The following is a 72,089-nucleotide window of genomic DNA, read 5'->3' on the forward strand; positions in this document are numbered from 1 at the left end:
TGTCATGCAATGTTTGTTTCTATGTGCTTCACCTTGAACTTCTATGACTACAAGGAAGGTCATTTTGGAGGCCCACAATGTAGGTCAGGCATCTTGGTTTACGTTTGTGGAAGCAGCGCTGTACAGACACCAGCTTCCTTCCCCTGAGGTTACTGTAAGAAGTGGCCTATTTCAGGCAGATGGGGAGAGGCCAACGTTGGGTCCCAGAATGCTCTTCATCGTCTCCCACACAGAGCATATAGCACTCAAACTGAAAGAGCATCCTTACTGCTTCCTTTCAGAACCTACCACATGGGTGAGTCAGAGACAGTTCCCAGCCTGCACTTCCTGCTTGTCGTCAAAGATGGTACTCAACTACACTGACCACTGGACAAAGAAAATCACCGGCAAGAAACTAAGAGAGTTGAATGTCTGCCTGAATACATGAACATGAGTGAATATTGTATAACAAGGGACCAAGAACAGAGATTACAAACAGATGGATAATGACTAATTTGTCCAGAGGATGTTTGTTCTTCCAGCCTAGAAACTGTATGCGTAAACTAATCATAAACCCAAACTAAGGAAGAATGACTCCATCGAGAAAATTTTCCAAAGAAGATGGCTCAGTTGCTGGAGTGTTTGCTCTCCATCTTCTCATGCACAAATCTGTTGTTTTAAAGAATCCCAAATGTTTGATTTTTACCAATGAAGACTTAGGAGCCAGATGTTGCAATGAAAGCCTGCTAGCTTAGAGAGACAGAGAAAGCACCCAGCTGACTGTAGCCTTTGATTTGTTTTGTTTTATTTTGTTTGTTTTTTGAGACAGGGTTTCTTTGTGTAGCCTCGGCTGTCCTGGGCTGGCTTTGTAGACCAGGCTGGCCTCAAACTCACAGCAATCCACCTGTCTCTGCCTCCTGAGTGCTGGAATTAAAGGCATGCACCACCAGCCTGACACAGGCTTTAATTTTTTAAATCCCAGTTGATTTGGGGCTCTACCTCTCTTCCAGCCCAGCAACCCAAGGTAGGAGAGAAAGAAGATTAGTAGGGACAGGGATTTAGACCTTTTTAAACTCAGTTCTTGGGGTGATTCCACTCTTCCTCATCAGGAGTTCAGCAGTGCAGCAAAAGCAACAGCAAACACAGCCACAGGAGCCAGCAGCATCAGTAGCAACAGCAGGGACCAGCAGCATCCTCTTCAAAGTCTTCTCTGGTTTCTCTTTAGGAGCATCTCAAAGTGAAGCAAAGCTAGACGATGCAATGTGAAGCAAAGTGATGCAAACCTAATGTCTCTCTGTTTCGGGGGCTCCTATTTATATTCTCTCAGAGTCCTCACAAGGATGTTTGCTAACTGGGAAAGACCACACTTCCACACAAGGCAGTTCCCACCCTCTCACCAGTCTGTTTCTAGATGACAAACATTACATGCCCGTTCACAAGGCAGTTTCACATCCTACACTTGGAATCTAAATAAAAACATGTTTACCTAACATAATCAAAACTTCAACTACAGCTGACTTTTCTATTAAGCTTATGTCTCAAAAGGAAAAAGATCCTCCTTCTCTGCACTTCTTAAAATACCCTTCCTCAATGTCCCTCCTTTCTGTTTAATCCCTGTCAGCTGGCTGCTTGCTCCACCTCTTGACCTAGGGTTAACTTTATTTAATCCTGTTAACAGAAGCTCTTGGATGAAAGGTGTGTGCTGGGGCTGAGCCACACCACCAGCACTTGTTTACAGTAAACAGCTAGCTCTAGGATCAAAGACTGAGCCAAAGCACAGGTTTTTACAATTCACAATCTTATAGTTCACAATGGGATCAAATATCTTGCAACACAAACCCCTTGTCACAATCTGTAGCACCATGCAAAAGCCAGTGTGGTGTGGGACATCTGTATTCTCAGCTCTTAAAAGGTAGAGACAGAAGATCACAAGTTCAAGGGTAGCTGGGCAGCAGTAGCACATGCCTTTAATCCCAGCTCTCTGGAGGCAGAGGCATGCTGATCTCTGTAAGTTTAAGGCTAGCCTGGTCTACAGAGCTAATTGTAGGATAGCCAAAACTACACAAACAAATCCAGTCTCAAGAAAAAAAATAAATAAATAAACAATACAAACAAACAGAAAGCCCAGAAGCTGAGGGCTATCATTCTTCTTACGTAGCAAATTTGACACAGGTCTATACTGCATTAGAAGGATGCTCAGAGGTGACAATGGCAATTGGGTATACATAGCACTTTATTAACTGCCAACCAGTGCTATGACAGATTAAACGGCATACATATATTACCAAATGGTCACTGGGCAAAACTCCTTTTCAGTAGTGCCATGCTTCCTCCACAATATAACTGGAGGGCTGCAATAGAGCTCATTGGTAGAGCACCTGCCCAGAATGTATAAGGCTCTACATTTGATCCCCAGCAAAAATACACACACACACACACACACACAGAGAGCAATGGATTAGTTACAATCTATTCATGTTCATCTGGACTCACAATTTTAAGGCTGAATGAACATTTAGAAATTGATTTAAATAGTAGAGATGCTGGAGAATTCTGTCAGAGATTACCTGCACACACCTGCACACACCTGCACATACCTGCACACCCACCTGCACACACCTGCACACACCGGCAGAGGACAAGAGCTTAGTTCTCACAACCCATTTCAGGGGAGTCACAGTCACTTGTAACTTGTGGCCTCCCTGACCAACAACCCATAGAGAGATACCTCATATCTGCCACTGAGATTTTCTTTAATAACCCCTGACTGTGAGGCACAGCATTAATTCAGCCATAAAGGCTGTACTCTTCCATATTTCATAGTTGAGTTAAAAGGTAGGAGGATTTTCTGTTCCCTTCATCTTGATAAGCACTCCCTCCTCACTCCCATCAGCTTACTCTCACCCAGCTTAAACTCTCCACCCTCGTATTTCCCGCTCTGTTTTCATATCACATATATTGTGTTAGTCCCCCTCACTTGAACCACCCCCACCCCAAACCACTCTGTTCTAGTTTCCTATCTTCTGTATGTATTCCAAATGAAACACATAAATCTAAAGAGTAGAAGCTAAGATTATCACACAAGAGAGAACATGCAGTGTTTGTCTTTCTGAGCCTGATCGGTATAATTTTTTTTTTCTGGTTCCTTCATTTACCTGTAAATTTAATCATTCTGTTTGTCTTTACAGATAAATAAAGCTGTATTGTGTGCATGCCACATTTTCATTATCCTTTCATCAAATGAGAGACATAGAGACTGGGTCAATTCCCTGTCTACTATGGGTAAAGCAGCAATCAATACTGCTGAGAAAAATCTCTGTAGGACAAGCCAGAGTCCTGAAGGTATGTGGCCTGGAGCCCTTAGCTGTAGAAGTTCTATTTCTAGTTTTTCTTTCTTTTTCTTTCTTTCTTTCTTTCTTTCTTTCTTTCTTTCTTTCTTTCTTTCATTCATTTTAATGAACCCCCATCCTGATTTCTGTAATGGCTACATCAGTTTACACTCTCACCAGAAATTAATAAGGATTCCTTTTCTCCACATTCTCTCCATTTTTTAACCACTTAATTTTTCTTTATAGTATCCACCCTGACTGGAATGAAATGCAATCTCAAAGGAGGTTAAATTGTATTTCCCTAATGCTAAGGATATTGAGCACATTTTTAAATGGTACAGTTCATTTGTATGTCTTTTATTAAGAATTCTCTGTTCAGACCTGGGACCCGTTTTTTTGTTTTTGTTTTTGTTTTTGTTTTTTTAATTTTGGTTTGTTTGTGTGATTTTAGCTCTTTCTGCATTCTACACCTTAATCTTCCATCAGAGATATAGCTGCCAATGGTTTTCTGCAATATGGTGCCTCTATACTTATTAACAGCTTCCATTGCTCTTATTGTCTACCATTGCTGAGATCCTATTACTGAAGACACTATACTGGCACTGAGATGGCAGCTTTCTCCCTACTAGCCAGCTTTTGTAGCTCTGGAAGGTGTAATGCAGCCTGTCATAAAAGGCATCAGTTGCTTTACCTAGATGAGAACCCTACAGCTACAATACTAACTTGCCAGGCAAGACGTGCCCACTGGTGCAACAGTGGCACAACCGTTGTGAGGGAAAACAAGCACACTCAGATTTTGAGGCCCACTCCATAAGAAAGAATCCATGCCTGATAGCCTGATACTGTCAATTTGCTTTAAAAACCTTTGGTGGAAGGCGCTTTCAGCCCTAGGGTAGCTAAATTGACACAGTACCAAGGTGTCTTTTAAATACTTATGTTTATACCCAAAGACAAATACTGCTTTCAGACTTAGAGAAACTTGGGTTCAAAAATGATGTGAACAAATGCAGAGATGAATGGCTGCTCAGAGTGCTGAAAATAAGTGACACTGAGTTTTCAGATTTCTAACTACCATCCTGTCTAAGGCTTATGGAATAACACGGGAGAGCAAGCAGAATGAATGTATCAGTCCAAATATATTGGAAAAGAACTGTGAAATACTACCTCCTGAGGATGACATATCAATGCAATCATGAGATCACACAGCAACTGCTGCTTACAACGGGCCTGTACAAGACCCATTGTCAACAGGGCTTCTCAACCGTGAGCTGTAGATAGAAAAAAAAAGCATGTGTGGTCCTGCTCCTCCCTACTGAAGTATAAATAACTACTATATTCTGGAGGAGGGGCAAACATGTCTTCAGTTACATAGCCACAGATGTGATTCACTGGGATTCAAAGACAGCCCTGATTAAATTTAAAGGAATGCAAAGCAAAATGACATGATGTAGGGAGGATGAGATGAGACGGGCCATAGTTGTGAGAAGAAGATAGAACATAAGAGAGATGGCAATCAGAAATGTATGTGTGTGTGTGTGTGAGTGTGTGTGTGTGTGTGTGTGTGTGTGTGTGTGTGTGTAAAACAAATTATCGGAGCAAGTGAGAAAGTTCTAGCTTTCAGCACACACAAGCATCAGGGGCTGTTCCCCCTACCCAGGGCTCATTTCTACATAGCCATGAAGTAGCAAGTGGAATGCCAGCAACCTGAAGAAGATGGATGATGCCTCTAACCGGTGTGGGGCTCCTGCAAGAAGCTGAGGAGAGCATATCAGATTAGCTTGGGTAGATAAGTGTCTACTCGTATGCTCTTCGGATGCATGAGCCATCATCATCTGTGTCACCAGGTGTTTGGAGTTCTGAAGAGCACTTACTGACTAGAAAATCTATGACCCAACTCTTTTTACTTTGTTTTGATGTAGCTAACTGTGCAATTAGCAAACTACTCCCTTTTCCCACATCACATGAGGCAATAGGGTGAGGAGAAGCCAACTTTCCTCAGGAGGACAGGAGAGAGGGCATTCTCCAGACATCAATTTTTCATCTGTTCACTGCCTCCAATCCGGGACATCCTCTAGAGCTAAGCCAAATGGGAAGTCAATGACGAATTTCTGAGCTGTGCAACCTCTAAAATTAGTAAGTTTTAAACATCAACTAAAACAAGCAGAACAAGAGAGTTTACATAAGGTCTTCCCCATACACTGAATAGACAGGCCCAGGCCTGAATCTAAGCAACTCCCTCATCTGTAGCATGAGAGTACTAAATATTTCCTCCTTTATAAGATTATTGTGATTGCTAAACAACTTAATGCATGGAGAGTTTGGAGATTATTCTAGTGTGATGACCAAACAAGTGTGTGCTTACATTACAAAGCATCCTGCTGCTACTAAAAGCAATGGTGTTCCTACTACACAGTGGGAATGGTTGCAGCATCGTTAGGCTCAATAAAATCCACTCCCCTTAACAACTGCAGCTCGTTAGTAATTCACCCAAATCCTCAAATACAAATAATAGTGTTTAGCAGATGTTAATAAGCTAAGCAGCAAAGACCCAAAAGAAAAGGTTGATTTTCTTTTATACTTAATTCTATTTGAAGCTTATTTTCAAACATATGATCCCAAAGACGGAGGTCTCTGTGCTGACATAGCCAACAGCAAGAGACCGACGCATTGGTTTCTCAAGAGATCTCACTTTGGGTTTCAGGTGACCACAGAAGGCAATCAGGCATTTGACAAGTGGTCTGCGTGACATCTGAGGTTTCTGTCTTCTTAGGTGGTAAGAAACCAGGAGTGTGGAGTCAGCAGGACCTAGTATCTAGAGGAACTCCTGCGGAGGGGCTTAGTACCTTTAAAATGCTAAGCATTAAAAAAAATTTTAAAAAGTTTAAAAATAAATAAAATGCTAAGCATTGTATGTGAGCGTGGGACAGTCACACTCAGGTTTCCAGGGCAGCCCTCCATGCAGGGCTGGCTTCTCCATAGTCCTGAAGTGGCAAGTGCCATCTCACGGGCCTCACTCACAGCCATGAGAATGTGGTTGTAAGGCATGGTTATGGGACTTCTGGTGTTGTGACCACTACAAACAAGATCTGGTCCTCACCCTCAGGCCAATCAAAGGGCTGTGGTGTGTCAACTACAAACAGCCCAGAAGAAAACCACAGAAGTAAGCCAGCATTCTATGGACTCTGGGACAACTCACAAACACACCTTTGTCTGGTGCATTGATTCACTTAGCTTTGAAAACAAGAATTAGAGCGCCCACACCTTGCAATACTGCTAACGGTCTTTTGTGGCTGGGACTTATTCTGAATGCTCTATATTTCAAACTTTGACTCTGTCTACCAAACCTTGCAGGGAGGCACTACTCTCATCCCATTTTATAGTTAAGAAAACATAGACAGAGAGAAGTAATTTGTCCAAGGTAAGCTGTTGGTGTGGAAACCCATGTACTGCACACAGCATTTTCGCATGCAGGATAGTTGCAGGGGTGAGGTGGGGATGGGTCACTTATGACGTACCTCATAAGTGACTCAAATAGCTATAAGCATTATCTAATTTTTTTTTTTAAAGAATTCCATGCATGGGTACTGTTCTTACAGCACTTCCCCTCTGGAAACCTTTTAATCCATTTAGTGGTGCTCATGTGTACATTGTTTAGAGGTGACTGTTCGGGACTGACTAACCTCTCTCAGAGGGGCTCATCTGTGGAGAAAGACCATTCCCGTCTTTGGTAGTAATTGATTGCTTATAAATCCTCATCTAAGGATGGACCTCGAGAAGTTTCTCTACCCATATTGTCACAACAACAGGTATTGCTCTTCAGACCTTGTTTAGGCAGCCACATTGTTGGGATTTCATAAATGCAGCTTGCTTGCCTTGCCTAGAAGATGCCACCTCGAAGCAGGCATCCTGGTCCTCCGGCTCTTACAATCTTACTTACCCCTCTTTCAATGATTTTCCCCTGAACATTAGGTATAGAGCATACGGTAGATGTATGGTCTGAAACCGGCCATCCCACAGTCGCTTGTTCTCTGCATTATGCCCAGTGGTGGACCTCTATAATAGCCTCTAGTTGCTGCAAAAAGAAGGCTCTTTGATTTTGGGGTGAAGGGTCACCTGTCGGCATAAGGATGAGTATTTAGAATACAGTTAGAAATTGGGTTGGTTTAGGAAATGGCAACAATAGGATGTCTTCAAGGGCCCATGACGTCTCCAGCCATAGCCATAAGCAGTTGAATGAGTTTATAGTATCAGGCAGAATTGCCTCCTGTCGAGTTTGCCTTAAGCCCGACTAGACAGGCATTAGTTGCTCCCAAGATAAAAATGCTACTATGGGAGCATTCGAAACAGCATGCTGAGCCGGCCATAGTGTGGTCTGTAAGCTCTATAGCTGGATAGAGCTATTGACTGCTTGTGTTATGTTGTGGTTTTTTGTTTTTTGTTTTTTGTTTTTGTTTTTGTTTTTGTTTTTTTTCTTTTGGTAGCTTATATAGCACCTTGGTATCCTCTACGAGTTAGTCCTGAAGAAAGAGGCTCCAGGCCGGTTCCATCTCAGTTCCTCCAAGTCCAGTGTCCAAAGTGTGTAGTATCTGCAGCAATAGGATTGCAGTTTCATGTTCTGGGAGACCCAAGCCTACATTGTTTTGGGAATCTCTTGAACCCCCCCTGATCAACAAGTCAAACGTGGTTTCCCATGCCTGGCCTTGGGGGTTTTGTTAGATAGTCTCTGCCTCTTGTTTGGAGGACCATTATCACCACATATGAAGCCCTATTTAAAAGACTGTATACACGTATAAGTGTGAGTGTGCGTGTGTATACATACATATACATATATGTATGTATAAGCATATTACGTATTTTAAGGAGGCTTATAAAACATCTCTCTGTGAGTTTTCAAGCATCCTTAAGGGCATCTCCCCTTCCTCCGTCTCCTTCTATATTGGCATCCTCCTATCTGCCATTGCTTATCCCATTTCCTCCTTCATAGAACCCATGTCCTACTACCTCCTCTTCTTCCCCTCCTCTTCCTCCCTCTTCTTCCTCCCCTCCTCTTCCTCTCCTCTTTTTCCTCATGGTCTCTTTCTACTTCACTATCTCCTGCACTCACTCAGGTTATACACTCAAATCTAAAGGGTCGGCGGTAGTGTCTCTGACAGAGAGAACATGCGACATTTCTCTTCCTGGGTCTAGGTCACCTTACTCGGTGTATTTCCCAGTTCCGCCAATTTCCCTGTGAATTTCATGATTTCTTTTTTTTTCTTTACGGCTGTATAGATTCTATTGTGCATATGTATCAGACTTTCATATCCATTTATCAGCTGAAGGGCATTTAGGTTGTTTCCATTTCTTAGCTATTGAGTATAGAGCAGAATGGAACAATGCTGAGCAGGTGTCTCTGTACTAGGATGTCCGGCCCTTGTGGTGTTGGCCAAGGGTTGGCCTAGTTGGGTTCTATGCCACAATTTAAAGCCTTGGGAGAGAGCAAAAAATACTAAAAGTGACATCACTGGCGTGAGACTACCGGCAAACTCTCTTGGTAAATAAATACACTTGCCTCATTAGATATTGCCTTAAGCAGCTTAAGTCATCACCTTAGTCTATCCTCTCAAAACTCTGGGGGCAGGGGGGAGATGGCTCTGCAGTTAAGCTCTTGTGGCTCTTGTACAAACACCAAGTTCAGTTCCCAGCAATCACAGGGGACCGCTCACAGCTACCCATAATTCCAGTTCCAGGACATCTGACACCTTCTTCTGGACTCCATGGGCACTCCACTGACTTGCAAAAACCCACACACATACACATAACTTTAAAAACTCAATGAGGTTGGCACTGACAACATGCCCATCTTACAACTGAGGAAACACAAGTCCAAATAACTTGTTCAGCTCATTAATAATCCACATGAAGCAGTAAAATCCAGAACAAACATTTGACCCCAGCATCTGGCTCCAGCATCCCTGCTGGACATCATGCAGTGGTCGCTCATATTGCTATGACGGCTTAAGATGTTTTCATGCAAAACACCTTAACACATGAATCATAGTCCTTTTCCATCTTAGTATTAAAATAAAGTATTTTCACTACTGAGAGAAACTCAAAATCGGTACCCACTTTATGAGTAATGGCACTACAACTCGTAAGCTGTACACTTATTCAGTGGACCATGAATCACTCCTGAAATGTATTGCTTCTTTTCCAAATTACACCATAGATTACAATGAACTTCAATGCTGGGTATAGAGTAAATCTGCTTTTGTTATTTGTTGTTATTAAGACATGGAAGAGAAGAGGTATTAATTTTCCTCTTATATAATTTTCTAAATAGAAAAAAAAATAACTATGTGCAGGCTGGGGGGATGCAGTTCAGTTGCTGCCTACCGTGCAGGAAGTCCCATAAAACTGAGTGTGGTGGGAAATGCAGGAGGATCAGCAGTCCAAGCTCCAGGGTAGCTTGGTCTGTGTGAGACATTGGAGAGTGTACGGCAAACAAGCAAAGGGTGAGAGGGAAGAAGGAAAAGAAAGGAAACAAGTCGCTATGCGTTCTTGACTTTCTATGTGGAAATCTCCCTGCATGCCATGATGGAAGCCCTTTATTTTAAAACCTGAACATTCAACTTAGTCTGTATCTTCAGGCAACATAGGATGCTACTGGCTCTCAGAGAGCCTGGCAAAGCTAATCATGCTCATTCTGCCAACGGCTTCTCACATTGCCCGCCCGAGCAAACAAGTGCACCCATAAAGCAGCCCTTTAGTTCTCTTCTGTCTTTGCTAAGGAATCCAAAACACGTGGGTGCAGTGTGCCACCTCGTGAGTAGACAGGGATGTGCAGTTTCCTGGTGGCAGCCACCTTTAGCCACAAGCTTAGAAGGCAAGCTTGCTCAGCCTCTGGGGGCTCTGTGAGCAATGGGTTTGGCGACTGATGATGTGGTACTTCTACGTCCTCTCCCACGGCCGATGCTAGTCCAGCCACACAGAGGAATGATTGGAATGGATCTTTATGAGAACGCTATGGCAGTGCTGGAAAACCAAAATGCCAAAGTCTTAAACACGGAGCCTACGGACCTGTTCCTGTCAGCAAGTGCTTGAGTGACCTTGAACAGTCAACTAATTCCTCCAGGCTACATTCATCAATGAGGGAAGCAAACCAGGGGCTGTAGTGGTCTATTTGGCTCTAATGTGAGACTACCAGCAAGGGGAATTTCTATTCTCTCTGACCTTTAACTGACCCTCAGAATTCAGATCTCTTTGACATCACCAGAGTTATCTGGGGGAAATGATCAAGCATCTGTCACTCCTACAAGCCAAGACACAGAACTAGCCATTCGTGGGTCGTTAGGCAATGAGCCCTACTGTTGTCTCCAGCACACCTCATTTGTGAATAAGTGAAGGAAACCTGCCCAACCATCCTGCTTGTTACATGTTAGAGAAGGGAGCCAAGCTCCTGTTCCCTGCCCAACCCAAAGTCAAATCCCAGATAGGAGAAAGGCCTTACATTCCATTTCCTCTCAGAAATGCATAGACTTCTGGACACCTGGAATGCAGCCGCAATACAGATGTTCTTAAAGCCGGGGTCACAGTAGCATTGAAAGAGAGATGTGGTGTGCCGTATGCCAACAAGGAAGACACAGCTTTCCCAGAGACAGGCATGTTCATACTCCGTATCTACATGTAGCATAGGAGTCTGATAAAAGATTCCTGGTGACCCCAGAGGGTCCATAGAGGTCATAGGGAGAAGAAGGCAAAGGGACCCGTGACCCTGATAGCAGGGTTCTAGGCCCAGCCGCTGCCGACACTGTGGCCCTTCTATGTACATCTTCCTCCACTTTGTCCCTCTAGTGGGCAGGACAGTAGCCAGTAAATGTTTGCTTTGTAACACAATGTAGCCAGAAGCATGGACTAGGAACATGTTGCCCCCGCACTTGAATACTGTTTGCCTCAGCTCCCTTACCTCCCAGTATAAGTGTAACCAAACCTCAATTCCATTAACAACAACACTAACACCAGTGCTCTGAGGAGGAAATAGGAAAAACCACAACACACGTACAGAACTTCAAAAGCTTTAGGGCCATAAAGCCTTAAAGTGCAAGCTGAATACTCTGTCTTAGTTTGTGTCTGTGTTGCCTTGTTAAAGACCATGAGCAAAAGCAAGTCGGAGGGGAGAGCATTTGCTTGGTTTTTGAGTTACAATCCATAGTGGAGGGAAGTGGAGGCAGGAACTCAAGACAGGACCTGAAGCGGATGTGATGAAGGAATGCTGCTCTTTAGCTTACTCTCCATGGCCTTCCCAGCCTGCTTTCTCACACAGCTCAGAACCACCTGGCCAGAGGTGGCACCACCCACATGGGCTGGGTCTTCCCACAACAATCTTTAACCAAAAAAAAAAAAAAAAGACACCCCCCCCCCCCACATATGCCCAGAGACAAATCGGAGAGGGGCAACTCCTCAACCGAGGGTCCCTCCTGCCAGGTGACTGAAGTTTGTAACCAGTTAACAAAACTAACCAAAACATACTTCAAATGCTTTAACATTAGAAATATTTATTACATAATTAATGGATATATTAATTCTCTACTAAATTTTTATATAATCAATAGGTTATAAATATATGTATGGATCCTCTACAAATATAAATAGATAGTAGTTTATGCCAACCTCATTTATGTGTGTCTATGGACACACATACCAGATGTTTGCCCATCCTTGCCACCCCCCCACCCCCACCCCCAACATAACGCCTTCCCAGACATTCTGATCATGTTTCTTCAACTGAGTTTGGCACACGTCTTTGTCAGGACGCGTGGTGGATGATGGGAGTGACGCAGGTGCAGCCAACTTTCACCAGCATCTTCTCCAACCTGAAGGAATTAGAACAGCCCTGGGGCTCCCTCCGAAGGACCAGGATTTCCTGCTGGATGGCAACGGAGTTCATGGAGCTGTCTTCCTGTCCCTGGGCATTGATGCAGCCTGAATATCTGCACTGAGCCTCAGCAATCTCTGAGGGGAACCGGTGGGGGTCGCGGGTGATGCTGAAGGAAAAAAAGGAGGAGGGAGAGAAAAGCGTGAGGCTGAGGCCAGGTGGAGGAAAAGCGAAGGGTTTCTGCAGTGCTGGGTGTTCCCTTTCAGGAGAAGTCCTGAGTTCCACGAGGAGCAACACAGGGTCTGGATTCTTGGACTAAGCTCTAGCTGTTAAGTAACTCCCTATGCCTCGGGTATCTCCACTATAAAACGGAGTTTCTCGAATATCATTCTCTCAGAGGATTGTGTGTGATTTCCTAAGCCTGATCCATGTACCTCTATACTAACCCTTCCTGGGTTTATCTGGTTAGAGTCAGGCATGGTTCCAGGTTTAAGGAGTGAGGAGTAGAATTCCATCACCTTAACATCCCACTAGCTTCTAGAAGAAATAAGGCCATGCAAATTAATTAATTAATCACTTATCAAAGATACACGAGACACTTCTCCAGTCTCCAGTCAGCATAACCTCATGAGTGATGCCAGGGTTCGGTTAATCTTAGGTCTACATCTTATTTGCATTGTTATTATTACAGTTATTCCCTGTCCTTTAGCAGAAATTGAACATCACTAGTAGGTCTCCCAATGCACAGTCCATAAAACTCACTGCTTGGAAAGGAAAATCAAGGCCACAGAGATCTGTCAATCCAAAGCCTCTCTCCGCTTCTCTCTTGATATTTCCTTCTCCCTGGAGACAGGCAGCCAAGCCAGTTTGCAGCAGCCCCAAAGCACTGCTCCGTTCCTGCAGGCTGTATTTGTGGATGTATTTGAAGCCTACAGGTGGGAGCTGAGTGTTCCTAGGACCTAGATCTTGAGGCAAAACTACAAGACTCCACGCTGAGTGGCTAACCTCCACTTCCCAGGCCGCCTTTTCTTCCATATTCATCCACACCTTTGTGACTCAGGGGCTCTAATCTGAGTAGATCTCTAACCTGACTCCTAGTTTCCACTCATCCTCATGCAGTGATAATAATGCAGGCTGAAAAAATATTGAGGCTTTCAAAAACCCAGGTGAGCCAGGGCAAGAAAAAGCTGAGCTCCTGGGAGAACAAATGTGATGCCAGGCATGGTGGCTCGTGCCTAAAATCCCAGGACTCAGAAGGCTGAGGCAGAAGGATAGCAACAAATCTGTGGCTAGCCTAGGCTACCTAGTAAGTTTTAGGGTGACCTGGGCTACAGAATGAGATCTCTATCTCAGAAAAAAGGATGGGGGTGGGGGGCGGGGAGAATGTGAGTCCTGAATTCTCAAAAGAATAAGGCTTTATAATCAAAATAATTAAGCACAATTTTCTTTCTTTTCTTTTCTTTTATTCTTTTATTTTTGTTTTTTCAAGACAGGGTTTCACAATGTAGCTTTGGCTTTCTTGGAACTCAATATGTAGACCAGGCTGGCCTTGAACTCAGAGGTCGGCCTGACTCTGCCTCCTAAGTGCTGAGACTAAAGGCATGCACCATTACCCTTTGCTTAGCACATTTTTCAGTGGAATATGTATATCTATCTTGCTCAACTTACTTGTAATCCCATGGGGAGCTGGAGCGGTTCTGGAAATCACGTGAGACAGAGATACCCTGGTTTTGATTGAAGATGCGAATGTCAACTCTCACACTCTTGTCCTCCCCCAGAGGAGGGCAATTCCCAGTCTTCTGGAGGGCAGGAGGCCCTGTTTTGGGGTTCTTCCGAGCTGCTACCCCCCTCAGGATGGCAAGCCCCAACATCAGCAATAGCAGGAACTTGACCTGGAAGATCAAGATGGTCGCCTCAGGTTAGAGCAAGCCCTAGTGGTGCACGACTGAACTCTGTACGTAGGGTCACTTTATGGAATCAGGGTTTCTTTCTTTCTATGGTACAGGTCATCACTGGCAATGAGAACAGTCACATCTGATGTTATCAGGGTGCAAAACAAAATCTACTGATTAAAGCCCTCTTGATTTTATCTCCAGCCTTATATCCCACAAAGCCTTTCTTCAAGACATCCCTCCAAATCCCATCATACAGTCAAGGCCCCGCTCATATGTAGTTCAGTTAGAAGTATATTTATCAACATTAAATAATAAAACTTTTATCATTTATCAGTCAAGAAGTGTTTTTATGTTCTCTAAAACTGTAATATTTCTGTTCATTTCAGACTTAGACCTGGTAGAGTACAACTTCTTGTAAGAGAATGTGAACACCATGGGTGTTCCATAAAAACTTTCTGAATGAATGAATGAAACAATGCAGAAGAATGAACAGCGTGGCACAGTTAAATTAAGCAATATATTTAAGCTGCGCTCATTGAGTAAAAGATTATGCAAAGCCAACCATGGCATACTTCCAATTATCCATGCTAATTGAAAGAAGCCAGGGCGCTAATGGTGCATGGCGGCAGAGCACGGAACCCATTTCTTTGAGCTCTAGAAAATATGTTTTCTATACGAACACTGAAACCGATTTGTCTGGTGCTGCAAGAACACACAAAGAGAGTACTCAGTGAAGAGCAAACCACAAAGGCTAAAAACTCAACAGCTTCCCTTTTTTGCAAGCACCGTTCACCCACACTGCAATCCCCGCTCACCCCCTGCTCATCATTACTGGAGATGGACAAGCCCACGATAAATAAGGCAGAAGAGCTAAGGCTGTTCTGGGCTCTGTGTTGTTCAGGTTCACACTGCGTTGGTAGGAAGATGATCATGCGTGTGGGATTAAAAGACCTGCCTGTTATTTTATCCATCCTGGAGGGCAAGAAATGCCCAGAACAACCAGAGAGGTCATGGTGTCAACCTGTTGGACCAAGATCTCTGCTCGTACCTGCAGATAATCAGCAGTCCTTTGCCTTCACCTCCACAATCTTTTACCCATTCAATAACTAGCCCTTGAGGCCCCAGCGTTGTGGCTTCTAGAGTCAACTATCTGGGTCCATAATTTCAGGACTCACTCCACAGTGACTTGGTTACCTACATCCACATAAACCCCAAAGAGCCCTGTAAACATGTGGGAAGGATTTGGTACAGGTAACAACTGTTGGCGTCATACTGATGTTACACTGCGTGTGAGTGGACGTGGAATGCAGTCCTTACAAGTGCTGTAAAGTATAGAAAACATAGTCACGTATCCATCAGCCACTCCTTTGGGTTTCTTAAGTAAATTTCTCCTCCAAGTCTTCTTTTTCCTCTTGGGTATCATGATCATTAGCTCACTTCTAATTTTAATTATCAAGACTGAAAGTCACTATAGCTCAGGATTATATCATTAGTGATAATTGCTACGGTGGTTTGAATGAGAATCCCCCCACCCCCGATGGACCTCATGTCTGACTGTCTGGTCCCCAGTTGGTGGAATTGTTTGGGAAGGAATAGGACATGTCTTGTTGGAGGGGTGTCACTGGGGTGGGCTCTGAGGTTTCAAAGGTCATATGTCATTCCCAGTTAGCTCTTACTGTCTCATGGTTCTGTCTCAAGTTATTGCCCCAATGCCACGCCTGCCTGTGGCTGCAATGTTCATGGAGTTTAACCCTAGGAAACTGGAAGCTCCAAGTATACACTTTCTTTTAAATGTTGCCTTGGTCATGGTGTTTTATCACAGCAATAGAAAAACAACCAAGACAACTGCCAGGCCCCTAAGAAGTCACTATTTTTATAAATAGTTAAACCTTCTTGGAGTGTTTTAGAAAACATCTTCACATCTCTTTAAATACTGCATTCTAAAAGCTACCCCGTGAAGTAGACTGCACTCATCTTAATAATCTACTCAGCTAGGCGAAGGACTTATGTCTGAGAGGCACTAAACTCCTTGGCTGGGTTCCCCTGCTTCTTTGTGCCAGTCCACAGGCTCCACCTTCCATGGCAGTGCTTGGTCCCAGCCTCTGAAGTTCATTACTCCTGTTATCCACATTAATCTTGGTTGTGTCTCTTTCCAGGAGCCAAGAATTCTAAACACCCAGTCCACTGAATCACAGAGACAGAGGTACTGAAAACCGCACAGTCTTTATCAGGACATCAGATCATATTATTAAATCACTGCTTGCTTCAAGATAGTGCTTTTTTTTTTTTTTTTTTTTTTTTTAGTGTTTCGGAGCTCTGATGATGCTGGTGCTGAGTCCGAAGAGCAATACAAACAATACTTCTTCCTAGGGAAGCTAGGAGTGTTTTTACAGGCTTCAATTCTTATATGTCACCTTTAAAGCAGATTAAGAGATGTGTATGGGTCTCATCCTGTAGAGTGGGAAACAGGTGGGTGAATACTGAAGCTGAAGGTGGCCAGTTAAAGAAGGTAAACCCTCTCGGCTTAACTTTGTGCACTATTCTGCAGTAAGCCCAGCTGAGAGAACACCCACACAATTGCCCCTACACTTACCTGTAACCTGTAACCTCCGCACACAGGAATGGGCTGCAGAACCTGGTCAGTTCCATGCTCCATGCAAATTGACCTCAATTACCCACAGACTGTGTCCTCTCTGCTTGCCCCCGCCTAACTCAATCCTATTTCAATGCTACCCTCACTGCCATGCTTCTTGCTGACAATCCAACTGCCTTTTCCCCAAAGAAATAGAAATGGCTGGTAGCATTAAAGTACCCAAAGGATTTGCTCGGATACAATGGCGCTAGGTTGAGAATCTTGCCTCTAGATCATCCACAGAGAAGCAGCACACGATTGCTGGGAGACAGAACACCTAGATGCAGGGCTCACTTCTGCATTACGGTATTAAAGTGACAGCAAACAAAAGATATGACTGCGTTCCTTTTCGTTGTGTAATGAGAATATTCCTTATATGTTTCTGTGGGCTGATGAAGGGTGAGAGGTAGTAATAGTCACACTGGGCCAGGCTTGGTGGCACACTCCTGTAATCCCAACACTCCAGAGACTGAGGCTAAACAATTGCCAGTTCCAGACCAGTTTGAGCCCACATAGCAAACTCAAAACTAGCGTGGGCCACACAGAAGGATCTTGTTCTTGAAATGCAAAAACAATAATATTAAGACTTGATATTTATATGCTTTTCTACCTTAACCACTTGTAACAAATTAGTGCCCAAATTAACTAAAAACTAAGCATACATGATCTACTTTACAGGTATAGATTCACCTCAATGTATCAATTAATTCCTTCCCCGAAAATGCTGCAAGAGAGACAACATAATTATGCTGCTGCACAGATGAGAAAATTGAAACTCACAACAGTAATGGCTAACCTCAAAGTCCATACTTAGCAGATATCAGAGCCAAATTCATCTGACTTCAAAGCCTTAAGTCCCTCAATGCTATACTTTAGTGGCTTGTTGTAATCACTAAAATAATACAGTAGCAATTAAATTAATGTCACCATTGTCAGAAAGCATGGGCCATGTATAAAAAAAATTATGTTCCTTTAAGTTTCAGGGCAAATCAGAGGATGATCAAAACCAACAACACTGTGTGTGATTTCCTAAGCCTGATCCATGTACCTGTATACTAAACCCTTCCTGGGTTTATCCGGTTAGAGTCAGGCATGGTTCCGGGTTTAAGGAGTGAGGAGTAGAATTCCATCACGTTAACATCCCCCTAGCTTCTAGAAGAAGTAAGGCCATGCAAATTAATTAATTAATCAGTTATCAAAGATACACGAGACACTTCTCCAGGAGCTGTCAAAAAGTTTAACACTGAATGGTTCTACTTCCTCCACCCAAAATACTGCAATAGTCTTGGAAGAAGCAAACCGTGGGCTCCCTGCTTCCTTGGGATATATGTTATATATTAATATCTAATGTATATTGTAGTATTATTAAATGTAATATATTGTGATATCTCATATATATTCCTTTCTTGGGATATATATGTACACGTACATATATATGTGCGTGTGTATGTATGAATATACTTGGCCAAGCTCTTGTTTTGGGCCAGCCTAAGTCTATAATGAGTAGGTAAGAAGGACCATGATGGCCACTTGTGACACCAGATACACTCTCTAAACCACCTGAGCAAAATCTGTCTGGTAAATTCATATGCTTTCCTCCCTTTTCTTTTTCTCCACCGGACAAACCAAAATTAAACTTAACTTGACTTTTTCCAGAACTAATTCACAAAAGACTCCAAGGAGGTCTGAAGCCTTAGAAATCTACCTTTCTGGAAGCTCAGATACAGTTACCCTTTAGCCGGATTACCGGCATCACTCACCATGGCTGTCTCACACGGGCCCTTCATGCTTGTCTCCCACTGGCTGCTCCTTTGCTCAGGAAGCACTTTCTTCTGCGTGTGTCTCGCTGGGTATGTCAACGGCAGCACCTGTCGGTTTTATAGCAATCACTGCCCCTGTTTCCATTGACCTCCTTACAGTCTGTAAGTTGTGGTTGACCCAGAGTTACTGACGAATGCAGGTTATTTTTTTTTTCTACTCCACTTCCTGAGGGGGAATCAAAGGGGGACCCTAAAGGGGGATGACGGAAAATGGACCAGGTCTTCCTTTCCTTCTCACCCCAACTTCCACTCCCATTAATTTTACTACAGATATGAACCAAGTCACAGATTACTGTCACGATCTTTAATTCTTCCACAAATTGTCAACACGCTTGTCACGCACTGTGGGTTCTATTTTCAGGTCATGCAACAGAGTCAATCCATGGTTGAAATAGGCTTTAAGTCATCCTTACCAAACCTTGGTTTTAAACATAATGGATGGGAAACTAAAACGAAAGAGGTCACTGCTGCCAGTGTAAGATTCAGAAATTACATCCCCGGGTAGTTTTGTGGTTTCCCTAAACTAATTCTTTTAACTCTATGACAAGACCCCTACTGGGCTTAACAAATAACCATCCACATATTATCCTGGCTATCTCTGATTGAGGACGATTTTTTATTAGCCAAATGAACTTGTAAATAGAAGACTTTAAATGCTCTTCTGCACACTTTTTAGACTTGCAAACACATTCGTTTGTCTCTGTTTAGATCCAGGCACTAAGCGTTTGTGGGGTCTATGCATTTTACTCCAGGGGCACACACTCCTTCAGACCAGATCCAGGCAATGAGCATTTGTCAAGCACATGCATTTACACTCGGGAAGCGCAGTCAGTCTCCTCCCTCAAGAACACCCATTCTTTGCTTCGTATACATCTCCAGTACCATCAGGTAAAACTTTCTACACTTTGCCCAGTTGTGAGTCTCTGTGTCAATTACCTTCTACAAAATGAAGCTTCCTCAAATGCAGGCAGTGGAGGTGCACTTGATCAAAACTATATATTCATGTATAAAGCTCTGGGACAATCATTTTTGTTTTGTTGTTTTGTTTTGTTTTCTATACAGAGATTCTCTGTGTACCCTTAGCTGTCTTGGAGCTTTGCAGAGCAGACTGGCCTCAAACTTACAGAGACCCACCTGACTTTGTCTCCCAAATGTTGGGATTAAAGGTGTGTGCCACCATGCCCAGTTTAACAATATATTTTTTTTCATCTTGTAATCCCAGCACTCTAGGAGGCAGAGGCAGGCGGATCTCTGTGAGTTCGGGGCCAGCCTGGTCTACAAAGTGAGTCCAGGACAGCCAAGGCTACACAGAGAAACCTTGTCTTGAAAAACCAAAAAATAAAAAACAATAATTTTTTCTTAAAGATCAGGTTAAATGTGTTCATTGTCCTTTCCAAAGTCAGACTAGACTGTGTCCTAGAACTTGAGACTATTGTCCTCTGTTGTCAATGCATTTGAATAAATCTCCATCTTCTCTAACTGAAGAGCACCCACAGTGGGTCACGGTCCTGTCATGCCTTACAACCACACAACTCCTCTCCTGCCTCGGGGACTTCTGTGCCCCTCTTCTCTGTAGCTGTCAGAAGATCATCTCCTGTCAGAAGCTTCTCGGCACGCCCAAGTTCTGTTTATCTTTTGGCTGCTTGTGTTCAGCATGGTCCTCTAAGATCTTAATAAATAAGGAGTATCTTTGGCACATCCTCAAATATACAGTGTACATTACACAGTGTGTTTTTGTCCAAACACAGATTCAGTATAAGTACTTTAGCCAGACTGAAATTTCCATGTTTGTCTCACGGAGAACTTAAGGCCTCAGCACATATGATAGTTCACGTACACAGTGAGACCAGCTTCATGAAGTGTAGAAGCGTACTTTTCAATTTCAACTTTGCTTGTGTCCCTCACGACACCACACCAATATAACAGTGAGAATATTAATCTGGAATAACTTGGGTAGACTGAGGCCCTCACTCTCACTTCTGGATCTGCACTGTTTGCCAAAGGATTGTGTGTGATGGCTTAGTGTTCACTATAACAGGGCTCAGAAGTGGGAGCTTGTGAACTGTGAACTGGATTCTGACGATTCTGCTTCATCAACAGAAAAGCTGTTTATAGATTTATAGATTTTTTAATCTTATTTATTAGCTTTAATGTGAATTTTCTAGAACCCTGATCATTGGATATTTTACGTGTGAATGCATGTGTGCACACACACACACACACACACAGAAAGAGAGAGATAAATAGAGGTTTTAAAAAGATTTATTTATTTATTTATTATGTATACAGTGTTCTGCTTGTATGTACATCTGCACACCAGAAGAGGGCATCAGATCACATTATAGATGGTTGTGAGCCACCATGTGGTTGCTGGGAATTGAACTCAAGACCTTTGGAAGAGCAGCAAGTGCCCTTAACCTTTGAGCCATCTCTCTAGCCCATAAATAGATTGGAGGGGCTAGCATATAAAATAATAGATTTCATTACAGTATTCTTTTTTGTTTTCTTTTCTTTTCTTTCTTTTTTTTTTTTTCTCCCTATTTTGGTTTTTCAAGACAGGGTTTCTCTGTGTACCTCTGGCTGTCCTGCAACTCATTCTATAGATCAGAATGCAAAGATATACCTGCCTCTGAGTACTGAGATTAAAGGCATGTTCCAACACTGCCAAGTTCATTATGACATTCTTATGGATGTATTAAATTTGTAACTTAATAGACTATGAGAAGATGGCCGAAATTCTGCTGGATAGGGACCACTAGGAAGTAGGTCACTGGGACACTGGGAGCAAAGATCTGAGCAGTGTATTTTGTTTCAAGTCCTTCTTCCTCTCCTTCCTCCCCTCTCTCCTTCCTCCCCTCTCTCCTTCCTTCCCTCTCTCCTTGCATGTTTTCCTTTGGAATCCAAAGGAAGTGAACAGATTTTCCCTATCTCACACTCAAGAATGCCGCACAATGTTCTTGCCTCATCCTCACCAAGAAACTCGATGTCACGTGACCATATACTAAAACCCCCTGAAACCATGAGCCAAAATGTCTTGATTCCTTTAGGTTGATTGTCAGGCATGTTGCCACAGCAACAGAAAGGTTGTTAACATTCTCTCGTTCCTCGGTTGTCTCTCGTATCACGGCCTCATAGCATAGTGTAACAGACACCCTGAAAGAAAGAGCTAAAATCACCAGACTCAGTATGGGAGTGGTTGCTGGATTGTGGAGGAACAGTAAAGCAGCACCTTCCAAGAGAAGGAAACAGCGTTGACTTTCATACCTGTGACCAAAACGCTGTCCCCAGCCATGGGAAAACAGCTGATCACTGCCAGGAAAAAACAGGTCCAGATCATTAATCTTGCCTGGATTTATTCAGCATTTCTTCCCATGGGGAAAAGGTGTTTATACTATGGACACCGTAATGAATATATGATAAGCAGATGGCCAACCCTTTTGAGTGCATTTATCCGACCTTGCCTCGTCACCAGCTTTGAGAGTTTCAGAAATTCACTAAAGCTGTCGTTCAGCACTCTGCTCCAAAGCACACAGAAAGCAAGCAGCAGATAACCGTGATCCCAGGAGAGACTTACACACAACCTCACGTGTGATAAAATACTGCAGCTGGCAAAATATTCAGATTGACCCGTGCTTTATGTCCTACTATGTGCTTGGAGCCATACTACATGTTGTTTCAGGTAATAGTATGTACTACTACAGATTTGTATTAAGAAAGTCAAAATCTGATACATACTGAAAATCATCATGCATATATTAACCAATAAGATAATAGCATAAAATTGTTAGTGATCTTGGTGGCATAAATATACACATTTAATGTTATAAGTCCAAGAGACTTTATCCTCATTTTATAAGGGTGAATCAAGTCAAGATCTACTTAGTGCTATAGGGATATAGTTCAGTGAGTAAGAAAGCTTGCTGTGAAAGCAAGAGGAAGGACCTGAGTTCAAATCCTCAGTACTCCAGAGTGTGTTTGTAACCCCAGAATCAAAGGACAGAGCCAGTCACTCTAGCCAAAACATAAGCTTCAGGCTCAGGGAGTGACTTATCTCAATAATAACAGCAAGGAAGAGAATGATAGAGCAACAGTCCAAACGCCATTCTCTGACCTCTGTGCATATGTGTCCAAGTACACAAGTGCACATATACCACACATGGGGGGTGGGGTGGGAGGAGGTGGTGAGAGAGAGAGAGAGAGAGAGAGAGAGAGAGAGAGAGAGAGAGAGAGAGAGAGAGAGAGAGAGTGCATTACAACACAGTAGTATATCTGAAACTACAGAAATTAATGTCTGAAAATGAAGTGCCACTGTGATAAAAGCTTAAGCAACTTAACTGTACTTTGAGCAGTTAAATTACAGGTAAGATAAATGATGATCTAGGTTACAGTATAATACAATCCACTTAACGATAAATCCCAATAGCTCGAAAGGCAGATATTGTACCTAATTAACTTGTAGCCTTAGAGAAAGAGATTAGGAAACAGAATCTTCTTTATGTATACTTGATTTTTTTTTTTCAATTGACAAAAGTAACACAAGAAAGAAACTGAGTTCAGAACAGGACTGAAAGGCTTGCAAATGAAATCAGGAATGGAGTCCCAAAGTCCAGAGTCCTGCAAGACTGGAAAGAAGAAACATCTATCTCGACCCACCAAAAGTAAAACACAAGCTCAGAAAGGCTTCTGAGAAATACCCAGGCACATCTTTCTGCCAAACAAATTTCCCAAAGGTGAGAATCCGAATGAATCATGAAATAATTGGACACAAGACCCCAGAATAAAATGTGTATGAGTACCGTTCTAGCAATCTTTCATTAAGTTGGGAGAGAGAGAGAGAGTTCCAGGGATGCAAAAAGAAACATAGGTGTTCTGAGAATCATACTTCAAAAAAAAAAAAAAAAAAAAAACCAAAAATCTGGCTTAATAAGAACATTAGTTGGCTTTCAGAAACATTCTTAAAATTACCCAGGAGCTGCTCCTTGTGCCTCAACCATCAAAGAGAAGGAATGAAGGCCCACTAGAATTCTTCGCCAGCACCATTTTCTATGTACCAAAGAAGTTACTAGAAGAAAAAAAAATCAGTTTTTAGGTACAGCCAGGGACCACAGAGTTACGGTAAGTGAGCTCCATCCAAATGCAGACTCAAGTTCCAAACCTGTGATAATCTGTGTGCCAGACTGAGCAAAACGTCAAAGCTGCAAACCTAAATACTTGCTGGGCTCCCATTCTTTTTCTTTCCAAATGAGAAATATTCACTGTTGTTCTCCCTGCCTCTGCTCTAGCTGTTCAGCCAGACACTCAGACATCATGTAAAGAACCCTAGATTTGCACTAGATTCTCTGAGTGGCACCTGTGGATGCTTTTCCTTAGGGACTAAGTGAAAAGAGTGTTTGTGAGAATTGAGATCAAAAGTATTTGATGGAAAGAGAAGCAGATGCTAAACAATGGTAATACATTCATCAGAAAAACTCCTCTCTGCTTCCAGGAACTTTTGTGTGTGTGTGTGTGTGTGTGTGTGTGTGTGTGTGTGTGTGTGTGTGTGTGTGTGTGTGTGTGTCCTTACCCTTTGACTTGCTCTGGTCTGTGAAATGTCTGAGTCATTTCCAGGCAGAAGAATGTAAAGCCCACGTGTCATCACTCACCATGACTGCTCTTCTCCTGCCTCAGGGATTATGGAACTGTGTGGGGAGATGGTGATGCGGTAAGGGGAGGAGCCTCCATCAGTCTGTGGCTCTGAGCCAGTTCAGTTAGCTGTCTCCCCACTGACCCACATTGGGCACGGCAGCAGGGCATCTGGTCTTGTATTATTTTACTCATCACCGTATCCTAATCCAAGCAGACTGGTGGAGACATGAGAGGATTTTGCAGTCTTTTCTATTTACTTTCCCTTTTTTATCTGAACTCGGATATCTCATAAAACACGACAGTTAAGTAATTTTCACATATACTACATTTTAAAAGGATTATAAATTAGAGCTAAATTCAAATTTTAAACTGTTTTCTGAGTAACTTACTCAAAAACAAAAGTTCTTAGTATATGACTTACTTTAACTCTGCATTTGTCTCCAAGTGATCTATTTTCCTGGACATTATTATATTCATGTTAAAGTCAAGCCTTTCTGAGTGTGAAAATACTAGGCTAGAGCGACATCAAAATATCCTAGATTTTATTCACTTACTTCATGTTTCTTGGCAGCTTGTTGCTCCCTCTAGCAAAAGATTCTTCTTTCCCTTTGGTTGTTTGAGCTAATTAAATATATAGCGTGTCTTTTTATTCCCTAGTAGAAGAACTCATGGTTTCGTTCCCTCTCATCACCTTAGTTCTGGGTATCCTACTGAAGAATAAAAATGTGGTGATATGACAGCATATGTCACTGAGCATCTGTAGACCCCACCAAGCCATTTTTTCCCAGTTTAATGTAGTAGAATAGTTTCAGTTTCAGGAAGCTTTGAATGTGTTAATTTTTGGTCTGTTTGAAGTAATTGATGCTCTCCATTATGTGCTTGTGTGTGTGTGTGTGTGTGCGCGCGTGCGTGCATGCACGTGCATGTTTATTAAAACAAAGTTTCTCAGTCTTTCTTGGCTTGGCTGGCTTTGAACTCAGATTGTTGTATAAACCAGGCTGGCCTCAGACTCAGAGATCAGCCTCTCTGATAAAGGGTTAGTGGGCTGTGGGGTGTAGTTCCGTTGGTAGAGTGGTACTCTAGCATACACAGAGCCCTGGGTAATCCCTAGCACAGCATACATGGGGCGTGGTGGTACTCACATGCCATCCTAGCACTTGGGGGGAAGGGCGGGGTGGGGGGGGGGGGAGTCACAGGGATCAAAAGTCTTAGGTTGCCCTAGACTGCATAAGGAGCTTGAGTCCACCCAGAGCTAAAGTACTTGTCAGAGATAAGAGGCGGGGAATGAAAAAGAGGGCGGGGGACAGAGAAGACAAAAGAAAAGGAAAGAAAGGAAAAAAGGAAAGCAGGAAAATGATAAGGGAGGGAAAGACCGAGGGAAGGACCGAAGGAGGGAGGAAGAAAGAAGAAATTGATGATGTCAGGGAGGAGGCAAACACTCTGGGAGAAAAATAAGGCAAGGAAAAGCAGGAACAGTATTCTACGAGCTCAGTGTGAGAAGTCTGGTTAAGAGAGATCATAAGTCACGAGGAAAAAGTCCAGTTTAAACAGTGCTCTCTCAGATCTGAACAGAGTCTATGGGGCTGTGGGGCATTTGCATTACACTGTTGTTTCCTTGTTAGCACACAGTTTATTAAAAATCCGTTCTGGCCTGGGTTAGAAGGAGAAACATAAAAAGCACTTTCTAAAAAGGAAGAAGGCACTGGAGAGACAGCTCAGTGGTTAAGAGAGCTGACTGCTTTTGCAGAGTTTGGAGTTCCAGCACCATATGACGACTCATTACCCTCCATAGCTTCAGTTCCAAGGCATCGGATACCCTCTTCTGGCACCAGGCACGCGTGTAGTGAATATACCTATATACATGCAGGTAAAATACTCGTGCGTATAAAATGAAATGAAGGAGTCATTTAAAGGGTTGTGTGCCACCATGCTCAGCATTTATAAATAAGTAAATTAATTGCAAGAAAGCCAACATAATGGTGCTCTATCACTGACTAAGTGGATGGCTTTGGCTTGGCTTTTATGGAAAGGTTGATAGAATTGGGATGCGGGGAGAAGGACCAGTCGGCTATTGTGGAGGAATACGGACTTCTTTTAAATCAAGGGAGCTTTGTACTCTGTGGCTTATCAGACTGCATTGCTGCTTCCCCTCAGGGACTTGTAAAGATGGCGCCTCTTCCAAGATAGATGTTCACTGTGAAGTCATTATGCATAAGAATGATGGAAATCTGAGTTAGCCCTGGAGAGAAAAAGAGATGACGTATGGCACACTCCTAGTGGCTGAGCTGGCAAGAGAGCTTTCAAGTCACATGTTCAGGATTCATACTGTTCCTACACACACTGCGCTTTAATTGGGTTGAGAGTTTCTACACATAAGGCAACATTCTGATGCACAAAACAGTCTTATGATGTCTACACAGAGCAAAGCAACACACAGAAGACATATATCCTCAGGAGGAGTCAGTCAGCAGGCACCAAGGTTTGGTATGAGAAACTGAAACTAGTATCTCAAGCCTGCAGTGCAGAAGGATCTTGGTACCCAGTGTTAGGCCTCAGAAACAACTTCAATTAGCCCATGGGTTTATTTGAAAGCAGAGACGTCCTCATTTTCTGCATTATTATCATATTCTTCTTCTTCTTCTTCTTCTTCTTCTTCTTCTTCTTCTTCTTCTTCTTCTTCTTCTTCTTCTCCTTCTTCTTCTCTGTTTGTTGTTTGTTTATTTGTTTGTCTGAAACTGGGTCTCTCTATGAGTCTTGGCTGTCCTGGAACTCGCTACATAGACCGCAAACTCACAAACATCTACCTGCCTCTGCATCCCAAAGCTAGGATTGAAAACATGCATCACCATGCTCAGTTGAGACTTCATGAGGTGCCCCACACTAAAGAACATTGCAGGCACTGCTGCATGTCCCATCAAATTGCACTGGGTGTGGTGTGGTGTGGTGTGGTGTGGTGTGGTGTGGTGTGTTTTCAAACACTGGTAAATGCAGCACTTGCAATTTTCAGGCCAGGGCACCATGAGTTCTAGGCTAGCCTGGACAACATAGTGAATGAAACCAATAAATAAAACAGTGTGTTGTGTTCACGGAGTGTGACATTTTCTGAAACTGGGAAACTGACAATTGTATGTCCTTGTAAGTCTGTTGGGTAAGAAAAGAGATAGCGTTATAAACTTCCTGTGCATCTTTACAGCTAAGAAACACACCTCTTCTATACTCTAAATGTTCTTTGGCAAGTGTGGGGTAAATCTAACAGTGAGGCTGTTCTGAATCTGAGACTGTGGTCGGTCCTGTCCTGGAAGCTGCCGCTTGCAGTCCCTTGGCAGGCAGGCTCAGCCGCACTGCAGGTTCCGTGCAGACTTTCACTTACTCAGCTGCAAGCTGACTTCCTGCACTGAGCTGGGTGGAATTAGTCAGCAGGCTACCCAAGCACGGTGTCAGGGAAAGCCCGCCTCACTGTCTGCCAATGTAAGGTCAAACACCCTCGATGCGTTCCTGCCTTCCTCCCACCAAACCTCTCCTCAGCTCATTTCTACCAGGTTATGCAAGAACCAGGAATCAGCGACTTTCGTCCCTGTACTTCCCCCCCAAATCATCATATTGGTAAGCAACAAAATTTTGAGATGGAAAGTCAAGGTGCAGAAAAATTTGATCTTTTACCCTTATTCTTACCTACAAATCACTAACTTCCCATGTAGTGGCGCATGGTCCAAATTCTCAAAACTTCCACACAAGCAAACTCAGTTTTGAGTTTCGTGTTTCTGCGCCCACCACTCTCTGCATTCATTTTTTCCTGTAGTAATCACTTCAGTTCCTCCCAAACTCAAAGCATCTTCCACATCCATGTCCTCCTCAAAACCCCCCTCTTCAGATCCTCCATTTACCATCATGTCAGTCCATTTGGCAATTAACTAACGACCACCGGAGATGACTTTCGTCCACTTGAATGGCTCTTTGTATGGGCTTTGGATTTTTATAGGTCTCACGTGTTTTTTCACAATGCGTTCCCTGAATCTTAAATGCTTTGAAGGGGACCACTTAGAATACCACCTTTTAGGCTTCCACTATGCCTATACACCTGGCAAGCATTCTGCCTACAGCTGACTCTCTTGACTTCACTTTATGTCAATGTTACTTTATTTCTCCATCACCTTGTTTAAACTATCAAAATGGAGCATTTTATAGGAAAGAAAATATGAAGACACTGAATATTATTTTCCAATACTTGTAATCTACAAGTGTTTTTAAAGGGAGAAGGATTGGGCTCCCACCAAGTTGTCTTCTTTTTTTTTTTTTTTTTTTTTTTTTTTTTAAGTAAGTATCTCACTGTTCAGCCCTGGTCTGAATCTTGATGTGTAGACCAGGCCGTGCAACTCACAGAGCTCTGACTGCCTCTGCCTCCTGAGGGGTGGGATTAAAATGTGCACTAGCCACTTCAGCTGGCTCTTAACAAGTCTGTATATGCATTTGGTAGTGACACTCTAGGGGAGTTGGGAAGTTTTGGGACTGCACCTCCTCCAGAGCTGCTTGAACTTTAGGATCCTACGAACTCCCAAACAGAAGACTGATCCGGGCCGGTCGGCGAGATGGCTTAGTCGGGAAGAGATGCTTGCTGCCAAGCCTGGTGAGCTGAGTTTGATTCCCGGGTCCCATAGGGTGGAAGGAAAGAACAGGCCCCTCTGACCTCCACACAAGCGTTGTGGCACATGGCACACACGCTAAGTAAGTAAATAAATAAAGGTGACAAGATGGTAAAGAATATTATGACTGATTATAATTCCGGTCACAGTCAGGGAAGTGGGGCATGTGTGTGTGTGTGTGTGTGTGTGAGAGAGGATGCAGTCATGTAGGAAATGAGGTAAGGGTGCCTGCTTGCCAGTTCACTTTGCCCATTTTTCTGTGAAAACACCAGCATCAACCCCAAACGCTAGGAATTCTAAATACCCTAGCCTGTTTTCCCTGAAAATCCAGTTTAAAAATGGGAACACAAGAGAGGAGGAGGTTTAAAGTGATCACACTGGAGGCATGTGTCACTTTCCCTCTGCCTGGATACGACTCAGTATGGCAGTCCTTGTGTCTCCTAATTTGGGTAGGAGGGCTGCGGAAGACAGAATGGAAGGACTCTCCCGTGAGACCGTTCACCTCTGCGGAAGTGAGGACCTGAAAGCTGGATGAAGGAGCTAGGATGGGAGGGAGCAGGCATCTGGACAAGATAAGTGGTACGTGGTCCGCTTTCTGCCTTCCGGGCTCACGAAGCAGAGAGCCAGGGTTCAGCCCACTCTGCATGTAACACAGGGGAGAGGAAAGAGGATGAGAAAGAAGAAAAACAACTATCCTGGTACCAATTACAGAGGTTTTGTTTTAAGCAAACAACTGGCAAATGGTTCCACTGTCTGTTGTTCTGTGGCACTGGCACTGTGCAGAGAACCCCAAGACCCAACATCCAAGTTAGGGGAGCCTTACTGCCCGCTGCACTGCAGACATCAGGGGCCGCCTGGAACTTCAGAAGTACCCTGGTCCAACCTTATGGGCACTCATGGAGACTGCTTGGCTTTCTTACAGCTAGCCATTCCTGAAGAACTGTGGTCCGTGACCACTCCTTCTAATCTTGCCTATTCTTCTTTCTCTGTCTCTATTTCTCTTTATTGGTTTGTTTTCTGACAGCCTACAGCTCTGTGAGAAGGCAGTGCTATCTCACTGGAACTCCCAATGTTCCTGCCTCAACCACCTAAGTGCTGGGATTACAGGCTTGTTAATATTCATCTATGGGTAATTCTCCCAGGGCCCCTTTACTCCGACCCAGCACTATCAGCTATCTGACAAAAATGATTATATCCATGGTATGGTATGGTGTGGTATGGTATGGTATGGTATGGTAGGGTATGGTATGGTGTGGTATGGTAGGGTATGGTATGGTGTAGTATGGTGTGGTATGGTATGGTATGGTATGGTATGGTGTGGTATGGTGTGGTATGGTGTGGTATGGTATGGTATGGTTTGGTATGGTATGGTATGGTTTGGTATGGTATGGTATGGTGTGGTATGGTATGGTATGGTGTGGTATGGTATGGTATGGTATGGTTTGGTATGGTATGGTATGGTATGGTATGGTGTGGTATGGTGTGGTATGGTATGGTATGGTATGGTATGGTGTGGTGTGGTATGGTATGGTATGGTATGGTATGGTGTGGTATGGTGTGGTATGGTATGGTATGGTGTGGTATGGTATGGTATGGTTTGGTATGGTATGGTATGGTGTGGTATGGTATGGTATGGTATGGTGTGGTATGGTGTGGTGTGGTATGGTGTGGTATGGTATGGTATGGTATGGTGTGGTATGGTGTGGTATGGTATGGTATGGTATGGTATGGTATGGTATGGTGTGGTATGGTGTGGTATGGTGTGGTATGGTGTGGTATGGTGTGGTATGGTGTGGTATGGTATGGTGTGGTATGGTATGGTATGGTGTGGTGTGGTATGGTGTGGTATGGTATGGTATGGTATGGTATGGTATGGTATGGTGTGGTATGGTGGTGTGGTATGGTGTGGTATGGTGTGGTATGGTATGGTGTGGTATGGTGTGGTATGGTATGGTATGGTATGGTATGGTATGGTATGGTGTGGTATGGTGTGGTGTGGTATGGTATGGTGTGATGTGGTGTGGTGTAGTGTGGTATGGTGTGGTATGGTATGGTGTATATGGTTTAATATGGTGTGGTACGTTATGTTTGGTATGGTGTGTGTGGTATGGCATGGTGTGGTATGGTATGGTGTGGTATGGTATGGTATGGTATGGTGTGGTATGGTATGGTATGGTGTGGTGTGGTATGGTGTGGTGTGGTATGGTATGGTATGGTGTGGTATGGTATGGTATGGTGTGGTGTGGTATGGTGTGGTATGGTATGGTGTGGTGTGGTATGGTATGGTGTGGTGTGGTATGGTATGGTATGGTGTGGTATGGTGTGGTATGGTATGGTGTGGTATGGTATGGTATGGTATGGTGTGGTATGGTGTGGTATGGTGTGGTATGGTGTGGTATGGTATGGTATGGTATGGTGTGGTATGGTATGGTATGGTATGGTGTGGTATGGTGGTGGTATGGTATGGGTGTGGTATGTTGTGTTTGGTATGGTATGGTATGGTATGGTGTGGTATGGTGTGGTATGGTGTGGTATGGTATGGTATGGTATGGTATGGTGTGGTGTGGTATGGTATGGTGTGGTATGGTATGGTGTGGTATGGTATGGTGTGGTGTGGTATGGTATGGTGTGGTGTGGTATGGTATGGTATGGTATGGTATGGTATGGTGTGGTGTGGTATGGTGTGGTGTGGTATGGTATGGTGTGGTATGGTATGGTATGGTATGGTATGGTGTGGTGTGGTATGGTATGGTGTGGTGTGGTATGGTATGGTATGGTGTGGTATGGTGTGGTATGGTATGGTGTGGTATGGTATGGTATGGTATGGTATGGTGTGGTATGGTGTGGTATGGTATGGTATGGTATGGTGTGGTATGGTATGGTGTGGTATGGTATGGTGTGGTATGGTATGGTATGGTATGGTGTGGTATGGTGTGGTATGGTATGGTATGGTATGGTGTGGTATGGTATGGTGTGGTATGGTGTGGTATGGTGTGGTATGGTGTGGTATGGTATGGTATGGTATGGTGTGGTATGGTGTGGTATGGTATGGTATGGTATGGTATGGTATGGTATGGTGTGGTATGGTGTGGTATGGTGTGGTATGGTATGGTGTGGTATGGTGTGGTATGGTATGGTGTGGTATATATGGTGTGGTATGGTATGGTGTGGTATGGTATATATGGTGTAATATGGTGTGGTGTGGTATGTTATGCACGGTATGGTGTGGTATGGTATGGTGTGGTATGGTGTGGTATGGTATGGTATGGTATGGTGTGGTATGGTGTGGTATGGTATGGTATGGTGTGGTATGGTATGGTATGGTGTGGTATATATGGTGTGGTATGGTATGGTATGGTATGGTGTGGTATGGTGTGGTATGGTATGGTGTGGTATATATGGTGTGGTATGGTATGGTGTGGTATGGTATATATGGTGTAATATGGTGTGGTGTGGTATGTTATGCACGGTATGGTGTGGTATGGTATGGTGTGGTATGGTGTGGTATGGTATGGTGTGGTATATATGGTGTGGTATGGTATGGTGTGGTATGGTGTGGTGTGGTATGGTGTGGTATGGTATGGTGTGGTGTGGTATGGTATGGTATGGTGTGGTGTGGTATGGTATGGTGTGGTATGGTATGGTATGGTATGGTGTGGTGTGGTATGGTATGGTGTGGTATATATGGTGTGGTATGGTATGGTATGGTATGGTGTGGTATGGTATGGTATGGTATGGTGTGGTGTGGTATGGTGTGGTATGGTATGGTGTGGTATGGTATGTTGGTATGGTGGTATGGTATGGTATGGTATGGTATGGTGTGGTGTGGTATGGTATGGTGTGGTATGGTGTGGTGTGGTATGGTATGGTATGGTATGGTATGGTGTGGTGTGGTATGGTATGGTGTGGTATATATGGTGTGGTATGGTATGGTATGGTATGGTGTGGTGTGGTAGATATGGTATGGTATGGTGTGGTATGGTATGGTGTGGTATGGTATGGTGTGGTATGGTATGGTATGGTGTGGTATGGTGTGGTATGGTGTGGTATGGTATGGTGTGGTATGGTATGGTATGGTGTGGTATGGTATGGTATGGTGTGGTGTGGTAGATATGGTATGGTATGGTGTGGTATGGTATGGTGTGGTATGGTGTGGTATGGTATGGTGTGGTATGGTATGGTATGGTGTGGTATGGTGTGGTATGGTGTGGTATGGTATGGTGTGGTATGGTATGGTATGGTGTGGTATGGTATGGTATGGTATGGTGTGGTAGATATGGTATGGTATGGTGTGGTATGGTATGGTGTGGTATGGTGTGGTATGGTATGGTGTGGTATGGTGTGGTATGGTATGGTATGGTATGGTGTGGTGTGGTATGGTATGGTGTGGTATGGTATGGTATGGTATGGTATGGTGTGGTATGGTATGGTATGGTGTGGTATGGTATGGTGTGGTAGATATGGTATGGTGTGCTGTTTAATTGAGTACTCATATATGTGGAGACATCTGACAAACTCTGCCTGCTCTCCGAGGATAATGAGGGATGAATTTACTCCTTACTTTTTGATATGGGTCTACGCCATGCTTTATTAGGATTTCTACTTCACTGCTGCACATTATTTTCTGGGTATTTTCCCTCTGTGTTAGCAAGATAAATGTAGGATCAGGCCAGGATACTTCAAGAAATGCTTCTACTCAGCCAAGTGCCACATCTAGAATTCAAAAATAAATAGTGGCAGAGACTCATCTTTTCTATACTTACTCTATGTTTAAGGTAGGACATAGTCTCAAATCATTTTCACAAATCTGAATTTCAGGTACGACTGAAGGTACAGCATGAGAAACAGAAGATGCTACCACTACACTGCAAATATAAACCATGCCAAATTTAGCAATATTTGGGTTGACAGATTATGGGTGTTTCTGGTGTTCCACTAATAAAAAGATTCTAGATTAGAAATTTTAAAATGTATTTTAAAATGTATGCTTCAATTTCTCATAACTAAAAAAGCAAATTTATTAGGCTCCCAAAGGGCAAGAACCCTAGTAACTACAGTGCCCAACACAGCACCAGCTTCATGGTATGAAAGAGCACACGCCAATCACTGCACACAGACTTTGCTGCCTGCTTCTTAAGGTTGCTCAAAGAGCATCACCCAGCTATGGAAGTGCAGTAATAATTTTTTTTTGGAGGGTTTGCTATGCACCCCCTTTGCTCCTAAATATCTGTTTGGATTTTCTACCACACTTCAGATTGTTTGGTTTCTGAATAACAGACACAAAGACCTTTGAGATTCATAAAAGTTTTAAGGCACTATAACTGGGCAGATATTTTGCTACTTCCCAGCTACACACCCCAAATTACTTGCCATGATTGTTCCTGCCTGGGCTGCTTCAGTTCCACCAGGCCAGCCCTCATGGCCATGTGCTCATGGTCCATACTGCCCCATGGCGACTTCCTTGTCCCCACTTCCTCTCTCCTCTTCCTCCCAGCCTCATGGTCCCTCTGAAACCCCAAGCCTGGGATCCAAAGCTCGTCTACCTCTCTTCTGCCCAGCTATAGGCTGTCAGCAACTTTATTTAACCAGTCAGAGAATGTCGGCGAGCAAAATTTACACATCACTTGGTGTACATGAGAACGTGATCGGTTGGGCTGCAATCGGATCTTGGGGGCCAGTAACTTAGCATGTGAATGCATAGCAACAGACCTACCCACAACATGGAAGGTCTCGTTTCATCCCCGAACACTGGTACCCGGTCACTCAATCATACTAGAACGCTGTGGTCTTGTCCATGAAATTCATCCATGGACCAAGCTCTGAGCCTTCCAGCTCACAGAGCACTCCGAACCCTTTGAAGGGAACATCACAGTATGTTAAGTAGAGAATTGTAATTATTAATAAAGGCAGCCCTGAGTGTGGATCGATTCTACCACTGACTAGCTATGACCTCAGAGCAAATCAGCTGCTGAAGGCACTTGCCACCAAGTATGACAACTTCAGTTCTGTCCCTGGAGCCCGAGGGGCACGGAGAGACTTGACTTCATAGAGGATGTGCTGCAGTTTGTGTGCGGATAGAACCCAAAGGATCAGACTTGGCAAGTGCCTTAACTTGATGAGCCAGATACACACACACACACACACACACACACACACACACACACACACACACACAAGCTGCATTAGGGTGGTCCTTCTGTCATTATCATTGTCCGCCTTTCTAAACGGTAACTTTTTTAAACATAAAACTGTCAAGCGCCAACGTTAAGCTGTGAGGCCCTTGCCCAAGGAAGATACTTCCTGAGACGCTGGAGCTTGTTTATGGGAGATAACAAGCTACTAAACAGACTTGCTTGACCTAAGTGTACCAGATGTGCTTGATCACATGTGTACAGGAAGTACTTGGGCAGGATATATGTCAGGGTGTATGCTTCTTCCCCTGATTGGGCCTGGTAAAGAAAGATGGTGGCCTCGTGGAATTTTGCCTTCTAAAGCTTCTGCAAAATGTAACTCGCCACCATTTTCTGGAAATGCAGCAATGGACCTGACCAGGGTCCATCATCCTGGCCAGTATTAAATTAAGCTTGCTTCAAATTTGGATTAGAAATTGTGGTAGTGGTCTTATTCTTGACCGGTGGGACTGGCAAAAACCACACATACCAATTAAAACTTTGTTCTTTCTTGGGTGTACTTTATCAAGTTGTTTATGGCTTCGATTCCAGACACCTCCACTTAAATTGCTAGCCTAGCAGACACATGCTCAGGGGGGCATAGGTTGACCTTTCTATTGTAGGTTAAATGGCGGCACTTAAAGCAGGAAAGCTTGCTTACTTGCTACAAAAAGACACCTGATGGGGCAGCTATTATCAGAATGGTACATCTCAGCAGAGGCTAATATCATCCTACAGGCTGTGGAAGAACACTCAGGACTTAATAGTAAAAATATTCAGGAAAAAGAATTTAGAATCTTAATCCCCTCCCCTGAGGAGAGACTGAAGAGAATGAGATAGGATTCCAGGCTGCTTAAAAATGAACCAGCTCGGATCCAAGGCTCTTCACTGAGGTCTAAACTAGTTTATATTTCAGCAAGTTAAAAGTGGAATTAAAGTTTTGTGATAAAATCTTCATAGGAATGAAATAAAACCCCTTGAGATCGTCACAAACATCCTGGATATTATTCACAGAATATGGAGGCATAGAAACCACTGCTGTTGGTCGCATAAGTCTACTGGTTGTGTCTGCAGCCAACTAATTCAGCTGAAAAGACTCCCTGGTAGGTGGCAGAGATTCAATCCCGCACCTTTCCCAAAGTAACTACTTTGAAAACCACTTTCCTATCAGCATTTCATCCATCTAGGCACCCAATTTCTCAAGACAGAAAAACCTCACTCCCCTGAACCACAGAAATCTTAGCTATTTTAGATAGCATACCTAAAGGTAAAGAGGCTTCTTTGGAATAGAACATGTAGACAAGTCAGTATTTTTTTAAGCAATGCTGTTTTCAATTTTTGCTATTTTATTTATTTTTTATTTCATGCACATTGGTGTTCTATGTGCCTGTGTGAAGGTGTCAGGTCCTAGCACCCATGTCAGGCTGCTCACAACCTCCTCTGACCCAAGTGCTCATGGGAGGCAGACACACATTTAAAAATAAAATAATAGGGCTGGAAAGATGGCTAAGAGGTTAAGAGCACTGATTGCTCTTCCAGAAGTCCTGAGTTCAATTCCCAGCAACCACATATAATAACCATCTATAATGAGATCTAATGCCCTCTTCTGGCCTGCAGGTGTACATGAAGACAGAGCACTGTATACAAAATAAATAACTCCTTAAAAAATAATAATAATAAAATAATAAAGGAGCTGGAGAGATGGCTGGGTGGTTAAGAGCACCTGTTGCTCTTCCAGAGGACCAAGGTTCAATTCCCAGCACCCACATGACAGCTCACAATTGTCTGTAACTCCAGTTCCAGGGGATGACACATCCAACTTTCACAAACATGAAGATCTTGCTACCCAGTGTTAGGCCTCAAAACCAACTTCAATTAGCCCCATGAGTTTATTTAAAAGCAGAGACGTCCTCATTTTTTATATTATCATCATCATCATCATCATTTTCTTTTTTGTTTGTTGTTTATTTGTTTGAAACTGGGTCTCTATGAGTCCTGGCTGTCCTAGAACTCACTATGTAGACCTCAAACTCACAGACATCTACCTGCCTCTGCGTCCCAATGCTAGGATTAAAAACATGCACCACCAAGCTCACTTTGTGCCTGTTTCCTCAGGTGCAAACAGTCTCTCTGATGGAACCACCAAGGTTTCTGGAACAGACCATTTGAGACCCCTAAAAACTTGGGGCTTTTCTTTTTAAAATTACCCATCAACTGTCCCCCACCTTCCTCCTTGAACCTAGCCTCTTTATTCCTACAGTTTTTCCCGTACCTACTGCCTCATTGGCAGTACTAACTGTCTGGGTCCCTCCAGCAGGACACACACCCTCCTTTAAACTAGGCTCTGATTATTCTGAGGACTTAAGAGTTCAGATCTGTGCATATGGTGTGTGTGTGTGTGTGTGTGTGTGTGTGTGTGTGTGTGTGTGTGTGTGTGTGTGTGTGTGTGTTGAGGGTGGGTCTTTCAAGATGAAACTCAACTCACCATAATTTTGTCCTCACCCACCCACCAAAATAAAACCTTGCCCAGAATCGCTGGGCAGTGGTGGCACATGCCTTTATGTCCAGTACTCAGGAGGCAGATCTGAGTTTGAGGCTAGCTTGCTCTGCAGGTCCGGTTCTAGGACAGCTACTTACACAGAGTAACAATGTCGCAAAACAAAACAAAAAGGACCTTCTGCTTTGTGGCTTCAGGAAAAAAGATAATCCCCAACCAACCTAAAGTAACTTAACAGCCTACAGCTGAAAAACTCAGGACACATCTGCCACCAGACACAGCTCAGGCCTGTGACACCCCATGCTTTGTGCTTTTAAGTAAAGGTTCTTTGGAAGCTACTCAACACAGAGAAAACTGTGCTGGCCCCAACTTCTGTACATTCTTAAAAAAAAAACCAAATGGCTCTGCTAGGCCTCAGTCCCAGGACCACGTGAGGCCATGCTTGGTTACAAGATGGTAGGTTCAGGGTCTGTGTTCCTCACTACTTTGAGTCTTTGCTAGGGTTATGCTTTTAGATTCCAAAGAGACTAGAAAAACGTCCATTTAGCAACTGGTGGGAGTTGATTCCCACAGCCAAACAGGAGGTGGGGGAGGAAGGGTCATAGGAACCAGACGGGTGAGGGGCATACCAGAACATGGCCGAGTCAACAGACCAGGTCTCATGGGGACTCACAGAAATGAGGGGACCTGTAGGGATCTTACCTCTGCACATAGGTTATGGCTAAGCAGCTTGGTGTGCTTGATGGAATCCTAACAGTGGGAGCGAGGTGTCCCTGACTCTTTTCCCTATTTGTGGGACCCTTTTCCTCCTATTTGGTTGCCATGTCCAGTCTTGATGTGATGGTATGTGTCTGTCTTACCACAACTTGGTTATGCCATGTTCGGTTGATGTCCCTGCTCTTTTCTGAAGGGAGGCAGATGGGGCAGGGGGAGGTGGCTGGGGGAAAGGTAAGAGAAACTGTAGTCCAGATTAATATATGGGGGGGGGGGGGAGAGAAAGGAAAGGGCTCAATTCTAAGTAACTGCAAAATGACCCTGTAAGAAATCCCTCTGTGCTAAGAGCACACTATTCGGAGGGTTTCTGGTAGGGCCTTTGCTGAGTCAGTCAAGCCAGAGTCTGTCCCTGGACTTTCAGTGACCGTTGTGGTTATTTAGCTTTTCCAAATCAGCAGGGCCTGCTTTGCAGGATCTGGCATCAATTTTAGCTGACAGTTTACCAGGAAAACCAAAGATAAAAATCCCCAAAGAGATCATAGCAGGCTGCTGCCACCTTGTGATGACTTGATATAAATGCAGAAGTGAATCCTGCAAATGAAATACTTAAGGATGAATATGAAAAGCATCAACAAATCAATAAAGTCACTGGGGAGATCAGTTTGGAAGGATTTAAAAAAAAAAAAAACTGAAAACTACCACGACCCAGATTTTTGCTTTTTCGAGACAGGTTTTCTCTGTGTAGCCCTGGCTGTTCTGAAACTCAACTCTGTAGACCCACCTGCCTCTACTTCCTAAGAGCTAGATTAAAGGTGTGCCAACACCACCTGGACCCAAAGTTTTCCATCTTGGGATTACCCAGCAGGGAACTCCATACGCTATCAGACATACTTGGACTTCCTTCTTTATTGCCACTTTATTCCCTATAGCAAAGAACTGGAATCAATTCAATTGTCCACCAACAGACAAATGGATAATGAAAATCTGGTATAAAAAAAAATAGGATGGCATTCAGCTATTATGAAAAAAAATCTCAGTATTTGTAGGAGCATATATAGGATGTTACAATATACTTGAATGAGGAAGAACTATTGAATATAGTATGAAGGATATAGAGTTCCGTGCCTTTCTAGTTCCATCCTGAAGTTTTCTTTTTTGATAATCGTGCATAAAATATCTACAACAGTTAAGAGTATAAAGTTTGTGTGACATTCCACAGTCTCCTTAGAAGTTCACTGAGTTGTATGGTCTTTGGGTCTGGTTAATTTCAGTGTGTGATTTTATTGCAATGTTTCATAATGAAGTTAAAGAAAGAAAAAAACAAAACAAAACAAAAAAACAAAAAACTCCAAGTGGTCGCCTGAGCCTGGGCACCCGCGGCAAAGCCTGAGTTGAATCCCTAGGACCTACATGGTAGATGGGAAGAACCAACTCCCACAAGATGTCCACTGACCTCTATAAGTGTCCCAGCCCCAACCTTTCACCTCCTACACACACACACACACACACACACATATACATATATACACACCACATACACACACACACACACACCATACACACACACACACACACACACACACACACACAAAATCTATTTTTTAAAAAGCAGAGTATAAATTCTACATGTACAAATAGTTATATTTACTCAATGTCTTTGATATTTAGGTCAACAATACAAATTAGTCTAATTGCAAAAAAAGCTTTCTTTTTTGTGATCTGCCTGAGCCACTCTGGCACAACAGACCTCAAGGCTTTTCCTAGACTAAAGTGCTTGGGGGTGGGGGTGGGGGTAAAAACACAAGCAGCAAACACAGAAAACAGCTGGGCCCAAAACCATAACCCAAGTCATGAAATGGACTTCCCATGTTTAGGAATGGAAGGTGACTGACCCAGGCCTTCTGCCGGGCGCCTGGCCCTCCCTTTCAGCTCTGGCTCACAGCAGCTGCCATTCCCAAAGCTTCCACCAAGTCCTGAAAGGGTTTGCTCTTCAGCTTCCATCCTTGAAAGTTATGGAGAATGGAGACAGGAAGGGACAGGGCAGGAGCCGGCAGGGACCACTTCACACAGCTCTGCTTAGATAAGGAAGACGATGCCCTCGGACACCATGACCTGGTTGTCATCCTGCATCCTGCTCAGGGAAGCCTGGATCTCCTCGGGAGAAAAGGGCTCTTCTTTATCCCGATTGATGGATTCTATGAGGTGGTTCATGCCCACAGACTGCGCATGAGCTTCTTGGAACACGTCTAAGAGGGCTGCCTTAAAAGCCTTCAACCTGCCCAAGACAAAACAATGTGAGCCGGGGAGGAGCCAGGCATAGTGGAGCACATACATAATACCAGCACTCAGGAAGCCGAGGCTGGAGAAAGCCCTAACTTCACGGTCTTAAACAAACCTCCAGCTCCCAGCCAAGACTGATATGGGGAAAACACAGTAAGTGTTCTTCCAATGTTCTGAGCATCCTTCTTTAAACTTAACCTTCCTACTGCCACAGAGCTTCCCGTAATTCAGGCATGAGCTGCCTTTGCAGCTTGGAGGCTGTTAAAGAGACTGGTACTCCTACACACGGAACAGTAAATGGCTGGCACAGCACCTGGGTGGCAGTTTACTCATAGGAGTTACAGAAGCCCACACATCTTCACCAGAGTCTAGGAACCTTGCTGAGCCTCATGAGTGTGCCATGCGACAAACCTAAGACTGTTTCTGTTTCACGGTGAACAATGGCAGTAACATGGAGCCACCTCAGTGCCACTCAAGAACTTGTTTATGAATATATACCAAACTGGGTGAGGGGTCACATGCCTTCGATCCCATCACTCAGGATGCGGGTGAAGAGGGCTCTCCCAGTTGAGGCCAGTCTGTTTACATAGCAAGACCTCGTCTCAAAAAACAAACATACTACACACCGCACTCCTCTGGAAAGCCTGCAGTACTGAAAACAAAATCTGGGCTAACACAGAAAGCGAAGTTCAACGGCTGGTTCTGCAGAGTGGAATTACAACTGACTTTAGTGTTTTTCTTTAAGTATTTTTCCATGTTTGGCTGCATCGTGTTTTACGCTTTTAAGACTTAATAGGTTTCCAGTAAACATAAATTTCAGTAAAAAAAAAAAAAGTTATTTTCTGAAACTCCAGAAAATGTGTTTCCCCTCACAATTTATGGGGGAGGGGGGTGCCTAAGATGTACCCCACTGAGATGAATCCAAGGCTACAGAAAGATACAAATCAAATTTTGCCCTTGGTTATGTTTATGTTAAGCCACCTCCTCCTAATTTAAAAGTAACAATTCAAATTTCCACAAAGAAAGAAACAGTACAGCAAACAGGCAGTTCTGCAAAAATGCCACAGGCGTTTAGACACTGATTTGCAACTGTCTGGGTATGCTGGCATTATCAGTGCAGCGTGTTGTAACACCCTCAGAGTTCTAGCTCTAAGCTCATCAGAGGGGGCTGGTGGCACTCCACCTGGAAGCTGGTCCCTCATCAGCAGAAACTCCCAAGTAGGAGTAGAAGCTCACCTGGAGTCACTCAGCTCCACTTTCTGGGATTCCTGAGTCTCCTGAGAATCATCTGTCTTCCCCTGAGAACTGTCGGTCTTCTCCTGAGAATCGTCGGTCTTCGGAGTGTGCACTTCAGGGAAGCAATGGTTGCAGGGGTGGGAGAGACAGCAAAGTGAAGCCATTTCCACCAACACTGGAGAAGTCACACCCTCCCGCTATCCTGAGCCTGTGAGCACTGTCTCTCATGGTTCTTACGGATGATACAGGGAAATGCCCGACAGCTAGAGGGACTGAGTTACGTGGGAGACCCTCAGTGCGTTATCTGGGATGCTTACGCCAGTCATGATAAAAGGTCATGCCAAATAGAGGAGAACACAACAGCAGAGCCAAACTTAATTTCTAAAGTTTGCGCTGTGGGTTTTTACCAAGGTCTCGAGACACATGTCCTGGTCACAGGATCTTGTGCAAGGAGTCAATGGGAGCCCATGAGAAAAGGCAGCACGAACAGCAACTGGAAGGGTCTGGAGGAAATGCTCACTCACCTTGAGGCATTTCCTTCTCTGCTTCACTGAAGTCATAGGGGTCATAGGACTCCCCATCCGTGGCCCGAGTCTTCCTTCTGAAATACCCACAGCAATCATGAACCTGAGGGGGCTCAGACCACAGAGAAACGTACAACCAGAACAAAGTACAGCCAAAGTGAACTACCAGGCTCAGGCCTGAACAACCCACTGCATTTCCTGAAAGCCATTCTCCAGGCCCTGCTGCCAGTGCTTGGTCCGTTATCATCTAAGGGCATACATACATAGACAGGAGGGATAAAATAGCCTCATGAACATTCGAAGATCTAATGATGTTGTCACTTCTGCTATTTAGCATCCCTTAACAGGAATTCACACTGAACACCATAGAAGCTCTCACCCGCCTCCTGTGCCCAACTATCCTCATCTGCAAACCCTGCCGGCCCCTGAAGAGCCCAAAGCTAACCAACAGCGCTCTCCTCTCACTTCTCATTGGCCCACTGTACCTCTTCCGTTTCTGCCCAGGGTCTTCCTGGCTCTTTTCCTCTTCATCTTCCAGGTCTGATTCATCGTCACTTGGCTTCTTACGTTTCTTCTCCTTCTCCAAGACCTAGAACCAAGCCAGGGGAGGTCACTGGTGCCAAAACCAAGTAAGGAACTTGAGTTGCTTCTGCATCATGGATAGATGACTTAACATGTTTCTAAGACTTCTCTCTAGTCCTCCTTGTTCAGGTCCCAGGACCAGAGAGGCAGGAAAGCCTATTGGGCATCTTTCATCAATTCTGTGAGGCCTTTCACACAGTAGGTACTTTATGTTTACTGAATAAAGGGGTGTGTTTGGGGAGGTGTCCAAACCATTATGGTTAAGGGGGAGAGCCATTTGTTTCTTTACAGAACAGGAATTTAGTTGAAATTCAACAGAGCAGGAAAAGCACAGCAGACTCACAGGTCTAAACCTTCATGGGCTCTTGTTCTTTAGGTAAGTAGCAAGCAACAGGCACAAGGCTCACCCCCCTTATTAAAAATAGATCTTTTCTCATACAATATAATCTGATTAGCCTCCCCTTCCTCTACTCCTCCCAGTTCTTCCCTACCGTCCCCCACCCCCATCCCGATCTGCTCCCTTTCTGTCTCTCATTAAAAACATACGCAATAAAATAAGATAAAACAAAAACCATCACATTGAAGTTGGACAAGGCAAACCAACAGAAGGAAAAGAGCCCTAAGAGAAGGCACAAGAATCAGAGACCCACTCATTCCCACACACTCAGGAGTCCCATAAAAACACTAACTGACAGCTCTGACTTACATGCAGAGAACCTGCTGCAGTTCTGTGTGGGCCCTGTGATTGTCACCACAGTCTCTGTGAGCTCCTACGAGCTCTGCTCAGTTGATGTAGAGGGCCTTGCTCTCCTGGTGTCCTCCAGCACCTCTGGCCCTTTACACCCTTTCCCCTCCTCTCCTATGGGGTTCCCTGAAGGCTCACCTTCTTGAAATAAGCATACTGAACTAGCTCCACGGCTTCCTCTGCATCCTGCAGGTCCACAGTCTTGCTCATGCGGGCCTTTGCATGGGCCGTGGCCAGTCGAATCAGAGTTTCCAGTGTTCGGGCTGTAACTGGAGATGTCTAGGAAAGGAAACATGAGGGAATTACTTCTGCAGAAACTGTCTCACTCTCACTCCACAGAGAAAGCATGAAGGCGCTACCAAGAATGTTCCGAAAATCCAAGGTCAGTCTTCTCTAGAGCAGGTGCCCTTTAAAGTTCAGATAGCAGCCAGTGGCTAATGCCACCCTCAGCCACATGAGAAGTCTTTCTCTTCAGTGAGCAGCGGAGAAGGCAAAGTTTCATGGCTGCACAAGGTGCTCAGAGTAAGGGACAGTTGGGTGTTCAGCCCCAACACAGCATTTACACTATGCCCCCTCAGGTGCAGGAACAAGTGAAGAGGCAAACAAAGAATAAGAGAATTGAAAGACAGGCAGAAGAGCCATGATGTGCCATCTTCTGGACATGACACAAGACACTATGATGACAACTCACAGAAGCTGCAATGCCTGCAGAGTCTGCACACGACTGAGCCACGGGCAGCAGGGCACAGATGGGAGGGACTCCAGGGGCCCTGCTCACTGCTAAACTGTTGGCTCACCAACAATAGATTCAAGGAGAGGGGGAGCCATTGTTTCCATTTGTACATCTACTAGTGATCCCACCAAGTGCCCACGGAGAGTTACAATCACAGGAAGCAAAAGTCATGGCTCTGTAAGACACTGGCAGGGCAGAGGAGCACGTGATACAGATGCAAGTAAGAGACAGCAGCAGTGACAATACATTCTCCATGTATGAAACTATCAAGAACAAAATGAATTTTTAAAGATTCAAAAAGGTAAGAAACATGGCCACAGAAATAGAAGTGACAGCATTCAAGGAGGTGAGTGAGAAAGGAGGAAACGAGCCATCCTACAACTGCCCCTAAAAAGGTGAGACAGGACAAAAGTGAAGGCAGGAGAGACGGCAATTCCTACTGCAGGCTCACAATGCTTCAGGGAACTGAGCACTGATTCTGTAAGTGACTCCTCTTAACCAAGTACTTTCCAGGTAAGGACATGGGACTGGAAGAGCTGACTCTCCTGTAAAAGCAGAGTTCTGAGGGCAAGTCTCAGAAGCAGTGTATAAATAATCTCAGAATGAGGAGCCTGACACACAGGGAAGCTGTTAGCCAAACAGGGTGCCTGTGCCTTTCTAACTGCTGTTATGTGCTAGGATCCTTGACCTACTGAATCACGGTGTGATTACTTTAACTTTCAGGGCGACCTTAGGGCCCCGAGGAGTGAAAAGATGTGTGCCACGCTACAGACCAGCTGCAGAGCTCTACCCAGGCCCATGCGTCACGCTTTCTATCACAATTCCTTGCGCTCACTACACAAACCTTCAGCGCCATGTGCTGCTCACTTCTCGCTTTAGATCTAACTTGCCAGTTAGACCCACACCGATCTCCAAAAGCAAGTCTCCAAGTGCTTGAACACACCCACGGGGTGGAGCACCATCAGTTCAGAGGTTAAGACACTACCTCACAAGCTCCAATTTCTGCAACACCTAAGAATCTGGTGAAATCTTCAGGCGCGGTAACAGAGCCAGACAATTCAAACTGAGGGACCAATCAGGACCACATCTACAATGGCCTGCTACACTCAGTTCTTACTCCGGTGAGCAGGTCCTTGGCACGGATGCACTGGAACAGTTCATGTACAGAGAAAAGCAATGATAAAGAAACGGAACTATTTTGTATAGAAACAAGTGATAGATAATCTTAGGGTACCCATGTGGGGAAGCAGGTTCAAACTAAGTAATAAGTTGTTGTAGTAAGATTGCAACACAGTGATGTTCTGTGCATGCTATCACGGGCAGAAGGGGAAGTAAAGTACTAACAGAACACGCAGAGATAGAAGTATGAGGGGACAGCAGATGATCTGAAAGTCTATCACATACACAGGCTTGGAACCTGGGTCTCTCTCTGCCTGTAATCTTCTATGAACTACACTGTCCCTGGAAGATGCAGATAAGTTCAAGGGCAGCTCTAAAAGTCACACTAGAAATTGCTCTGAATCATGACCACTCAACTTCTAGTTATTTATCCAAGTCTGCCCAAACATCATTTACGTTCACACCCATCCAGGGCAAAATCTCTTCTCTTCACATCATCTGCACTCAAGGTAGCCCTTCACATCCACTCTCTTCCTAGCCTTTTTATCTACCTTTCTGCCTCCTCCATTCTGAACCCTGAGTTCATTTCTCACCAAATATGAGAACAGAGACAAGGTCAGGTCCAGAAGCCACTCAAGGTTCACTGGGGGAGATCCTTACTATCTCTGAGGTCTTGATTTTCATTTTCTTCAGAAAAAGTATATTTAAATGTGTGTTAACAGAAAGTTTGTCAGACCAGGAAGGACGGACAAGTTAGAACTCCCCAGGTTCCCAGGAACTTCTGCCCTAGTGTTCTAAAAGACCCTTGGGACAACAGTGCCCAGTGCACTCACCCGGGCAGTGTCTGAGCTCATGCTGTCCTGACTGCGCAGGCGTGAGTATTCTTCCGCAATGTAGGCTGCGGACTCCGGAGTCAGGATGGGCTTAATGATTTTGGCCACATGGATATACTTCTTCATGAAAGCTGCGCTCACCATCTTCTCTCTGCATCCAAGAGAATGAATGCCATCTTCCTAACCCATCTGGGGCAATGGTTTCCCTCTCAGAGATGGCACGGCCCAATGACAGCGCAGAGATGAACCATCATCATCACTACGGCTCCCAGGGGACACACACGGCACTCTAACAATCTCTATTTAACCTCAGTCACATGATCTAGGAAAGAAGTTCTGGTATTACCAAGTTTTTTGGCTTTGCTTGCTTTTATTTATTTATTTATTTATTTATTTATTTATTTATTTATTTATTTGAGACATGGTTGCTCTGTGTAGCCTTGCCTGTCCTGAAATTCACTCTGTAGACCAGGCTGGCCTTGAACTCAGAGATCAGCCTGTGCCTGTCTCCAAGTGCTGGGATTAAAGGTGTGCACCACCAGTGGACAGCTTTTCCTTTTTAGATTGTGTTTATTTTGATGTGATGTGTTTGGGAGTTTTGCCTGCATGTATGTCTGTGCACCACGTGCATGCCTATCTATCACTGTCTGGCCTATAACTCACTGTGTAGATAAACTCACACAAATCCACCGGAATCTGCCTCCCAAGTGTGTACCACTACTCCTGGTACCAGCCCTATCTTGTATGTGGGAATGCTGGCTCAAGAGGAGATGTACTCAAATCCAGTGCAAAGACACTTCCTTCTACAGCATGCCCAAACAGAGGCACAAGAGTGTACATGTCATGCTCTCAGCACCCAATGAAGTCTCCTTTACTTAAGTTCACCTTCAAAGCCTGTACTCTTTGCTACCTACTAACCCTAAAAAAATAAAAAAAGTTCAGAGGAACAGATCACACATACAGAAGCCCTTGGACACCTGTCAAAAAAATTTTGGAGACAGGTTATCTGTAGTCCAGGTTAACTTCAAACTACAGTAACCCTCCTACATCAGCCACTGGAGTGCTGAGATTACAGACCTGAGCCATGCCTACCTGCCAAAATGTTATGTTTTAAGAAAGACCTGAGCCTAAGCTGAATCAGACATATGCAAGGCAACGGGCTAGGACAAATGGTTCATCTGTAGACCCAGGAAAGAAGATGTAATGGGACAAAGCTCAGGCTTCTAAGAGAGCTGCAAGAGGGATGCTCACTTTTTCTTCCTGGAGCCATGCAGAAGGTTGTCGTGCTTCTCGTAGATCCGGGTGTCTTGCTGGTCATCCTGGGTAAAGTCAGGATCGTCTGTGGCCAGGATGTCCACTGAACTACCCAATGGCAAAGCTGGTAAACAAGAGGAGACAGAGGAGAGCAGGAGTTTAAAGCCTTGCCTCTTCTATAGCACAGAAAGAGAGGAGAGCGAGACTTAGGAAGCAAGAACCCAGGAGGAAAGAGACACATGGACCTCGCAAGTATGAAGGTTAGAATTGTCCAGAAGCTAAGAGATACAGCGGAACCCAAAGTGGACAGTCAACCTCCAGTGAGCAGTGCAGAAGAGGAGAGGGAGGTGAGGACACTAACAGACACAGAACGGCCATGGTCCTGGGGCTAGGCCATAGATAGGGGCTGGGCGTCTGCTAAGACCCCTCCCACCAGCCTCTCTTGCCATGCCATGCACTCACCGTCCCCGTCCTGCTCCCCCGGGGCTCGGTATTGGTGCATCCTAAGGACATGGTCAGAGATCTCCCGATCCTGCTCAGGGTCCATCTGATCCAGCATGATGAAGAGCAGGTCAAAGCGCGACAGCAGTGAGTCCTGCAGCCCGATGTTCTCCATCGGAGTCTTATACTGGTCATACTGCAGAGCACAAGACGACAGCCGACTGGAGACGACACCAGGAGGAAGGCGTCCCCGAGGCGTAATCAATACACAAAATACAACAGGCAGGCACAAAACACGGACTAGGACACAGCTCAGTGGCAGAGTGCTCATCTGGCATATGTGAGGTCCAGGATTTGATCCTCGGGATCACTGGGTATCAATGACAGGAGAGAAATGACTTCCCCAAGTTGTCCTCTGACCTTCACATGCATACCCACACACATACACACGTACACAAAAATACATTTCTAGTCTGTTTTGAGATAGTGTCTCTTGTGTAGCCCTAGAACTTGCCACAGAGAAAAGGATGGCCTTGAATGCACAGAGATATGCCTGCCTCTGCCTCCTGAGTGCAAGGATTAAAGTGTGCTGCCACCATACCCAGCACAAAATCAATCACTTTCAAAAGGAATAAAAAAACTTAAGTGTACACCTTTGTAGTGTTAACTATAGATCCTCAAAGTATGGCAAACACACATGTAAGCCCCATTCCTAACAGAAGGAAAACTATCAAATGTACATCACTATGTTCTTACAATAAAACACTGGAAAGCTGTCTTAAAAGGTAAGCTCATGAGTCTGCTTTTCACTTTTGTCAAGAAACCACCATACTGACATCCACAATAGCATATCAGAAATACTTGCACATTTCATGGCCCACTACAGCCAAGATGTAGAACTGGTTTAAATGTCCACCAGCAAATGAACGGCTAAAGAAACAGTCAAGATAGATGGGATATTTAAAAATAAACACACTGGGCCACTTAATCCCAGCACTCAGGAGGAAGAAGCAGGCGGATCTCTGTGAGTTCTAGGACAGCCAGAGCTATATAATGAAGCCGTGTCTCAAAACAAACAAAAGGCCAAACCAAACACCAAAACCAACCCCACTCCCACCCCACATAAGCACATACAGCACAGTTTCCGTAACTATGGTTGCAAAGCCTGTTATCAGGGGAGTCACGAGAAACTGCCATCAGGAACAGGTTTCTGGATGCACAATGACCAGACATTAATTCAAAACCAGCCATATAATGTCTCTGAGAAGTCTGACGGCGCTGGCTTCTGCCGCATCATGCAGTGTCAACAAAGCCTCGCTCTGAACACACACGTGCGTCCTCATTATGCATGCTGCCTGACTCACAACACCAACGACACAAGACCAAGCTCAGAGCTGAGATCACTTTAGGAGTTATGGTGAGTGCACCATAACTCACACTGCACATACAAAGTTTCCTAGAACTAGGGAACGGTAATGCCTAACTACAGAAAACACTTGATAGTTTCCCTTTTTTCCCCTTCTGCTTCTTCTTCTTCTTCTTTTTTTTTTTTTTTTGAGACAGAGTTCCTCTGTGTAACCTTGGCTGTCCTGGAACTCTCTCTGTAGAGCAGGCTGGCCTCAAACTCAGAGATCCACCTGCCTCTGCCTCCCAAGTTCAGGGATGAAAGGTGTGCGCCACAGCATACAACATCGACTATTGGGCTAGCTAGTAGCCAAAACAGCAAAACCCAGGCTCATTCACAGACCCTATCTCAAAAACTAAGGTGGAGAATGATGAGGAAGACACCCAACATAGACACCCACACCCACAAACACAAAGAAAACACATCTGCGCACGCGCACACACACACACACACACACACACACACACACACACACACACGTGTACACACATGCATACATGAGTTTTCTGTTATATCGAAACTGTGAAGAATTGCTATAACAAGGAAAGTAAAAAGACGGTTAAGTTTTTGATCTATTAATTAGTGTCTGACAATAAACCCTTCAGTCCAACTATTAGGTAACACCAAATTAATCCAAGAACACTGGTTATGGGCCTGACTCCACTTACCCTGCCATAGACTGGATTGGCAGCCGCCAAAACACTGCAGCGGGCATTCAGCCGAGCATGGATGCCAGCCTTTGCAATAGTCACTCGGCCCTGCTCCATCACCTCGTGGATGGCCGTACGGTCCATGTCAGACATCTTGTCAAACTCATCGATGCAAACTACTCCTCGGTCAGCCAGGACCATGGCGCCAGCCTCCAGGCGACGCTCCCCTGGGAAGAGAAGGAAGTAAATGTATGTGCCATGGTCCAGGTGAGAGGACAGAGGACTTTTCCTTGGCACCTGTCATCACAGTGCATGAGAGCACAGTAAGGAGACTTTGCCGCAGGGCCTCGTAGGAAACCACGCTACCTTACGTGTCAGCTCCTCCCTGCAGTCTTGCTGAGCCCTCAACAGGAGCCTCTCATATCTACAGACTCGCTCCCCTCATCTCGCTCAGGTGACAGCCAATGACAGTTACTCTCCTGCTCTTCAAATCTTTCCCCATTTCATTTTCCCTTCCTCCTAAATTGCTGTTTTCCCCTTTGTGACTGTTCAAATCATCTTCCAGAACGCATAAGCCTTCAATACTTTACCCACTTCCCCAAAGCATTCGGCCTTACAGCACAGCCTCCTAATCTTTTAAATGTTCCCAACCCAAGTCAGCACCTACAGCAAACTTGAAGAATCTATTCAAACACACGCTGGACCTCTGCCGAGGGCCTCCCGTGCCCTTACCTGTTTCCTGGTCTGTTGTGACAGCAGCTGTGAGACCCACTCCAGATGAGCCCCGGCCAGTGGTAGGAATGGCCCTGGGCGCGGTGCACAGCACATACCGCAGAAGCTGGGACTTGGCAACGGATGGGTCACCTGCGAGACAAAGCAACCAAGACTCCAGGAAACTCCCCACACACCCCAGCAGGCTCTGCTTCCTCAGCATGCTTCTCTTGGAAGAGTCCACAGAGTAATTTGATGTGAACTGTCACATCTCTCCCTTTTCTCATTTGCAGAATACAGTCTAGGTAAAGTAAATCATTTCAGGGATGATTCTTAAAAACATCCATTTTAGCCCTCCGCACTTTGATGGGGCTGACATATGTAGGACCAGACACAGAAGGTACAATCTTATATACATGTTCTTACAACCCCATTCCTCAAGGTAAGCGCATGTCGGTCTGACACACCCCCAGCACACCTATTAGGAGAATGTTGATGTCTCCACGGATATGGCTGCCGTTTTCGAGTTCCCGTTCCACGCCTCCCAGGAGCAGGCAGAGGATTGCCTTCTTGACATAGTCATGGCCGTGAATGCTAGGGGCCAATGACCGGGCCAACTGCTCAAACACATCCTACAGGAAGAAGAACCAACAGTGAAAAGCTTAGTGGCACCCAGTGGGGTATCTGGAGCCCACAGAAAATATACAATTGGGTTCTAAATTCAAATGCTTTGCTCTAAGACAGTCCCATTACCACACAACTAGCAGGGCAGATAAAGAGGCAGCCTATAGCCCAAAGCTTGTAAAGATTCATCTTTAGGAGCATGTACCTGCAATCTATCACTTGATAGTCTCTTGATAGTCTGAGGCAGGGGGATTGTGATTTAAGGCCAGCTTGAGCTAACTAAGGAGTTCCAAGACCAGTGTGGGCTATGCAGTTCAATTCTGCCTCAAACCCAATGAGGAGGCTGGGGAGTGGAGTCCCTCGGGCCCCCGTGAGGTTGTTGAGTAGACCTTTTCCTTTTTCTTCTATCTCTTTCAGGTGCCAGCCAGAGCCTGAGTATACTTTCTTTTGGATGCTGCAGACTTCCTTACTTTCTCAGTCTTCCTCCCTCCCCACCCTGTGGCTGCTGATCTACCATGTCTAACTCAAACAGCATGGCTTGCTCCCCCCTCTATGAATCTACAAGAAACTTCTCTCCAAACCTACAAGAACAAACAAACAAAAAGCACCAGCCTGGGGATATACCTCAGTGGCACAGAATTTGGCTAACATATTGAAGGTAGGGCCCCTAGGTTTAATCTCCAACACAGTAAGCATATTCCAGCTCAAACAAACAAACAAACATAAACGGAGTTTATTAACCTATCTCATGGCTTCTTAGTAACCTTTATCACACACGTGTATACTACTTTGCTCGTTTCTAAATGTGCACAACCTATCTTTATGAAGCAACCATCAGGCCAGTATAAATTATCTGTGACCAAGCCTGACCACCTGAGTTCATCCCTAGGGTCGATAAGGCAGAAAATAATCAGGTTCTATAAGCTGTCCTCTGACCCCCACATGCCTGTAACATGCATGTGTGGGTACACGCGCATCTAAAAACCCAGATGGTAGTGCACGCAGAAGGAACAGGAGTTCAAGGACAGCCTGGGCTACATGAGACTCCATCTCAACAGAACTAAACTAGTTAGAAATAAGGCTTGATGGTCATGAAATTCTAACTTCTACACTCTTATTTGTATTAGGTTTAATTGAGCAGGCCAGCAAACAGAACAAGCATTACCAATAACATGGCCAAAAAAAACCACCCTTAACTTGTCAGTTTGAACAAAACTGGAAGCTAGCAACAAATACTTAGGGGAGTTATTACAAACAAGCTTCCTCCAGATCTAGCACAAAAGATGGCCACACTCAAGACACAACGCTTTCACAAACCCACCCCCATTCAACTGACCTTGGAACGCGTTTTGCTGAACTTCTTGATCTTGGCTATATCGTCCGCAGAGAATGCAGGCTGCACATCTTTGCTCATCTGCTTCACGTTACAGGCAATCAGGACAGTCCTGCAACACAGTGGAAGGGGAGGCAAGCTGAATGTGCAGCAGCACTGAGCGTTCTTGGTCTATTAAACTAAGCAAGAGAGTAGGGGAAGAGAACTCAGCTGAGCTCGCTCTCCACGAGCCACAATGAGGATGGCATGCCCAACCAACAGGCTGGTCAGGACAGGGTATTTGTGTCACCAGTCACGCCCCACTTTTGGCCTAGGATAGCCCATGTTCCCAGGCTGTATGGGAAGAGGTATAAGTCACCTCATCTCACTGGCAGGTGGCATGCATCCTCCATCAGTTAGTCCCCTCCAGCTTATGGCACCCTGGAGCTGAAGTACTGCTAGGACAGAGGCTGCCAACAGTGCCCCCAACATCTCACAGTGAGCCCTTACCTGAAGGTCCCTGAGGTGTAGCCACCCTTCTTCCCTGGGAGGCAGCGGTAGGTCCCCACCACCTGTATTCTGTCACCAGGTTTCACTTTATCCACCAGGTCATCGTCTAGAATGACATCCACAGAGCGAGGAAGCTGACCAGCAGGGGCCTTCTCTGGCATCTCCTGGATGGTAATGGTCTGGTGGTCCTTGTACACAGACAGGCCATACTCTGTCTCCAGGGGGTTGTTCTCCTCATCCTATAAAAGGGCCACAGGAAAAGTTATTTCAGCCTTGGCTCAAAAAATGTAACAGTCATCCAATGTGGAAAACGTCTTTCAGAGATCTTGAAACTACTATGTAGAATCATAATAAAGGTATGCGTCTCTTCCGGCCTTCCTAGGCTGAGCTCTGAAATAATCACAAACAGAAGGGTCAGTTTCACTGATGGGACCATGGCTGTACTAACTCCTAAACTAAAATCCAGGCTCCCTGTACTGATGCTGAGTCTGATTACAAATTGTAATTATAAGCTGATGTAGTTTTCTTTTGGTCTTTCCTCTTTTGGGGGTACAGGGGAATTAAAGACTGAGTTTCCCTTTGCAGCCCTGACTGTTCTGGAACTCTGTAGACCAGGCTGGCCTTGAATTCAGAGATCCTGCCTCTTCAACCATGACTGGCTCCCATGCAGCTTTTCCACTCCCAGGAAATACCCAATAGAAACATGCACCCAAAGCTTCTAACTGCTCACATCAGCACTATTCCTAGCAGGCAAAGATTTAAAATACCTGACTTGATTAACAGAATATGTAAGAACAAGTGGTACAGTCTCACAAACGAATACTGTGTGTAGGACACACTTGTAAGCATATATAACGTCATACAAAAGTTGCTCAACAAGAGCATGTGCATAGAAAAATAGGCTAAAACAATCCCTACTGGAAAGACAACAGGATTGTTAGGCTTTAATCCCAGCACCCAAAAGGCAGAGGCAGGCAGCTCTCTGTGGTGTGAGTTCAAGGCCAACCTGGTCTACACAGTAAGCTCCAGGCCAACCAATGCTATGTAGAGAGACCTTCTCTCTTAAGAAAGAAAGAAAAAAGAAAGAAAGAAAGAAAGAAACCATTGTAGCATGGCCTTCAATAGGGACTTCTGCTTTGTTTTTGTTTTGGAGGCAAGGTCTCTCTGTGTACTCCTGGCTGTCCAGGAACCGGCTTTATAAACCAGGCTGGCCTCAAACTCAGAGATCCACTTATCTCCAGAGTGCTGGGGTTAAATGTGCCATCACCGCCCAGCTTCAGCTGAGACTTTGAAGCAATGATGAGTTTGTTTCCCACTTTACATGCTAGTGACATGAGTTTATTCTGCTTGTAACAACTTGGATTACACACTTTTGAATTATGCACTTTCATGCATATGTATGTGTGAAACATATATTTATATTTTGTTATATATAAGCTTATTATATATATTAAGTTCGCATAACACTAATGTGTTTCTATCATAAGCCATTGTGCATTTACTGAGCGCTTACTCTGTGCCAGGAATTGCGCTACTATAGCATGGAAATTTTGTAACCTTATAAAAACAAACATTTTCTACTTCATAGACGAGGACAATTTTATGAGAAAGGGATATCCTTTGACTAAGTGAGTATAGTCATCAAATAATCAATATTAATGATCTCCTGTCTCACAAAAAAAGTTATCAAGTTTTCTCACTCTGAACACCAAAAAGAAAGCCTTTTACTGTCTTTTCCAAAATCCGCTGAAATACCTGCCAAGAATATAGCAGAGTGTGGCATAACAGAAGTACTTTCCATTTTACTTTTAGAAAGCACATTATATCACTATGATTACAACTCTGTTAAAATACCTGCAGTCCTTTTCCTTCTTTTGGGCCTTCTATATTCCAACTTCCCTAGGTTTTATTCTGTGCACACACTCCTGTACATGGCTTAGAGCATGGCATCAAAAATCCTCTTCATTTTGCCGGGTCTGGCTGGCCGGCCAGGAAGCTTTTTGGATCCACCTGTCTCTCCTCTCCAGAGACAGCTAGGGTTAGAAGACACACGCAGGTGAGCCCAGCCTTTTACCTGAGTGCTGAGGAGCCACACACAGTTCCTTGTGCTCACAGAACAAGTCCTCTTACCCACTAAGCCAACTCGCTAACCACTAACTATAGCCTTAAGAAAGTGGGACTTACTAAACTTCACCTTGCACCCAATCTTTCTTCTGAATTAGTCCTTCCCTCACATTATCTCCTTTTAGAGCAAAGGCTCCAGGCACTATGCAGTACTGGAATTAAAACCGTTATCTTTGAGCGCCCAAGGAAGCCCAAGTGATCCATGTCCTCACCTTTGTGGGATAAACAGAGCTGGATGGAAAAGCCACCAGGGTGGTGAGATCAGAATAGCGTCGCTCTATGGTCTTCTTAGTAGCAGGACAGTAGTGAACACTGCGAACAACTTTGGGACGAACCAGAGAGCCTAGGAATGCAAAGGTATGAAGTCACCCAAGGACACAGACAGAGGAGGGATCTCAACTCATTCAAGGCCTTTACATACTGTTTTCCTCTAGGTAGGTTAACCTATTTTAGTAACACGTGTCATTGATTCTTTGCATTTATATGTAGGGCATCACTGTAGCCGTGTATAATTTAATTTCAAGTATCAAACTGTCAATTAAGGGACAGTTCAGGGTTGCAATAAGATTGGAGGAACACTGGGCTAAAGAGATGGCTCAGCAGTTGAGAGCATGCTCTGTTCTTCCAGAGGTCCTGAGTTCAAGTCCCAGCAACAACATGGTGGCTCACAACCTTCTATAATGTGATCTGGTGCCCTCTTCTGGCCTGCAGGTGCACACGCAGACAAAGCACTCATTAAATAAATAAATAAATAAATAAGTAAATCTTTAAAAAATAGAAAAGAAAGAGATTAGAGGAACAGGACTCTTCGCCATTCTGCTACCATTGGTGATCACTTGCAGTCCCCCTAACTGCTAAGGACCCTGACATTAAAATTAAACATTTCACTGTTGAACTTCAATGTTTCACTTCTCTGAAACTACAAGTTCCCCGGACCACTACAACGCTCACAGTTTCTGAACCTCCCAAGCCTATCCTACCATCTCATTAGGGCCCTGACGCTGTTTTCGATCCACTCACATTTAGTCACAATGCCTTCCACACAGACCACACAGCTGAGGAAGCAAGACGTGAGAGTCCGCGGGGAGACGTGCTTTGAACCAAAGCTGCCTTCCAATCCGATGTAGAATTCTTCACACTGCTTGGCATAGGTAGCATCAATGGAGGCCACAAAGTCCTTCAAGGCCCGTTGGAAGGCAACTAGCTCCTCAAAAGCGTTGTTCAGGAGGCTGCACGTGGTCAAGACAAAGAACCATTAATAAGGCACAACTCAGGGAACCAACCCTTGGGACAATAAGTACTCTTCAGTCATCACGATAGATGAAAAATCCCATTTCTACTTTCTGCTGCCACTGCGTAAGACTCAGTGAAACACATAAGAACTGAAGTTAACTTCATCAACGACATTAAAAAAAAAAAAAAAAAAAGATACTCAGCAAAACACTGGAAGAGAGGATCACTTGAGAGCGACATGCCCAGCACCCCACTCTGTGAGACTCATTGTCATTCAGCCTGTGGGTCTAGTCCATGTAGAGCCTCCCTAGGGAAGGCTGTTCCAATCTAAACAAGATGCTGCTCTTCTGTCTCAAAGCCAGCAGGTACCCCTGAAAAGAGCCTGTCATCGCTCACCGGTTGGCCCTCTTCTCATTCTTCCTTCGCAGGTCATTCACACTGACAATCAGCCGATTCTGGTTGTCATTGATGAGCTCCAAGACTTTATTCTGGTAAATCCCCTGGTCTTCCTGCCAAGCAGAAATAAGACATCTCAAATGAAGCAACCTGACATCTTAAATGAAGACGTATCTAAACAGCAACATAACTCAGAAGTGTTTCAGAAAGGAAGCATCTCTCGGAATGAGCTCGGAAGCCCAGCTCAGCTCTGTGTCCATCCCTTTCTCCCTTTCGGTCCCTGGTCTCAGATTTCACCTACAACCCATTAGGAGACTCTAAGACTCATCAAGTCAATGTCACCCAGGACACCCAGGGTTCCTTTCTGCGGGTTCTTGGTTTTATTGATAGCAAGCTTGGATCGCCAAAGCTGCCTGGAAGGAGACACAAAGAGAAAACAGCTTTGTTTGGAATTCAGGTGGGGCGTGGAAGTAAACTGTAATTCCAGCACTCAGATATCTGAGGTAGGAGGCTCACAACCAAGTCCAAAGCTAGGCTACAGCGTAAGACTGCTCCCAGAGCAACAACCAAAAGAGCAAGCAAGCGGACAGGTGCACAGTAAGATTCTGTAAAAACTGATAAGAAGGGGTTGTTTGTCTTCAGTGAAAGTAAGACTGCCCTGACCTAACAGACAGACAGCCTGGGATTCAGGTAATCAAGTGTCAGAAGGTAGCCGGAAAGAGGAGGAAGGCAGAAGGCAGGCAGGCTCGGCAACAGGCAGGCTCAGCTACGGGGTCTGCAGCTACATCAAGAACTTGGGGGTCCTTAAGGAAGTATCAGATGAAGGCAGGGTGGTCATTTCTGAGTTCTTCATCCTGTCCTCTGGTGCAACACACTTGTCTGTCAGCGGTAGGATGATCTTTCCTAGGTTATAAAAAAGGCTTTCTCCATCATGGGATGAGGTCTAGGCCATTCTGGATGAGGAAAATATTACCTGCTGTCTACATCAATAGAGCTTTGGTGATCACTGACTGTTCTATTTGTAAAAGGTTTCCTAACCATGGAGGGTTCTATTTATGTCAGAGATGTCAACATAAAGGTATTCAAAAGTCCTAAGTGGGGCCTGGGAGCTACAGGTTCGTTCTACACCACGTCACTTACACATGAGGATGCCAGCATACTGATAGTCACATGTCTCAAATGGTGCCCAGGAAGTAGATGGCTGCAGACCACCCTTTCTTCCAGCCAGGCATCCCCTGTCACATGCCATCATGATCATCAACAGCTCTCCTATATGCTTACATTTGAATTGGGAATTAAAATTATCTACGTCTTAAAGAGCAATACATAAAAAGCCCTGGATGTTAACATGCCTGACTGCATGTTATTTCAAAATCATGATGTATTATTTCAAAGATGTCATTTAAATCTCTTAAAATTAAAATTGCTTTTCATTGGTCAGCAAAGTTGCAATGCTCAACAACATTTTATAGCTTTAAATTCTGTGCAACCCCAATCTACATGCGTACAAAATACCTTTTTTTTTTTTTTTTTTTTTTTTTGATCCATAGTAAAGAAAGCTGCCAAAGTTGTCTTTTCTAGGCAGCATCAAGTCAGTCATTAAAATCTGAGCGCTCTAAGCCAGTAACCCTCGGTGTAGTCCCTCCTTTGCTTCCAAGTTAGTTAAGATGGGACTACCCATTTGTCTACACCTGATTTGCATAGGTGGGATCATCACATGAATTTAGAGACAAACTAGATGGCTTTAGAGAAAACTCTGAGGACTCATCATGAGATCCAGGAGTGAGGAAATAAAAAGAGGATGTGATAAGAAGTGAAAATGATCAAAATACATCCCTAGAAATTAAAAGAGTGATGAGAGAAATGAATATGACCAAAATACATTATACGTTTAAGACACGAATAAACACACACACGTACTACACACACAATCTTGAGGTAAATATGAAGAAAAACAGAAAGTAACAGAAAGTTGCAGAGCGAAAAGAAGCACCAGCGGCCCGGCCAGCAGCGGGGACCTCATCAGCCATGTCCGGTCACCCGCGGGGAGCCCAGCATCCAGACAGTCCCCTGAGCCTCACCCCGTCATCCAGGAAGTCTAAGTAGTCTCTCTGCGCCTCCCGCAGCTCCACGTCGTCCAGTACTACGGTGCCCGCCATGCCGCTGCCCCGAAATTGCCGGCCACGAAACAGGACCGAAACACCCGTGTGACTCCGCCCTGGCGCGAAACCTTCCCAAGTTTTCCCGCCACGGAAGTTTACGGTGGAGGAAGCGGGGGAGCTGAGACGTGTTCTGATTGGCTGATCCCTTCAATAGCTCCTTAGTTCGGCCTTCCTTTCGGTGCCTAGATTGGAGGGCAATGCTCGCTTTCTCCGCCCTAACTAGGAAGACTGACCAATGACGAGAGGAGAGGCTCAAAAGCCCATTGAGCAACTGAAAGACTAGAAAGCACTGCATTCTGGGAGTTGTGGTTCTTCCCTTTTTTTTTTTTTTTGACTGTAGCCAGTTTCCGTCAAGTGGGCGTGTAGGATTTACTGAAGTATCCAAGTTTGGGGCCCAGAGCACTTTGATGGAAAATAAAGGTTAGAGAAAGAGAGACTTTGTTTTGTTTTTCGGGGCGAGTGGGTGGGTTGAAAGGAAGATAAGTTTTGTTTTGTTGCGGGAGGGAGTGTGAGACAGGGTAACTTAATTTAATTTTTTTTCTTTTTTCTTTTCTCTCTCTCTCTCTCTTTTTTTTTTTTTTTTTTTTTTTTTTTTTGGTTTTTTGTGTAGCCCTGGCTGGCCTTGAACTCACTCCGTAGACCCACCTGCCTCTGCCTCCCTAGTATTGGGATTAAAGGCGTGTGCCGCCACCATCTACCTGAGAAAGACAGGATTTTGTTGTTGTTGCTGCTGCTGCTGCTGCTGCTGTTATTTTTTGGTTTGGTTTGGGGTTTTTTTGTTTTGTTTTGTTTTGTTTGAGACAGGGTTTCTCTGTGTAGTCTTGACTGTATGGAACTCATTCTGTAGACCAGGCTGGCCTTGAACTCAGAAATCCATCCTTAAGTCTCTGCCTCCCAAGTACTGGATTAAAGGCGTGCCCCACCACCGCCCCTGGAGAAAGGTTTTTATCTCCACCGAATGTTAAAACATAAAAGCAAATAAAATTTAAATGTATCTAAATTGGTGGTCCCCATGTATTTAAACAAAGGCTGGGTGGCTATTACTCCTTGTCCCACACAGGTAAGTTAAAGGCTGTGTTACTGGTTATCGCCAATGTATGAATGCCACTGTGGCACCTTTAGTGATAATGCCACGCTTCTTGGTCACAGCTGGATAGGACTAGTGATTACTTCTCTTATCAGCTTGTGTTGACACTTTCTGGTATTATGAAAGCTATGGCACAGGTTAGCTCCAGCTGGACTCTTCCCAGTCCTGTGTTTGAAGTGCATGCTGCCTTCAGAAACAGGGCTCTCTGAGAGGCAACAAAGGTCAACTGCAATAGCCTATAGTTTTCAGAATCACTTGAACTACTTTGACCAACATCACCAGAGGAGTTTTCTCATCGCTGGTGATGGAGTTTTTGTTAGACAGCCTATGGGTCCTGTGGGGAGCAATGTTGGCCTAAGTGGTGTAACTTCATCTAAGGGGTGTGTGTGTGTTCTCTCTCTCTCTCTCTCTCTCTTTTTTTTTTTTTTTTTTGGTTTTTTGAGACAGGGTTGTGTAGCCTTGGCCATCCTGGACTCACTTTGTAGACCAGGCTGGCCTCGAACTCACAGCGATCCGCCTGCCTCTGCCTCCCGAGTGCTGGGATTAAAGGCGTGCACCACCATGCCCGGCTGTGTGTGTTTTCTCAAACATCCTTACGTTATTTGTCCCTCACTCTCTTGTATTGACCTTCGTCCCCCTCACTAACTATTTCCCCTCCCCCCTTTCCCATTACCCTTTCATATAACCTGTATTTCCTTCTCTAGCCTCCCACCCCCACATGGTAGTTTTACTTCTTCCTGGTGTCTGTGGTACTCCAGGGTTTGTAGTCCCATCTGGAGATTGGGATCTAGGATTTGCAGATGAGAGAACAGACAGCATTTGTATTTCTGGGTCTGCGTTAACTCACTCAGTGTAATACTTTCCAGTTCTATCTACTTACCTGCAACCTTCATGATTTCATTTTTCTTTACAGCCAAATAGTATTCCGTTATGACTATGGACCACATCTCCATTATCTATTCATCTGTTGAAGGATATTTAGATTATTCCCATTTCCGGGCTGTTGTAAATCAAGTGGCAATGAAGGTTGCTGAGCAAGTGTCTGTGGACTAGATGTTGAATCCTTTGTACATACGCCAAGGACTGGAACCGCTGGGTCCTATAGATTTATTTTTGCTGTTTTGAGGATTCTCCATACTGATTTCCACAGTGACTGTACCAGTCTGCAATCCTACCAACAATCAATGAGAGCTCCCCTCTCTCCACATCCTCGGCAGCGCTTGCTGTCAGTTATTCTGTTGAGCTGAGCTATTTTGACTGGGGTAAGTTGAAATCTGAAAGTTGTTTTAATTTGCATTTCCCCAATGCTGATGAACACTTGTGGAGATACTTCTTAGCCGTCTATTTCTTCTATTGAGAACTCTCTGTTCAGAACCAGAGCCCATTTTAATTGGGTCATTTGTTTTCTCGGCTTTTTGTTTTTTATGTATTCTGAATATTAATCCTCCATCAGATGTATAATTGGCAAAGATTCTTTCCACTCTCTGGGCTCCTACTTCACCCGATGGATTGTTTATTTGATTGTACAGAAGCTTTTTTGTTTTATGAGGTCCCACGTGTCAATTTCTGGCCTTAATTCCAGGGCAAATGGAGTCCTATTTAGAAAGTCCTTTCTTGCATCTGTATTCATGGACGGTTCTGCCTATGTTTTCTCCTAGCTGTTTTAGTATTTCAGATTTCCAAGTGAGGTCATTGTAACTTGGAGTTACTTAAGGACCAATTAACAAAAAAGGGAAATTGTGCCCGGTAGAAGCCTGGCTGGCTATGCTACTCTGACATCACGGGTCTTAGAGAAGCACCAGCTCTCCCCACTTTAACAGACCAGCATAGCTCCTATCTGCATTCTGCATGCTTATCTCATACCCACGCATAGTGTGCCTCTCCTCCCGCACCAAGAAGCCTCGCTTGCAATAGATGGAGACATTACAGAAAACTACAGCTGGTCAAAATGCAGATCACAACAACAGAAACACACAAACAAAGTCATTTGCCATGGAAAGTCCAAAAAAGTGACACTGGAAACCATGCCTTTGGTACTTCTTAAAAAACTTGTGCCCAGGTAAAGCATTCAAATGCGCACGGGTACATATGAAGGCCAGCGTTTGGTATCTGGTGTCATCCTCAATCACTCTCCACCATATGTTTTTCAAAGAGGAACTCTGACTAACATGGAGCTTGCTGGTTCAGCTAGAATTCAGATGCCCATCTTTAGCTTCCCAGTACAAGGGATAGAGGTGTTACTCCTGGGCCGGGCTTTTTGCATGGGTGTTGGGGGTTGAGCTCAGGTCTTCATGTTTGTGAGAGAAATACTTTATCCAATGACCCATTTCTCTAGCCTCCATATTGTTGTTGTTGTTGTTGGTGGTGGTGGTGGTGGTTGTTTTTTGAGACAGGGTTTCTCTGTGTAGCCTTGGCTGTCCTGGACTCACTTTGTAGACCAGGCTGGGCTAGAACTCACAGAGATACACCTGGCTCTGCCTCCCCGAGGGCTTCGATTACAGGCCTGTGCCACCACACCTGGTTTGGTCTCCATATTATTGATTCTAGCACACTTTTTTTTGTATAGCCTTCAGTTTCCTCATCTAGGAAATGAGGAAACTGAATTATAATCTTTCCAGTAAGCTAGTGCTAATATTCCAAGAGCCAATGGCAAATTAGAAATGGTATAAAGACAAATTTCATTCAATGAATCGACCATGCTGTTGACTTTAGTGCAGACGTGATTTGCTGTGTCATCCATCATCTGCAACCTTGACAACACAGGCATATGTAATTGATATTTCTCCCTACGTTCCTAGGGACATGAGATAGGTAAGCAGAAAATCAGATTGTTCTTTAGAAAAAAATTAGAAGACTGCAACTCAGCTGGTGGCATGTTTGGATGACAAACACAAAGCCTTGGGCTTTTAATCGCCACCACTTCCAAAAGAAAGAAAGAAAAGCAGTTAAGTCCATTTGTGCATCGGTCTTTCAGTGTCAGGTGAGCTTTGCCAGTGGCTCCCCTGTACACCGTCTCAAAGTGAAGACACACATATAGCCCAATCAGATAGTCTATCTGAGGGGAGGGTCCCATTTCCTCACATTCTTGCTTTGCTTGCTATCTGCTGGCTTTCAGCCTTAGGCACTCATGTGCCCAGGCTGATTTCCTAGGCTGGGTAATTGCTAGGAGGCTTCCTGGAGAGCAGTGTGCAGAAACACCGTGAAAATCAAGACGTTGCAAAGTATACAAAGCGCTTCCTTTTCTTCCATGTCTCCAGCCCAAAGAAAGTACTTGAGGACAAAACCCAATCCCACAGTAAACCGGTGCTTCCCTCAAGCAACATGCGTTTTTATTGGTTTTCATTAAATAACATCATATATTGCAAATTTTAATATTTGCAATATATTCAATATTCAGTATTGCAATATTTCAACCAAGGCCTCTTAATTTGCTGTTGGCACCCAGGAAATGTGTTATCAGTCCTCAATACTCTCACAAAGGCCACATAAGCTTAGAGATCAGACAGTCTATACTCCAGGTACCAGAAGGGCTAAGGAATAGTCCACTCATGCAGACTTGCCCGCCCAGGTACATACATCTGCTCTCTGTGGTGTGGCACAGTCAGAAACATCACATGCTGCAGAGCAGGAAGATGGTCAGTCTTGGTTACTAATTTTGACTTCTGTGTTTATATACTGTGTAATTATAGCAATGCATTTCATCCTTCCATACCTTAGTTCCCTAACTTTCAAATGAAGTTAGACATATTATCCAGCTCAAAGAAGAGGATGAATCATCAGTGAAATAACAACAGGTGTAAAATATTGAGGGGAAAAACCCTGGAATGTAGCAAATATTAAATATATACATAGCAAATATATATATATATATATATATATATATATATAGAGAGAGAGAGAGAGAGAGAGAGAGAGAGAGAGAGAGAGAGAGAGGAGAGAGAGAAATTATGTGTATGTAGCTTAATTTGGACATTGTGGCCTCAAAGGTTACATTGGTAAGAAGTGTAAATCGTCTTTAGGCTTTCATTTAAAACAACAATTACATCCTCTGCATAGGAAACAAGTATTTAAGAGACATCAATTCTCCAAAACCTCCAATACCTTCAAAAACTACAAGTACTATTGTAAGCAAGGGAAGCACGAACAATTAGTTTCAAAACCTGATCTGGGACAGTGGAAAAGGAAGGGAGATTATATTCTGTTGAGTTGTAAAAATAACAAATCTGTAAGGGTTGCTTTTTTATGGGCTCCAGTGCAGAACATTTGACTAAACAAGAGCAGGCTCTGAAAAAGAATGCTCCAGGGCATTGTGAGAGACCACCTGTAGCTCAGTCATATTGATCATCCACTCTTGCCCTTTAGTGAAATACAATAAAACACACACACACACACACACACACACACACACACACACACACACACACACTTCATCCTGCACTTCTCTTCCAGCATTTCACTACATTCTTCCAACCCAGCTGTGGAAATCCTTACGTGAAAAGAAACTAGGCCTTTGTTATCCTTTCTGCCCCTCCAATGGGTCAATTTTAGAAAGAGTATAAAGGCTGTTGGCACTCCCAATTTGATATTTCATGTACTACAAGGATCAAAGTGGAAGTCTCTCAGAAGCTGAGAGGTCTGACAAACCCCGTTTTCCCCCCGCAGCTTTTCACTGGATTCTTTGATGAGGAGCCAAAAAAAAACTATCTCTGATCAGAAACCAAACCCAGTGGAAATTTTTCTCTGGCCTTTGTCCACCCAGCTAGCCACCTGTTCTTTGCTGTGCTAATTTAGGACAAGGCTATAAGACAACTGAACACACTGGCTGGGAGCCTTAGAGCTCTGCGAAGGTAGATTTTGAAATAACCATTCTTTATTCACCATCCTGCCTCTGTGCCACCCTCATTAGTTGGAAATTCGAAGTACTACAGTGATACTAATTTATTTTAAAATGAGCACGCTGGGCCTGGTAGCCTGTGCACCATCACCGCCCAGCCAAGCAAAGCTTTATAGAATTAAAAAAATACAGTTATGGAAAGAGTAAGTGAATGGACTGTTTAAAGGCAATGTTGACACCTTCAAAGGAAATAAACTGGAAACCAAGCTGAGAAAAGCGCCTGCAATGAAGCTGCATCAGGGAGGGAGGCTATAAACTGAAAATTAATATTCCTCACCTGGGGCTTATAGTCATGTTCCAGTCAATACAAGCAATGTTGGACTAAACCGTTGGCAAGCTTTGGAGTAGGGCTACGAAATAAATGATTGACTCTGAAAATCGTTACTACTGATGACTAATTAAGACAGAAAAGTATGAGGCAGATAGGCATAACTATGATAGCATTGTCTAATAGCACTTTACTCAATAATGAAAAATATCCGCTGTGTCTAATATGATAGCCTATGTGGCTACTGAGCATGTAGCTGTGCAACTGAACAAATCCATTTTAATATTATTAAATGTCAATTAATTTAAGTTTAGACAGCCACATGCAGATAGATGCTACTGTCTTAGATAACAGTTTCACAGATTACCCAGATGGGAAAAGGCCAGAGCTGACTAAAGTCTGACATTCTGAGGGCTTTGGCTGTCATGGAGGTTGGAGATTTGCTTTGGGATTTTGGTTTGGTTCTTTTTTTTTTTTTTTTTTTTTTTAACCTTCCATTGACTTTTCTAAGTTTCACATCATGCACCCCAGTCCTGCTCATCTCCCAGACTCATATGCACCCTTTGCTCTTGCAATCTTCCCCCCACAAAATATAACGCGCATGCGCACACACAAACAAAACACAAAGCATAGAAAACCATTCATCGTGGAAGCTGTAATATGTCACAGTTTGTCACATAGTATATTCCCCTGTCCACACATCTTTACTTGCAAATGTCCATTGTAGTGAGTATTTGGTTTGGTTTGATGTCTCTGGCTTCTGTGACACCATCAATATTGGATCCTCATCAGGACTTCCCCAGATTATCCTGTTGTTGCCCTGTGTCATGGAGATCATGCATCTTTGGATCAGCAGGAGTGGCCCTTTCGCACATCCCAACCATTCGCAGATGATACAGATTTTGGGGTGGTCCAACTGAGAGCCCTGGATCTGAGTGAGCATGGGTGGTAGCTAAACTGGTCAGCACATTAGCTCTCCCTTATCTGCACCACTAGGGCGAGCTGTCCAGCACTGCTCTATAGGGTCAGCTCTCCTGTTCTCATGCCCTCATGTTGGCTCACCTACACCTGTGCCTCCAGAGCTAACTCCAGTCAACGTGCAGGCCCACTTTCCCAAGTGCTGCAGCTTATGAGGGGCTGGGCCAGCTCTCCTCCTCTCACATCCTGATGGCCTTTACCATCAGAACCATCACCACTGTGTTGCCCAGGCAAGGTGCAGTGTTCTCCTGAATGCTGCAGCTGATGAGGAGTCAGGGAGCGTTCTTCTGCTTATGTGCCTGTGGGCAACTTTCCCCAACTTCCAGAGTCAGCTCTCCCATTCTCTTGCCCTCCAGTGGGCTCACACACATGCCCGCCACTGGGACCAGCTTTCCCCAGTGCTGCCTTAGGTGAGAGGTGGAGTCAGCTCTTCAGAGCACTGCAGCCAGCAAGGAACAGGGCCAGTTCTGGACAAGCCCTGGACATCCATGTTGTCTCTGGCAGCTACCCCACCCAGGGACATCCCCATATTCTCTGTTGGTAATATGACCCATGGACATAGACACTGACCCATGATGCTGTGTAGCCATGGACCCAGACATGGCCCTCAGCAGCAGCTTGGGCTGGGACCTCGCGGTGGCCCCAAGTGGTAGGGCTGGCCACTCACAACAGGCTACTCCTCTCTACCATCGAGTCTCCAGTTACATCTGTCTTCATAATGCTCAAGCTGCTCCACTTCTCTTTCTCTCCCATCTGTCCACCATATATACTTGTCCATTGTAGTGGCTCCTACTGCAGGCTGGCCATGTGGCTGGCAGGCCCCTGGGTGACATCCTCACTCTGCAATGCAAGGTGACAAGTGGTGAACAGGAGGGTAGGTCTGTGGGTAGCATGGCGGTCCGTATATCTGTCTGTCTGTTTTTCCTTCTCCCTCACTGCGTTGTGTAGTGGTAGGCTGGCTCTGTGTGTCTATGGTCTGCCCGCTATGTGGTGGAAGGTAGGTCTATGAGTATCTTTCCCTGCCCCCACCGTACCATGGCAGAATGCATGTCTCTGTTTGTCTTTCTTTTCCCAGGCTGTGCTGCCTGGATTTAGTGGTAAAATAGCTTTGGCTTCCAAGCTGGGATAAACAGAGGACTGTCATCTCCTCTGCCCCTGACTGATAGAACACCAACAGCACCAAGATGTCTCTTTGCCCATTGCCAGGGGCTCGGTGGCTGTTTTGAGACTGGTTCTCACTATGGAGGCTAGGCTGGGCTCCACTGGATCCTCTCTCCTCGGCTTTCTCAATCCTAAGATTCTAGAATGTGCCACCACACATTCCTGAGGATTTTAAAGGAAGTTGTTGGTGTTAAAAATGAAAAAACAGGACAGGCGGGATGGCATACGCTTTTTTAAATCCCAGCACTCAAGAGGCAGAGAGGCAGGCAGATCGCTGTGAGTTCAAGGCCAGCCTGGTCTACAAAGAGAGCCTAGGACAGCTAAGGCTACACAGAGAAACTGTCTCAAAAAAAAAAAAATCACTCCAGAATAATGTCTTCTTCTGAGCTCAGGACAAAGGATGAGGCATGCATCATTTATTGATTTTTAAATAGTTTACCTTTTAAAAAACATTTGAAACAAATGCAACAAAATGCTGGGCAGGGGTGGTGCACACTTTAAGTCCCAGAACTTGGGAGGCAGAAGCAGGTGAGTCCTAAGTTCAAGGCCAGCCTGTTTCAGGATGGCCAGGGCTACAGAGAAAAACCCTGTCTCATAAAACAAAAAAAACAAACAAAAAAAATGCAACAAAATGTTAAAGTATTTAATAAGGGTTTCTAATTATTTTCTCTTGAGGCTAATAATAGTTACCGACTGCAATGTTTAATAAATAAAAGGTCAAACTGGACATGGTGGCACACACCTGTAATCCCAGCACTCAGGGAAGCAGAGGCAGGGGGTGCTCTGTGAACTTGAGGCCAGCCTGGTCTATAGTGCTAGTCCAGGAAGTCAGGGCTACACTGAGAAGCCCTGTCTCAAAAAAAAAAAAAAAAAAAAAAAGACATAGATAGATAGATAGATAGATAGATAGATAGATAGATAGATAGATAGATAGATAGATAGATAGATAGAATTAAAATTGAAATAAAAAGCTAAACCACATTAGGCTGAACCATTCCGGTGCTTTCCTCTTTACTCTGTATTTGGCTTGTTTCGGCCTAATGTGTTTAGAGCTTAGGAATTGAACGGACTTTTTGTTTCTTAGGAAACTTCTGTTCACAAGATAAAAAGCCAATACAATGAACTCTCTTCCCATAGAGGACTAAGGAGTTGGACAGCACAGTTTTACGGGGAAATTTTATTTCTTTAGAGGTTGCCAACTCCTCTAACGCCGTGTTCTCTTAGCAAGACCAGTGTGTGCTCCTGAGAACCTTTAGACAGCAGGGAAGCCGGGCACAAAAGGAAAGGAAAGGCTGAAGACATGGCTCGAGAAGCAAAGTCCTCGCCACACAAGAAGGAGGCATGAGTTGAGTACTAGAACCTACCCCACGGGAGAGAGCCAACTGCTGACACTATTAATGATACTCTGCTATGCTTGCAGACAGGAGCCTAGCATAACGACCTCCTGAGAGGCTTCATCCAGCAGCTGATGGAAACAGATGCAGGGACCCACAGCCGAACAATAGGCTGAGCTCAGGGAGTTTTGTGGAAGAGAGAGAGGAAGGATAGGGGAGCCAGAGAGGTCAAGGACTCCACAAGAAGACATACAGAATCAACTAACCTAAGCCCATGGGGCCTCAGAGAGACTGAACCACCAACGAAAGAACATGCATAGGCTGGACCTAAGTCCCCTACACATATGTATCAGATGAGCGGCTTGTTCTTCATGTGGGTTCCCAAACCACTAGAGCGGGGGCTGTCTCTGACTCTGTTGCCTGCCTTTGGATCCCTTTCCCATAGCAGGGCTGCCTTATCTTGCCACAGTGGGAGAGGATGCACCTTGTCCACTTGATGTGCCAGGATGGGTTGGTACCCATGGGAGCCTCCCCATTTCTGAGGAAAAGGGAAAGGGAAGGGGATGTGAGGAAGGAACGAGAGGGCTTCAATCAGACTGTACAGTGATTTAAGAAATAAATTAATTTTTAAAAAAAGAGTTGCTGGGCTGGAGAGATGGCTCAGAGATTAAGAGCACTGCCTGCTCTTCCAAAGGACCCAGGTTCAATTCCCAGCACCCACATGGCAGTTCACAGCTGTCTATAATTCCAAGATCTGACACCCTCACACCAATGCACATAAATTAAAATTAAATAAAATATTTTTAAAAATTAATTTAAAAAATTAAAATAAAATAAATAAAATAAATAGTTGCCTTGGTCTTCGTGTCTCTACGCAGCAGCAGAACGGTGACTGAGACCTTCAGATCTTAATGGCTTAGCCTCTCCTTCTTACTTGCACAGCTTCTTTGGCCTCCAAACTTCTAGATTAAGAGACTTCAAGGCTTCCCTCGTTTACGGTGAAACCATTAAAGTTTTTCATTGTCCCTACACTGAGCTATTCAGACAAGTTTCCAGGTAGCTGTTGTGTCTTGTCAGGAAGACAGACTCTGGATATGGGAGCTTCCATGGCTCCCAAGAGTGTCACAGAGAACTGAGCCTTCCTTTTCCGCTTCAGGAGAGCTGTGACAGGGTGCCACCGTGGGGACCGCAGGAGGCAGGACTATGACACCTCCTGACATCCCCTTTACATATCCTTCTGCTAGTACCCTTGTCTTACTCGGCTTGTGCTGCCGTAGCAGCAACAGTGCAGACAGCAACAGCCTCAAATATGAGAATTTACAAAGAACAGAAATGTCTTTCGTGTACCTATAGAAGCTGAAGTCCAAGAGCAAGGTACACAGTAGTAGGTTCCATGTTTGGTGAGAGCCGTATCCTTGTTTTCAAGATGGCATCTTTAATAATCCTAAGTTTTCACGTGACAAAGACAGAAAAGCAATAAAACGTAGCTTCTAATACCCTCTAGCCCTTGTGTAAGGACACCAGTTCCATGTATGAAAAGTCTGTCTTCTTGACTTTAGTGCTTCCTAAAGGCCCACAGTCTCCTGTTTTGAGTGGTTTGTCCCCAGCTGGTGGAGCTATCTTGGATAGCTAGTAGAAGAGGGTCAGAGAGATGTACCTTGAAGGTATATGGTGCTGACCTGAGCTCTATGCCTCCAGATATGCCAAGCTGTGCCCAAGCTCCACCCCAAGCTCTGCCAGCACAACAGACCATGCTGCTCCAGCTGCCTTGACTCTCCAGCCATGATGGGCCCTACCATTTAAAACCGTGGGTAGACCAGATGCAAGGGACTAGAGGTAGGTAAAGCTATACATATAGGTACACGATAGGGTATGAGATAGAAGAGTAACTAAAGGTAGGTTCTCTCCTTCTACCAAGTAGGTCCCCTAGACTCCCATCACTGGGCTTGGTAGCAGACAATTTAATTTCCCCTACTGAGATGCCCTACCAACTCTTGGGTTCAATTTCTAGCATCACAAAAAGAAAACAGAAGAAGACTTGCAAATACATACTTGGCCCATGAAAAACCCACTTTCTAACTGGTGTTTGAGGATAGATACTCTAAGTGGATATTTCAGGATCCTGAAGGAGGTGCGTTTCTCACTAGGTAAAGAGGTTCCTCTGATAATGATGCCATTGGTGAATCCTCCTCTTTATGCACCTTTGACTTTCTCAGCCTCTACTAGACTGCTCAGCTCTCTTAGGCTAGGACTTTGCTCTCTGCCTATGACCCAGGCCTTTGGGTAGCCCCCACTAGGGGGTTCCAGACAGTTAAGAATGGCAAGGTAGCCAGGTGTGGTGTATGCATTTAATCCCAGCACTCAGGAGGCAGAGGCAAGTGGGGTCTTTGTAAGTTTGAGGGCAGCCTGGACTACAAATCGAGTTCCAGAACATCCAGGGCTACAGAAAGAGAAACTTTGTCTCAAAACACACACACACACACACACACACACACACACACACACACACGCACACACACGCATACACACAAAGTAATGGTGGCAAGGGATGAGAGAGGCAGAGTCCCATTCCACATTTCTTCCACTGCCACACATCAGATAAGTCCCAGTACAAGAACTGAGACCAATTTTGATCTTTCTTTAAAATTCTCTGAAGCCTCAGAGAATGCCCAGGGCTCTTTACCAGGCATGCACAATGGTGCCATTTCCGTGCCATGAGTGGTGTGAAGTTAGAACACGAATCAGACTTGCTGGTTATAGCTTCACTTTCTCGTGCTGCACACAGGCTTACCTGGACTTTTCAGCTCTTGCAAAGCTTCCCAAACACTACAAGGCTTTTCCAGATTTAGAATGTACTCAGAACTGATTATAATCTTAACACAACAGCAACTACCATTTCCTGGGGTACTGAACCCCGGAGCTTGTGGACAAGCTAGCCTGAAGGATGCAGTTCACTGGCAGGAACAAGAGTGACCCTGTTGTAGATAAGGGAAAAGGAAAGAACTGGCTTCTACAACGTTGTCCTCTGACCAACACACGTAAACCATGGCACACATGTTTCCCCCACTTCTGTGAGTGAGTGTGTGTGTGTTTGTGTGTATGTGTGTGTGTGTATGTGTGTGTGTGTAAATTATCTGTCACCAACCTCTCCACCCAGGTGATCCTTAAAGCAGACAAAGAATATACAGATACACCAAGTAGATAAAAACAATATTTGTAAATTATGTGTATATTTGTGTTTGTATGAATGTATTCCACATGTGTGAGGGGGACCATGAAAGTTAGAAAAGGGCATTGGATCCCCTGGAGCTGGAGTTACATGCAGGCAATTGTGAGCG

General features: G+C 44.5%; 2 protein-coding genes across 2 annotated transcripts; both read right to left on the minus strand.

The window, feature by feature from the left end:
* Positions 1-12,093: 12,093 nt before the first annotated feature.
* On the minus strand, positions 12,094-18,476 carry Il17f (interleukin 17F). Its single transcript, XM_051152584.1, has 3 exons — positions 18,450-18,476; positions 13,831-14,054; positions 12,094-12,331 (listed from the first exon to the last, which is right to left on the minus strand). The coding sequence occupies exons 1-3, from the start codon at positions 18,474-18,476 to the stop codon at positions 12,094-12,096; spliced, it is 489 nt and encodes a 162-aa protein (XP_051008541.1).
* A 21,592-nt stretch (positions 18,477-40,068) lies between these two features.
* On the minus strand, positions 40,069-59,164 carry Mcm3 (minichromosome maintenance complex component 3). The gene is made up of 17 exons (XM_051152953.1): positions 58,949-59,164; positions 56,868-56,980; positions 56,259-56,467; positions 55,451-55,581; positions 53,115-53,353; positions 52,629-52,737; positions 51,147-51,300; positions 50,690-50,821; positions 49,976-50,184; positions 47,924-48,098; positions 47,459-47,585; positions 46,208-46,358; positions 43,661-43,801; positions 42,681-42,784; positions 42,196-42,272; positions 41,672-41,783; positions 40,069-40,430 (listed from the first exon to the last, which is right to left on the minus strand). The coding sequence occupies exons 1-17, from the start codon at positions 59,024-59,026 to the stop codon at positions 40,232-40,234; spliced, it is 2,460 nt and encodes an 819-aa protein (XP_051008910.1). The 5' UTR covers positions 59,027-59,164; the 3' UTR covers positions 40,069-40,231.
* Between the last annotated feature and the right edge of the window lie 12,925 nt (positions 59,165-72,089).

The sequence above is a fragment of the Acomys russatus genome, chromosome 11 (genome assembly GCF_903995435.1).
Source record: "Acomys russatus chromosome 11, mAcoRus1.1, whole genome shotgun sequence".
NCBI classification, from domain to species: Eukaryota; Metazoa; Chordata; class Mammalia; order Rodentia; family Muridae; genus Acomys; species Acomys russatus.

Bases quoted from the DNA above. Each gene is read 5' to 3' on its own strand.
- Il17f (XM_051152584.1), bottom strand. From the start codon at position 18,476: ATGAAGGGCCCGTGTGAGACAGCCATG. The intron at 14,055-18,449 runs GTGAGTGATGCC...TTGATCTTCCAG, and splicing joins GCCCGTGTGAGACAGCCATG to GTCAAGTTCCTGCTATTGCT. The intron at 12,332-13,830 runs GTAAGTTGAGCA...TTTTTCCTTCAG, and splicing joins AGCTCCCCATGGGATTACAA to CATCACCCGCGACCCCCACC.
- Mcm3 (XM_051152953.1), bottom strand. From the start codon at position 59,026: ATGGCGGGCACCGTAGTACTGGACGACGTGGAGCTGCGGGAGGCGCAG. The intron at 56,468-56,867 runs GTGAGCGATGAC...GACCACGTGCAG, and splicing joins AATGAGAAGAGGGCCAACCG to CCTCCTGAACAACGCTTTTG. The intron at 53,354-55,450 runs GTGAGGACATGG...GCCCTTTTATAG, and splicing joins GCTCTGTTTATCCCACAAAG to GATGAGGAGAACAACCCCCT.